General features: G+C 40.8%; 2 protein-coding genes across 2 annotated transcripts; one reads left to right on the top strand and one right to left on the bottom strand.

The window, feature by feature from the left end:
- Nucleotides 1–25,165: 25,165 nt before the first annotated feature.
- On the bottom strand, nt 25,166–44,394 carry LOC132780162 (phospholipase A2 inhibitor and Ly6/PLAUR domain-containing protein-like). The gene is made up of 6 exons (XM_060783721.2): nt 44,289–44,394; nt 36,031–36,120; nt 33,571–33,687; nt 30,660–30,812; nt 27,432–27,575; nt 25,166–25,536 (listed from the first exon to the last, which is right to left on the bottom strand). Exons 1-6 carry the CDS (start codon nt 44,377–44,379, stop codon nt 25,388–25,390), a joined length of 744 nt encoding a protein of 247 aa, XP_060639704.2. The 5' UTR covers nt 44,380–44,394; the 3' UTR covers nt 25,166–25,387.
- Nucleotides 44,395–44,438: 44 nt separating this feature from the next.
- On the top strand, nt 44,439–71,217 carry LOC137094898 (DNA repair protein XRCC1-like). The gene is made up of 17 exons (XM_067460841.1): nt 44,439–44,552; nt 51,118–51,210; nt 52,746–52,853; nt 53,253–53,411; nt 54,629–54,709; nt 54,805–54,922; nt 56,185–56,306; nt 56,971–57,094; nt 59,683–59,908; nt 60,067–60,183; nt 60,309–60,411; nt 63,603–63,795; nt 65,508–65,562; nt 65,904–66,049; nt 67,102–67,192; nt 67,901–67,976; nt 70,301–71,217. Exons 1-17 carry the CDS (start codon nt 44,502–44,504, stop codon nt 70,412–70,414), a joined length of 1,977 nt encoding a protein of 658 aa, XP_067316942.1. The 5' UTR covers nt 44,439–44,501; the 3' UTR covers nt 70,415–71,217.
- The last annotated feature ends 872 nt before the right edge of the window (nt 71,218–72,089 follow it).

The raw sequence follows: 72,089 nt of genomic DNA, 5'->3' as shown, positions 1-72,089 counted from the left end.
ATGAGGGAATGGATGGTTTCCTGTGCTGACTGTGTATTTGGAGCAGACAAGTGCTTGCCCAGAGCCTCTTTGGCTCCAGCCAAGCTGGATCTTTGCACTTATTTGGAGCCATACTGTTAAAAGAAAGCATAATTGTTCATGAACACAGTTTACAAACACATAAGCAATGTGGGACCCAACATATTTTCCTTTCCATTATGTCTTTTATTTGGGAAGGTTTTATGATTAATGCATCCCAAATTCATCTGCCTCCTAAAGTTGAAATTCTTATAATCAATAATATACCTAATAATATGTTCATTTCATATTGGACTCTAAGTCATCATCAGCTCTATTATATAATTTTTAGTCAACATAGATGAATATCAAAAATTGATTCCACATAAAACACATTGGATCTATTAACTAAATAGCATACAAAATGGCTGCCGCTGGTCAAGCACGAGGCCTATTAAAATTGCCATTCCTTGACAGCTGCATGGCCATCCCCAAGATGGCCACCTACATGAGGTCGCATGGCTGGCCCAAAATGGCTGCTGCCCTAGAACTTCTATTGGGACTAGAACCATAAGCACATGGGTCCCATCTGTGCATTGCTAGCAGCCCAATGAAATATTATACAAAGTTCATCTAACTTATTATCTGTTATTTTATTTCAATTCCATGTTGATGATTGAAGACTGACAGGTCGGAGGTTCAAATCTGGGGAGAGTGCGGATGAGCTCCCTCTGTCGGCTCCGGCTCCCCATGCAGGGACATGAGAGAAGCCTCCCACAAGGAGGGTAAAACATCAAAACATCCTGGCATCCCCTGGGCAACATCCTTGCAGACAGCCAAATCACTCACACCAGTAGCAACTTGCAGTTTCTGAAGTCACTCCTGACACACAAAAAATTGAACCCGCCCAATAATTTTTAAAGGCCAGTATCCCCAGTGAGCAGGGATGGGAAAGAAAAAGAGAGGGCTTTGCATACTGTAAACTGAAGCATGAAGACACCTGCACAGAAAAACATGCAGGCCAGTTGGGCCCCCTCCCACCATGCCACCACCTGGTGAGTGGGAACCCCCCGACTCCCATGAGCCAAGCCAAAACTGACTTCTCAGCACTGCCTGAAACAGCAGCAGCTCAGGATCAGGCCCTTATGGCATGGCAAGCTGTGAGGGAAGAAGGGGGTGGGGAGCAACCCAAACCCCCCACAGATGCCCTGGGAAAGGGAGACCCAGGAGACCACCAGGTCTTTGGCTTGCTGCTCCCAGGAAGAGAAAATGATGGTGTCCACTCCACTGCATATGCCACTGCCGGGCCCCCCAAAATGGCAAATCACCACACCGGCCACAGAAGAAAGGTGGGAGGAAAGGGCTGCTTGCTCCCACCACACCACCGTGGAGGTGGGATGGGGAGCTGCAGAAACATGGGTCTCCCAGCTTCCTGGGCCCCAAGCTCGGAACTGAGGCACTGACCATGATACTGAACCCCCGGCATTCCTGAGCAGAGGGAGGAGGCAGGCAGGCAACCATGCCAAGCCAAGCCTCTTCCCTGGCCTACTTATGGAGCAGCCCTTACTCTTCAATGCCGATACAGGAATGGAGAGCAGGGTGGGGCCTCATAAACCACTATTTCTTAGGGACTACATCTTAGTAATATAATAATAATAATAATAATAATTATTATTATTATTATTATTTATATTCTGCTCTCTCTCCCCCCAAAGGGACTCGGGGCTGATTCCAAACATAAAAGGCAAACATTCAATGCCCAAATACAACAACAATACATCCATACTAACAAAATTTAAACCACCCAACATATAAGTACAAATTAAAACTTAACAACTAAAATTAATTTAAAAAACAGCCTGTTATAGCAGACATAAGACAAAACATCAAATATAGGATGGAAACAATAATTTCTCATTTCCTTGGGGCAAATTGATTAATCATTGCTCAAGATATCTATTGGCTGGAGGGGTGAGCAGGGCACGGAAACGGATGGGAAAATTAATCAGAGATATAAATTGTCGCTGCACATCGCACCTTTAACCCTACGTGCCTCCTGCCATTCAGCACTTTTAACCCTGTACCCCAGTGCACCGGCCGAACCAGTTTTTAATAATGTTCTGATGTACTGTCATTGTTGTTATTTTGCTTATTGTTTGATTTGTTTAGTATTGCGGTGTTATGTTATTTCGCTTATTGTTTGATTTGCCTTGTTGTTGTGATGTTATATTCTCTATTGTATTGTGTCTGAGGCTTCGGCCTGTGTAAGCCGCATCGAGTCCTCCGGGAGATGCTAGCGGGGTACAAATAAAGTTAATAATAATAATAATAATAATAATAATAATATAATGGTAGTATTACCAACTACTCCTCCTTGTAAGCCAGTGAGCAGAGGTATGTCTTTAACTACTTCTTGAAAGCAGGGAGGGAGGGGGGCATCTTTAACTCCTTAGGAAGGGAGTTCCAGAGGTGGGGGACAGCCATGGAGAAGGCCTTTCTCTCATTCCCACCAGCCGTGCTTGGGACGGGGGTGGAACTGAGAGAAGGACCTCCTCCGATAATCATAGTGTCATCTTACTTCACTCTTATTCTTAGGCACTTACTTTGCTGAAAGGGAGCAAAAACACCCTCTTCCCCCTCATGAATGGAGCAGTTCTCTAAAATGGCAATTCTCTAAATGACAAAGGTGCTCAGCACCTTGGATAGCTGCTTTCCAGATTGAACCCTGGAGTAGAGTCATCATCTCACAGGAGCAACAAGCCCCAGCTACCATTAAATTCTATCTATTAGGTTGCTCTGAAGATGTCAGTCACAGATACAGGCATAACATCAGGAGAGAATGCTTCTGGAACATGGCCATACAGCCCAAACAATTCACAGCTACCTAGTGATTCTGGCCATGAACGTCTTTAATGACACATTCTATCTGTTGTCAGCAGCCTGCTCAGCATCCACAGGATTACAAACTGGATTTCCAACCTCATAACACCTGAAGATTTATGTTTACAGTTAGGAACTACTGAATGCGATCCCCAGCCCAAAGCTGACCTTTTCAGCTTGAGGCACATGAAACTGCAGCCCTAGGAAATGATATCTGAAGGGTTCTCCTGATCATACAAATGCCTTCGCCGCTGTACTATTAGACTTACCTGTAGCTACCAATGTAGCAAAAAGTAAGAGGATAAACAGCTTCATGATTCTGGGAATTGGTAATGCCTACTCTGATCAGGAAACAAATGATTTGACCAGGAGGTTTCTTTGACTTGAAGGGCTGAAAAGAGAAGAAAGGTAGAGCAGATGTTATTCAATTCAACAAAGGACCACTAGTATGCTCCAGCATGCCATCATGTGGCCATTTTAAAGCTTTGTTTTGATACCTCTGAAGTTTCTATCCTCTGGCAAACAACATACCTTGGAGGACATTCACAAAGCCATTTAACATTTAGCTGGGGAGAAAAGTTATTCTGTCCCTTTACCATGTTCAAAGCATTAGAGACATCATGTTAGCCCATGGAAAAGTTACTTCTGTAGTTGACATGTCCCATAATCCCCCAGCTAGTGTGGTCATTGCTTTAGTAAAAGAAAGTAACTTTTCCCAGCTTGCTTTTTTCTGGCTGGTGAAGAGGGAGGGAGCAATCTTCTGAATCTTGCTATTTTCCTCTATGTCTGTTTTCATCGGCAGTTTGAACTTTTCACTGTAGTTTCTTGACCACACCAAATAGTACCAATTACTTGGAGGTTTTTCTATAACTCTTTTAAGATTTACAACAGATACTACTTTCAGGCACCTAGATTCAATTAAGAAAGAAATGGCCCTGCAAGATTTGAGTTGATGATACTGTGATTGGGAAGTCTCGAACTAGTAGATAACAGCAGGTAACAACAACAACAACAACAACAAGGCATCTGTCATTATTATTTGTGTTTGTAATGCTTGAAAAAAGGGCAAAAAATTCCCCAGTTGAGAAATGACTTCAAAATATTCAGAAAAGTACTGGTGTGTCAACTTTAGATTCAGTTTGGTTATTTAGGGTGCTGATTCAGAAAATTGCATTGGATAGATCACATCACCTCCAGATTTTTAAATATGGTTTTCTGTTGGTGAGCAGATGGCAACTACTGGATGGCATATGTTCTTTATCAGAAATTAGAGCTGATGTGGTCTATCCAATGCAATTTTTTGAATCAGCACCCCAAATAACAAAACCGAATCTAAAGTTGGCCAAAAACTGATTCATAAGCCTTTTGGTCCTAATGTTGGAGAGTGGTCCCTGGTCAAAGTGTTCCACAATCAAAGTAGTTCCTGGTCAAAGTGCTCCCCGGTCAGAAAAGGTTGGGAACCACTAATTTAGCTTGATACTATCCATGTCAGTGATTCTCAAAATTTGATCTTCCATATGTTTTAGTTAGTGATCAAGGATTCTGGGAACTGATGTTCCAGATGGCTGGTGGCCTAAAAATTGAGAGCTGAAGGTCTACACTAGAACTGAAGAACGTGTGCATCTCATGATGTTACAGCAGTGGTTCTTAACCTTCCTAATGCGGAGACCCCTTAATAGACTTCTTCACGCCGTGATGACCTCCAACCATAATATTATTTTCATTGCTACTTCACTGTAATTTTGCTACTGTTATGAATCGTAATGCAAATATTTGAAATGCATGATGTATTTTCATTTACTGGATAAATTTGGCACAAATACCCCATACGCTCAAATTTTAATACTGTTGGGCTTGGGAGAAGATTGATTTTGTCATTTGGGAGTTGTACTTGCTGAGATTTAGAGTTCACCTACAATCAAAGAGCATTCTGAACTCCACCAACAATGGAATTGAACCAAACTCGGCACACAGAACTCCCATGACCAACAGAAAATACTGGAAGGGTTTGGTGGGCATCGACCTTGAATTCTGGAGTTGTACTTCATCTCCATCCAGAGAGCACTGTGGACTCAAACAATGATAGATCTGGACCAATCTCAGCACAAATACTCAATATGAACACTGATGGAGCTTAGGGAAAATAGAGCTTGATATTTGGGAGTTGTAGTTGCTGGGATTTATAGTTCACCTGTAACCAACGAGCATTCTAAACCCCACCAACAATAGAATTGGGCCAAAAATCCACACAGAACCCCCATGACCAACAGAAAATACTGTGTCTTCTGATGTTTTTTTGGCAACCCCTCTGAAACCCCCTCACAACCCCCCCCTAGGAGTCCACACCCCCAGTTTGAGAAACACTGTGTTATAGTAATTGTTATAGACCTTCAAGTGAATTATCCTTAGATTCTCTTAGTAAGATTCACTTAGAAGAAATTTGTAACTATCTTCCTCCGAGGACGAGAGAATGTGTAGGTTACAATGATTGAGAAGGGATTGAAACCCCGATGTTGTGGACTCCAACTCCAACATTCAAACCACTACACTATGCTGGCTCTTCTCCAGATATCGATGGGGGCAACTTCCCTCATTCCCAGCCAACACAAGCTCTACAAAGTTATGAGTTGCAATACAGTATCATCCAATGAATGTACCATAGGTTCTACATTCCTGATCTGTGCTCCAGGATTTCAGAAAGAAGAGGGTTTTCTGATGTCTTCTGGGGGAACCAAAACTAAATCAGAAACTTTCTGAACAGCCCTGGTTATTCCCTGTTATTAAGCTGCAAGGATGTCAGGGTGACAGGTTTCAACACCAGCACCTCCATCACATATCTGTGAAGGTTTATTTAGAATCCTAGGATCATAGAGTTGGAAGAGACCACATGGGCCATCCAGTCCAATCCCCTGCCAGTTCTTTATTTAAGGTTCTTAATTTCCTATAATATGCCGAGCGCATTTACCTTGCTACTGCAGAACGTGTCCTTATTGACATCCAAGAGTGCTATTTGACTTTCAAGATAAAGCATGCTGTGATCAAGAGGGTTATCAAATTTTCAAAATATACATCACCAGTTGGTTTGCATGACTTGACAGGCTGGGCACTGCATGATACGTACTATCATGTATCTTAAATGCACAGTGATTGCCTTATTTCCAGAGCTTGGAAACATCCTGGTGTGTGGTTTCTGAGACCTGTAGTGCAAAAGGCCTTTTTCCTAAGCTCAAAGCATATCTGTGCTTTAAGGGCCAAGCTAAATGCAATTGTTTACAGGTGTAAGTCTAACATTTTAAAGGAGATGGTCAACATATTGACCTGTTTTGAAGCTAGAGTTTTAACACCTTGGAAAGCCCTTTTACAGTTCAAACATAGGCCCTGGTGCAGTTTCTTATCAGTGTGGAAGCAATTCAGACAATGAAGGTTTAGCTGCTTTGGGCTCCTGGGTGCATGCTATTTGAGAGGCCACCTTAATTTTTCTTTCCTTTGAGCAATGGGGCCATGGTAGCACAGTAGGTTACACTGCTAACTGCAGATAAACTGCTGATTGGAAGGTTGGCAGTTCATAGATGCGAGTCAGGGTGAGCTCCTACTGTTAGCCTTACCTTCTGCCACCTAGCAGTTCAAAAACATGTACTGTGGGTAGATCAATAGGTACCGCCTCAGCGGGAAGGTAAAAGGTGCCGATGCAGCCATGCCAGCAATCACGACCAGAAGGGTCTATGGGCAACAGGCTCCTCGGCATGGAAAAATGGAACAAGAGCACCTCCCCATGAACAAAGTTGAACATCACCTCCAGACACCAGAGATGGAAAGGGAAACCTTTGCCTTTGTGTATTGTATATCATTGTTCATTATATAAAAGGCATTGGATGTTTGCCTATATATGTGTATACTGTAATCTGCTCTGAGTCCCCTCAGGGAGATAGAAAAGAATATAAATAAAGTGTATTATTATTATTATTATTATTATTATTATTATTATTAGTTGCTCCTAATAGTTAATTTCTAGACACTTTGGGCATGAAGATGATTCTTTACTCAGTGATAGCTGGTAGTTTGTAGTTTATTCAATGCTTAGACCGTAGGTCTTTCACATATAGGACAAACAAATACATACATAAAAACTAGATTAAAAAATACAACACAAAACACACCATTAAAATACTATGTAAATCATTTAAATGCTACATACATCAATGGTTTTAACATCTCACACAAATGGAATGTTAAGAAGCCATTTCCCTGGAAGCCAAAACAGCAACTAAATGAGATTGAATAATTTTAGAACCAATGTGGAGTAATGGTTTGAGTGTTGCACTAGAACCCTGGGAAACAAAGGTTCACATCCCTGCCTGGTTGTGGAAACCTACTTGGAGATGCTGGGCAAGTTGCATTCTCTCAGTTTCAGAGGAAGGCAAGAGCAACCTCCTCTGCAAGAAATTGAGAAATTGAAGGCACATAATAATGACAACAATTTGTTTTATCAGCTACCTGCTCTTTATCAAGCAAGGGCCAAATCCCATTGGTTAATTCTAATTAAAGTAATGCCATTGACTCAGTCAACATCTTTGCAAAATGAAATGCAAAGCTACAGAATGGGGGACACATGGCTTGACAGCAGTACGTATGAAAAAGATATTGGAGTCCTTGTGGACAGAAGCTAAACATGAGCCAACAATGTCATGCAGCAGCTAAAAAAGCCAATGGGATTTTGCATCAGAGTCTAGCATCTAGATCCAGGGAAGTCATGCTACCCCTCTATTCTGCCTTGGTCAGACCACACCTGGAATCACACTGTGTCCACTTCTGGACACCGCAGTTGAAGAGAGATGTTGACATGCTGGAATATGTCCAGAGGAGGGCAACTAAAATGATAAAAGGTCTGGAGAACAAGCCTTATGAGGAGTGGCTTAAAGAACTGGACATGTTTAGCCTTCAGAAAAGAAGGCAGAGAGGAGACATGATGTGAGGGGAAGTCATAGGGAGGAGGCTTGTTTTCTGCTGCCCTGGAGACTGGGACGCGGAACAATGGCTTTGAACTACAGGAAAGGAGATCCCACCTGAACATCAGCAAGAACTTCCTAACTGTGAGAGCTGTTCAGCAATGGAACTCTCTGCCCTGAAGTGTGGTGGAGGCTCCTTCTTTGGAGGCTTTCAAACAGAGGTTGGATCACCATCTGTAGGAGGTGCTTTGAATGTGATTTTCCTGCTTCTTGGCAGAATGGGGTTGGATTGGATGGCCTTCGAGGTTTCTTCCAACTCTATGATTCTAGTACATGTAGCTAGCTAAATCCAATTGATACAGTGAATCTACTTCAACCAAAGGATTTAGGCAGATTCCCCTTGACTTAAAATGCAGAGCGCCTATCAAACATAGATGTCATGGTGACTGATGACAATTCTGGGGAGAAATCAAAGGGGACTGAAAAACATATTAAAGCTTTCATGGACTTGAGGTTGACATATGTGCTTGGTTGGCTACACCTGTGAAACTTAGTTTCTGTTCAGGTTAACCTCTATTTTCAACCTCATATCATTTCTTTACTCAGGGCCTGACCCAAAATGTAACCAGCCGCCCTGATTCTCCAGAAAGGGAGTTCCATGCTTGTTTATCAGAGTTGCTCAGACGTAAGTGCTGATAAGGGCTGATACTGCTGTTCTTTTCCTATCTTTACTCTTTGGCTTGCCCTGATTACTGCTGCTACATTTGAGCTTTTGGATAGCCATCACACCTAGCTACACTGGCTCTAACAACACAGCTTGTATCTTGCCCTTCATCCCTTGCTTCTCTGCCTGTACATATTTTCTGGAGTATGACTATACTAGGAAAATTATACTTCTCTCAGCTGTACAAATTTGGCATGGGTGTTCCCCATTAATCCATTTTTACAGTTGCTTTTAAAGTGTCCCAGTTTCACTTCCTTCCTCTCACTTTCCCCCCTTTGTCCTCAGTCCATTTTCTCCTTGGACTCTTTCACACTACACTGTTACAGGGCAAATTTCCACTTGAACTGTATTAGCTTACAGTGAGTTGCATCACTGAGGCTCCTTCCATACATCTGTTTAAAATCCACATTGAAATGGATTATATGGCAGTGTGGACTCAGATAATCTGCCTTGATGTTCTGAGTAATATGGCTATGTGGAACGGCCCTGAGACATTTAACAAAGCTCACAGAAGATTTACTGAACGGCTGACTTTCGTCCATGCAAAATTTCCTATAGGCTAACCCCCATCCTTCAAACCTTGGATTTTCTGACAAGCCTTCGACCATACTTAGAATTTCTAATAATATATATGAGGAACTTTAGATTCTTTATTAGCACTTTATACTTCTGAGATCAAATACCGCTGTTTTATCTACAGCAATTGCTGTATTTTATTGTTTTTACCAGGGGGTACTGTGAATTTATGATGTTGTCTTGATTGTTTATTGTTTACTCATATGTTTTGTTTTGTACCTGTTGTATTTTGCATGTCACACCTTGAGTGTTTTGTGAGCTGCCCTGAGTACCTCTGGGAGATGGTAGTGGGATATTATTATTATTATTATTATTATTATTATTATTATTATTATTATTCTGACACAAAAGCACAGTATGTCATGGCAAACAAGATTTATTATTATTATTATTATTATTATTATTATTATTTGAAACATAACAAGATGAGTCCACAGTAGACACTCTGCTGGCTGTTGTACTGGATAACACATCGGACACTTCCCAAGTGTCCAGGACTGTGTGATGTATTGGTGAATAATGCAGATCCCAGTAAGGTGGCCTTCTGCAGCTGGCAGATGGTAATTTTGTCAGCGCCGATTTTGTCAGCCTCCTCTTTTTCCTTTTCCTTCCTTCCTTGCTTCCTTCCTTCCTTCCTTCCTTCTTTCCTTCTTTCCTTCCATTCTTCCTCCTCTTTTTCCTTTTCCTTCCTTCCTTCCTTCCTTTAAGTGCAGGCCCAGGTCTTTAGGCACTGCACCCAGTGTGCCGATAACCAATGGGACCACTTTTACTGGTTTGTGTCAGAGTCTTTGCAGTTCGATTTTAAAATCCTTATTATTATTATTATTATTATTATTATTATTATTATTACAACCCCCAGAATTCTGCAGGAGGCAGAAACCGGATTTTAAGTGGATTTTTTCTCTAGTATGATGAAGTGGTTGGTACAGGGTCCTTGTCCATGCACTGCAATTTGGAGCATTATTAGTCTAGGTTACACAGAATCGTACAGGAGAAGGAGATTGGCCATTACTGCTGCCCCAAATTTCTACCATTTCTTTCCTTTTTTCCTTCTTTCTCTTTCTCTCCCTCTCCCCAATTTGCCTCTTATCTTCATTCCTTTCACTCCCAAAGGCTCCTCCCTAAACTATAAACCCCAGAATTCTGCAGGAAGCAGAAACCGGATTTTAAGTGGATTTTTCTCTCTCGTGTGATGAGGAAACCAAGAATCATTTGGAGCCAGTGGGTACAACTATGGTACCACTGAAGGAAGAAAAAAATGCTAGTTCCCTGTCAGATAGTTTGTGATGTGCTGACCTAGAACATTTTCAGGATCCTTTACAGTGTTTCCATGAAAGAAGCATTGAGAGAACAAATATGTCAGCACTGGAAGAGTCTCGAAGAAGTTCAAGAAGCTCACAAATCTGCCTAATTCTAACACTCCCAAATATCTCACTTTTGCTATTTTTACAAGCCAGGCATCTCAACTGAAAAGTTCCACATTCTGGTTAGAAAGGCCGCTAATATCAATAGCAAAGCATTCCTTCCTTACCTGGGTTCCTTCTCTGTTTTTCACGTTCTCGATTGACTAGAAAAAAGGGATTAGCGGAGGGTGTTGAGCCTCTTATATATATGTGTTAGCAAGGTATGAGTAAACACTGGTTATCAATTGGGTGGGTAGAAAAGAACCATTTGGGTGGAGGAAAGAGTGATAAGTTCTAAGGTAAGTATAACCATTTGGAAAACCTTTTTATTAATGGGTAATTTATATGTCTAATTCAGTTTTCAAAAGAGCAAGCTCCTGCCCTTACTGAAACAAAACATGGTAAATTTTCAGTACACTTTATTTATATCCTGCTTTATGTCCCCGGAAGGACTCAGTGCGGATTACAGTTTTACATATATAAGGCAAACATTCAATGCCTTTTTACACAGTAAACAACGACATGCAGTACACAGACAGAGATAAAGGCCTTCCCTTCCATCTCTGGCGTCTGGAGATGATGCTCAACTCTGGCCATGGGGAGGTGCTCTTGTTCCATTTTTCTATGCCATGGAGCCTGTTGTCCATAGATTTCTCCAATCGTTTTGCCAGCATGTCTGCATGGGGCACCCTTTTACCTCCCCACTGAGGAAGTATCTATTGATCTACTCACATGCTTCCAAACTGCTAGGTAGGCAATAGGCTTGGTTGATCATGTTTGTTAGTTTCTAAAGTCGTTAAGAATTCGTATTTAAATTAGCTTCTAACCAATATCGAGCCATGCAGGAATAGTATGAGGAGTAATTAAGAATCGAAACAATTTCCCCATTACGAAAGTTTTTTTTTTTACAAGTTTTACAATCTCGCAGTTTCTCTTCCCTCCCCGGTAGCAATCTGCGCATTTACCCCACTTCCGGTCCCTGGCCTCAGCTTAAGCCGATGAATTTCCTCTCTCTCTCCCCTCCTGCCGGCCACCTTTGCTCTGCTGCTTCCCTCCTCTTTCCTCATGCTTCTTCTTGCCTCACTCTGGGCTGCACTGGGCTTCCTTCCTTCCTTCCTTCCTTCTTTCCTTCCTTCCTTCCAGCTGGCAAATCCCACATTCCCCCCTCCTTCCTCTTTCTCCTGGCATCCTTCTTGCCCAAAATTTCTCATTACTTTATTTTTCATACCATCACTCTATGCCACAGCAATGCGTTGCCAGATACAGCTAGTATAATATATAATATATAATATATAATCTAATATAATAAATATAATATATAATAATAATATTATAATAATATAATATAATAATATAATATATATTATATTATTATTATATTATATTACTTTATATTATATTATATTATTGTATATTATATTATTATTATAACAACAAAAATAGCTAGAAGCACTTAATTCAGTGTATCTATCAAGAACTTAAAGTCTGTAGCAAATTTCTGTGCAAAAAACGTAATTTAGCAATAATCTGGATTATCCTGGGAAATAATCTGGGACAACAGAACGTTCAAGCAAACTGCTTCCAAATCACAAAGTTAGAAAACACAAGTAAACAAGGTGGAAGCAAGGAAAAGCGTTCTCAAAAAACTGTCCCAAGTCAGAATGAGATGTCCATCCAAAAACAATCCGAAGTAAGAATGGAGTCAGCACTTACAGGAATCCCAGCAGCTTAAAACTATTATTATTATTATTATTATTATTATTATTATTATTATTATTAAGAATGGATGGCCATCTGTCAGGGGTGCTTTAATATACAATTATATTAATATAATATTATAATATACAATAATATAATATAATATAATAATAATAATAATAATAATAATAGTTTTAAGCTGCTGGGCCAGGAAGATGTTTAGCTAGGTTAAGACAAGCTGTTTTGAAGCGTTTTAAAGACTGGCTTCCTGTAAGTGCTGACTCCATTCTTACTTTGGATTGTTTTTGGATGAACATCTAATTCTGACTTGGGACAGTTTTTTGAGAACGCTTTTCCTTGCTTCCACCTTGTTTACTTGTGTTTTCAAACCCTATGATTTGGAAGCAGTTTGCTTGAACGTTCTGTTGTCCCAGATTATTTCCCAGGATAATCCAGATTATTTGCTAAATTACATTTTTTGCACAGCAATTTGCTACAGACTTTAAGTTCTTGATAGATAGATACACTGAATTAAGTGCTTCTAGCTATTTTTGTTGTTATAATAACAATATAATAATATAATATAATATACAATAATATAATATAATATATAATGCATTATAATATAATATAATAATATACAATTATAATAATATAATATACAATAATATAATATTATATTATAATAATATAATATAATATAATATAATATAATATAATATAATATAGTTGTTAGTTTTATCACACCAACAGTCAACAACAGAGGGAGAGGGAAGCTTCAGAAGTTCCCCCTGTCCCGTTTGGAGGTTTTTTTTCGCGTATTGCGCAATCGCATCTGCCATTAACGAATCAATTCGTATATTTACGAAATTTCGTAAATATCGAAAATTTGAAATCTGAAATTTCGGAAATCCTATCAGATTAGAAATGTGGGCGCCCCCTAGATACGAAACGAGTTTAAAACCAATTTTTTTCTTGATCAACCAAGCCTAGTAGGCAAAAGCTAGGGTTTACAGCTAGGAGATCACCCGACTCACGGCTTCATACTGCTGCTAACTTGTCCACAGCTGCATGGTATACGGTAGACTCCTGCAGAAGCGAGAGGGTCCCTCTTGTCCTTTGCTGAACGTAGCATTTGTTGGATACTCCACCTCAGACATCAGAAGAGCTGCAAGACCAAGAACAAGCTACGACAATAAAGACTAAGATCCACCCAGAGGAAAAGTGTTCTTGCCATACATCAAGGGAACCACGGACCGCACAGGGAAGCTGATGAGGAAACATAACATACAAACTATCTACAGACCCACCAAGAAAATCCAACAAATGCTACGTTCAGCAAAGGACAAGAGGGACCCTCTCACTTCTGCAGGAGTCTACTGTATACCATGCAGCTGTGGACAAGGCTACATAGGGACCACCAAACGCAGCATTGCCCAAACATGAATCAAGGAACTTGAACGGCACTGCAGTCTACTTCAGCCAGAGAAGTCAACCATAGCAGAGCACCTGATAAACCAACCTGGACACAGCATATTATTTGAGAACACAGAAATGCTGGACCACACCAACAACCACCATGTCAGACTACACAGAGAAGCCATTGAAATCCACAAGCATGTGGACAATTTCAACAGAAAGGAGGAAAATCTGGCTACCAGTATTAAAAAACTCTAAAATGAGAACAGCACAACAACAGAGAGGAAACAAACAAGGACATCTAATCACCTCTCAACAAAAGATTGCTCCAGGCACTGCCAGGCAATCAAATGCTAATCAAGGTGGTCAGTTGAAACATTCACACCTAGCTCCAGCAGACAAGAGTCCTTTGTCTCACCCTGGTCATTCCACAGATATATAAACCCTTTTTCCTAGTTCCAACAGACCTCACTACCTCTGAGGATGCTTGCCATAGATGCAGGTGAAACGTCAGGAGAAATGCCTCTAGAACATGGCCATATAGCCCGAAAAAACCTACAACAACCCAGTTAAAAGCTGTTTCAATTAATTTGGGTTATTTTCAATGTTAAACAGGCTACAAGCATATTAAACAATTTAACAAATTAGAACAGTTTAAAACTCCATATTTTTGAGAAGGACTCAATGAGGCTGTAAAAGCTTTAATAAAAAACCATGCTTTTAACTTGATGCATCAATGAAGATTGTTTTTGCCAAGTGACTTTCTTGGCTATCTGGGAAATGGAAACTCACTGGAGAACAGAAAGCTAATCTTTATAAGAAACAGAAACTTAACTCTGGTGCTCTGCTGATTGCTCAGGTGCTCTTCTGATTCACCACTCTACTCAGAAAAAAGGATTGCTTCCTTTTACAAAATAGATGTTAAGGTGAGTCTCCTTGTAGAGAGGAAACTCAGTGCATAAATGAACTTAGGGGTGTGCGAAATTGCACAGAATCAGTTCTGTTTTCATGTGGCCCACTTCTGTTTGTGGGAAGATTCTTCCTGAAATGGAAACAGAACTCATGGTTCCAAATTACGAATAAACAGCCCCTCTCCTAATCCTCCAGAATCCTCCTGAAAACAGAAAGGGGGGGGGGGCACCCAAAATTTGAAGCAGAAACAGAACTGATTGGCACACCCCTAAGGATAACAACATGGAGACATGGATAAGTTCACCTAGGGCAATGGTTCTCAACCTTCCTAATGCCACGACCTCTTAATACACCTCCTCATGTGATGGTGACCCCCAACCATAAAATTAGTTTTGTTGCTACTTCATAACAGTCATTTTGCTGCTGTATTGAATAGTAATGTAAATATCTGATATGCAGGCTGTATTTTCATTCACTGGACCAAATTTAGCACAAATACCCAATACACCCAAATTTGAATACTGGTGGGGTTGGAGGAGGATATTGATTTTGTCCTGTGGGAGTTGTAGTTGCTGGGATTTATAGTTCATCTACAATCAAAGCGCATTCTGAACTCTACCAACAATGGAATGGAGTCAAACTTAGCACACAAAAACTCCCATGACCAACAGAAAATACTGGGTTTAGTGGGTTGTAGTTTTGGAGTTGTAGTTCACCTACATCCAGAGAGCACTGTGGACTCAAACTGTTATAGATCTGGACCAAACTTGGCACGAATTCTCAATATGCCCAAATGTGAACACTGATGGAGTTTGGGGAAAATAGACCTTGACATTTGGGAGTTGTAGTTGCTGGAATTTGTAGTTCACCTACAATCAAATAGCATTCTGAACCTTACCAATGATAGAAATGGGCCAAACCTCCCACACAAAACCTTCATGACCAACAGAAAATACTGTGTTTTCTGATGGTTTTTGGTGACCCCTCTGACACCCCCTCGCGACCCCTCCAGGGGTCCCGACCCCCAGGTTGAGAAACACTGACCTAGGGTATTTGGCTTGATTTTTAGACTGAAATTTCTAGATTTATATATGGGTCTATAGCAGTGGTTCTCAACCTTCCTAATGTCGCAACCCCTTAATACAGTTCCTCATGTTGTGGTGAACCCCAACCATAACATTATTTTTGTTGATACTTCATAATTATAATTTTGCTACGGTTATGAACTGTCTATGCAAATATCTCATGTAATTGTGCTGTGATTTATAGTTAACCTACAATCTAAGAGCATTCTGAAATCCCCCTATGATGGAATTGAACCAGACATGGCACACAGAACTCTCATGACCAACAGAAAATACTGGAAGGGTTTGGTGGGCATTGACCTTGAGTTTTTGAGTTATAGTTCACCTACATCTAGAAAGCACTGTGGACTCAAACAATGATGGATCTGGACCAAATTTGGCACGAATACTCAATGTGGCATATGTGAACACTGGTGGAGTTTGGGGAAAATAGACCTCAACATTTTGGAGTTGTAGTTGCTGGGATTTATAGTTCACCTAAAATCAAAGAGCATTCTGAAATACACCAACGATGGAATTGAACCAGATTTGGCACACAGAACTCCCACGACCAAAAGAAAATACTGGAAGGGTTTGGTGGGCATTGACCTTGAGTTCTGGAGTTGTAGTTCACCTACATCCAGAGAGCACTGTGGACTCAAATAATGATGGATCTGGACCAAACTTGGCAAAAATACTCAATATGCCCAAATGTGAACATTGGTGGAGTTTGGGGGAAGTAGACCTCGACATTTGGGAGTTATAGTTGCTGGGATTTATAGTTCACCTATAGTCAAAGAGCATTCTGAACCCCACCAACGATAGAATTGGGCCAAATTCCCACAGAGCACCCCCATGACCAACATAAAATACCGTGTTTTCTGATGGTCTTTGGTGACCCCTCTGACACTCTCTCATTTAGAAGGATTTAAAGAGTCTAGTATGGGTGAATGAATGAAAAAGTGGCAATTGACTTTCATAATATTAGGCTGTTGTCTTGTTGGTTTGTCCCAACTAAAGTAGTCCCATTCAATCAATTGCTGAATGGGGAATCAAAAAACATTTAGTTAAGCAGAACTAACTCTCAGATTAAGGCCTGTGTTCCTGAGACATAAATTATCCTGCTGTTGACTGAGAAAAGACTAAAACAATAAATCTTCAGCTTGTATATTTCAGTGATATTCAGTGTCCATCTAGTGTCCATCCTGATGGTGCTGTAGTCTAACTACTTTATTGCACTTGCCCCCAGTGGTGCAGTGGGTTAAACCCTTGTGCCGGCAGGACTGAAGACCGACAGGTCGTAGGTTCAAATCTGGGGAGAGCGCGGATGAGCTCCCTCTGTCATCTCCAGCTCTTCACGTGAGGACATGAGAGAAGCCTCCCACAAGGATGGTAAAACATCAAAACATCCGGGTGTCCCTTGAGCAACGTCCTTGTAGACGGCCAATTCTCTCACACCAAAAGCGACTTGCAGTTTTTCAAGTCGCTCCTGACACGACAAAAAAAATCACACTAGAGAATGAATCCACTTTAAATCCAGTTTCTGCCTCCTGCAGGATTCTGGGGTTTGTAGTTTAGTGAGGCTGTTAAGGGTTCTAAACTACGAACCTCAGAATTCTGCAGGAGGCAGCAACCAGATTTTAAGTGGATTCATTCTCTAGTGTGATGAGGTAGTAACACACCTAAAGGGCACCAGTTGAAAGGACTCTGTCTTGCATCGAGAAGCAGGAATTTAAAGTATAAAATGAGGTAAGTTTCTTGGTTTTGAGATTTTACTGATAAAATGTGTCAAGAGGGTTTCTTGGAGGCAAAATCCTAGAATAATTGGTGTCCCTCCTTATTTTAGAAAGTGTTGATTTTTTTTTTTGAGATTGTGCCTAATGAAGGGTATATCGATGCAATATTTGTCCCTTAGAGATGTAAATATTTGCCTCTGTGGTTCCGTCAATTTCTGCCTTGGACTTTGGACTCATGCAAATTTTGGTTATCAGATTCAGCATAGGGAGTTTCCCAGCTGCCATACATCCTTTCACAGAAAAAGATGGAAGACCCATTTGCTTCTTTGAACTTGACTCTTGAAGAAAAAAGACAGGCGAGAGCAAGACTGGGAAACAGTCCACAACTGGGGCTTCATTGGTCACCAAGAGACTTTGAAATCATGGAGGAATTTAGAAGGATCTGGCCCTGAAGGAGAGACCCTGAGGACCCACCAAAGAGGGCTCACTACAATGGTGATCAAAGAGAAGCCCAATTTAAAAGGCTTTTCCTAAGTTCCCATAAGAAATCTCACCAAAGTTGAAGGAAGCGCCACCAAGATGATTTTATTGCGATTCAGCTGAAAAGGATGCAGAGCAGTAATATTTCACCAAGCTAAACATACACGAGTACAAATAAGAGCCATTTTTATAGAGAAACAGAGTTATCCAGTTTGAATCTCCTGCTCCCCGCCCTCCGCCCAGCTTGAAGGTGATTAGCCGGCGCTTCAACAGCTGGGAGGAGGCTTGGCCAATCAGAGGGCTTCTGCCGCCTCGGTGCTTCGACGAATCAGGAGGGAGGGAGGAGGGACAAGGGAATACAATGCATTTTTGAGTGGATTATGGAAATTCATGAAATGTCCAAGGGGCTGGCGTGTCCTAAAGGCCTACAAGCTAGCCAGACTATTGTTCTGAATGGCTGCAATAAACATTGATATCTGGCGATACCGCCATAATCCGGATTTCCTTCCATGCGAAGACAGAAGAACAATGGGGGAAACTTAGGTGGATGTTTTAGTGAGAGAGATTGAATAGGTGACAGATCAGGAAGAGGTGCAGCTTTCCGAAGGCTCCCCTCTGTCCCATTGTGATATAATTAATAGCTAACAAAAGGCCGTTTCCTCTGGTGGTCAAAACCTCCGAGGCCAGAGGTCAAGAGCCTTTATTATTGTCCATGCAAAGAGTATCTTTTGATAAGGGTTCTTTCAGCTGGTAATTCCTTTCCAGGGCCAGGGCAGCTTCCCTACATTTTTATACATTTTTTTTCCAAAGGGGGAATGGGGCAAAAGGGTCAGGGTTATACCCATCTCAGCTGCACACTGAAAAAAAGAATAAATTTTGGCCCTCAAATACCCCTCGATGCTCTCTGGAGGATGCTGTGAGCATTTTCATCATATTTGTTGGCATCTCAGGATGTTTTAGGAAATGGATTATTGTGAGCTTTCTGGGCTGTATGGCCATGTTCCAGAAGCATTCTCTCCTGACATTTTGCTTGCATCTATGGCAGGCATCCTCAGAGGTTGTGAAGTATCACAACCTCTGAGGATGCCTACCATAGATACAGGCGAAACGTCAGGAGAAAATGCTTCTGGAACATGGCCATATGGCCCGAAAAACACACAACAACCCAGTGATTCCAGCCATGAAAGCCTTTATCGATATATTGTTTTAGAAAAGCTTTTCATTGTGACTTGGGTTCTTTTCCTGTTTTTCCAAAAGTTCTGCACACAAGCACACTGGTGAAGCTTATAGACCAGCAGCTTAAAACAAGAACTTGATTGTTCTTGCTACCCCCTAGGCAGAAAACTGCCAGGCTTTGAAGCTGCAAGGCTATTCAATGCTAAAAAAGGTGGCCAATTGCAACATTCATACCTGCCTCAAACAGACAAGAGTTCTTTCTCCCACCCTGGACATTCCACAGATATATAAACCATGCTTGCCCAATTTCTAACAGACCTCATAATGTCTGAGGATTCCTGCCAGAGATGTGGGTGAAATGTCAGAAGAGAATGCTTCTGTAACATGGTCATACAGCCCGGAAACCTCACAACATCCCAGTGATTCTGGCCATGAAAGCCTTCAACAACACATTGTTGCTAACGTTTGCCATCAAGTTGACTTTGATTTATGGTGACCTATGAATGAAAGAACCCCAAATCTAGGTCACCTGCCTAGATTTGATTATCTGTTTTGAAAGAAGAACGGGAGGAAACGGATACACTTTTTCATGTTCTACAGTCAAACTTCAAAACTCTTCTATGGCCAGGTTCCATAGTACTATATAACATTAACCTGTTCCCCTTTTCTTTCCATTTTTTAAAAGATTAAGATTTTTGACAGCTTTCCATGCTTCATAAATTTTGTGAGATCTAGAAATACACCTACAGAGCTGTTAATGATAGTTTACGGTGTTGACAATAGTTTGCTTCTTCAGCCTTTTATCTGCCTTTGATGTCTTTAGTTTTATGAGTGTGGTGATCGGTTTTATGGTTATTGCTATGATTTTATGGCTCAGTAAATGTTTACAGTCTTTTATTGTAAGTCACTTTGTAAAATGAGAGCCAAATATGAGCTAGACAATAAAACTACATGCTCCGACCTCTTGTCTCTGGAATTTCTCTTGGCCAACAACCAAGCCTACAATCAGAACAAGCAGCTCCAAAGGAAATCATATCAATGCCCATTTTGGACTAAACCAGTGGTCCTCAGCCTTCCTAATGCTGTAAACCTTTAATACAGTTCCTCGTGTTGTGGTGACCCCCAACTATAACATTATTTTCATTAATTTAATTTAATTTAATTTAATTTAATTTAATTTAATTTAATTGCTGCATTTGTTGACCACCGTTCTCAGCCCTAGGGCGACTCACGGCGGTGTACAACATATAAAAGACAATTTACAATAAGCCATAACGAAAAAACCAACATATCACTAATACACAGTCATATAATTACACTAAAATAATCCGCTCCGTCTTATCGTAGAATCATAACCAATCTCGTAATCCATATTCCGTTCCAACGGAATATGGATTCTGTTCCGTTCCATTACTACTTCATAACCTTTTTTTTAAAAAAAAGCAATTATTGAATTTTAAGGGGAAAAGAAAAAAGAAAGTAGAGGGAAAGAAAAAGGGGGATAGGAAAATTTTATGGGTAGGAAAGAGGGAGGAGGAAAGAGGGGAAAGCTATGGTTGAAAGGGTATAGAGATGTCCCTACTGATGGGGGTGGGAGTGGAGCATCTAGAAGGGAAGGAAAGGTTAAAAAAGTGGGGTAAAAATGGGGGAAAAAGAGGAGAAGAAAAAGGATTAATGAAAAGAAAAAGGAAAAAATAGTCAAAATATGTAAAAATAAGAATAAAAATAAAAACTTCTGGTTGACTTCCGAATTCTTTTCCTGTCCGGGAAGTTAGTCTCTTACATATACGTTGTAATTAATCTCTCCGTCTTCTCATAGTTGCATCATGTCCATCTATTTTTTTGAAAAAAAAGTCTAGTAAAGTCCAATCTGTAGGGCATTTGGGTTTGCCTTAATGTCCTTTCAAGAAGTAGATTGGTCTGTCCATATTCTTTATATCCATTATTTTTAATTTCCTTTCTTCTTCCGTTGGGTTTTCTCTTGTCTTCCAATGTCTTGCCAGCACAATTCTGACAGCAGTTATCATATAATTGAACAGAATATCTTGATTCTTGTTCAAATTCATAGCTACTTCATAACCTTAACTTTGCGACTGTTACGAATCGAAATGTAAGTATCTAATATACAGGATGTGTTTTCATTCACTGAACCAAATTTGGCACAAATATCCATGTGGCTGGCATGACTGCATGGAGCGCGGGTAATTTTTTACTTTGATAGAAAATAGAGACTTCAAAAGTATTTAGAGCAGTGGTTTTCAACCTTCCTAATGCTGCAACCCTTTAATACAGTTCTTCATGTTGTGGTGATTCCCAACCATAAAATTATTTTAGTTGCTACTTCATAATTTTGCTATTGTTTTGAATCGGAATGTAAATATCAGACATGCAGGATGTATTTTCATTTATTGCACCAAATTTGGTACAAATACTCAATATGCCCAAATTTGAATACTGGTGGGGTTGGGGGGGGGGGGATATATTTTGACGTTTGGGAGTTGTGGTTGCTGGGATTGATACTTCACCTACAATCAAGGAACATTCTGAACTCCACCAACAATAGAATTGACTCAAACTTGGCACACAGAACTCCCATGACCAACAGAAAATACTGAAAGGGTTTGGTGGGCATTGATCTTGAGTTTTGGAGTTGTAGTTCACCTACATCCAGATAGGCCTATTGCCCCTGAAATGAGAGATCTGGACCAAACTTGGCATGAATACTCAATACATATGCCCAAATGGGAACACTGGTGAAGTTTGGGGGGATATAAACCTTGACATTTTGGAGTTGTAGTTGCTGGGTTTTATAGTTCACCTACAATCAAAGAGCATTCTGAACCCCACCAACAATAGTATTGGGCCAAACTTCCCACACAGAACCCCCATGCCTTGAGAGGACTTATTGGTATGAGCCTCCCTCCAGCCTCGCACGCTCTCCCTCATTTGCACATGTACACTATGCTACCATGCGCTGAGCACACCTTCTCTCCCCTCCCCACTTGGGAGTCTCAGAAACAGCCCTCCCCTTGGCTGAGAGGTCGGCCAAGAGGCTGGCCAATCACAGTGGAGAAGGGCTTTTGTGGGAGCATTTGCCATCTGTTTCCAAAAAATAAAAGGACAGGCGGAGAGATTTTCAGCCTTCTCTGCCAATTATTTATTTATTTATTTATTTATTTATTTATTTCGCGTATTTCTACCCTGCCCTTCTCAACCCCTGAGGGGGGACTCAGGGCGGCTTCCTAAGGGGTTCCTAAGACTATCAGAAATATGTGTTTTCTGATGGTCTTTGGTGACCCCTCTGAATCCCCCTCATGACCAGCCCCCTCCAGAGGTCCCGGCCCTCAGGTTGATAAACGCTGGGCTAAGCCAATTGCTCTTACTCCTCTCCAAGTGGATATAGGGTGACTTAAACCTGCTCCAGATTTAGATCTGGACTGTTTGTATCTACAGGGTTAAACCTTAGGGCTTGAACGGGATCAGTACCACAGAGAGCTCATTTCATGTTCAGACTGAAACTCAGAGTTGATAGATACATCAACCCACCTGCATAAAAGCCACCAGTTGCCATTGGAGTTGCCACCCCAGGACTTCATGTGTTGCATGACAACCAAAATGAGTTGCTTTGAGCAACATTCTCACTCTGACTAATAATTGGGCTGGCCCTGCAGTATTGAAATGACTTCATTTGCTCAAGTCGGAATAAACAAAGAATATAAGTCTTTTTCTTCCTGGAACCTCCTGGTACGCCTCGAGGGAAAGGCATGGCATTTATCACATTTCTGAGGTTTGGATATGAAATTGAAAGGCACACGCTTCTCCCACTGTTTCTTATCTCCTGGCAGCTGACTGGTCATTCATGCACAAAGTGGCTGCAAGTTGTTGTACCGAGCAGATGATGTTGACCAAAGCCTAGTCAAGTTACTTTGTTGGCCACAGCTCCCAAAATGTCCTCACAAGCTTGATCGCAATTTGTGTTGAACCTCTGGATTCTGAACAATGTAGTCCATCAATCTTATTTTACCACTCCCTGTTGCAGATTGATCAAGACACATACCGTATATACTCGAGTATAAAAAGGTAAAGATAAAGGTAAAGGTTTTCCCTTGACATTAAGTCCAGTCATGTCTGACTCTGGGGTGTGGTGCTCATCTCCATTTCTGAGCTGAAGAGCCGGCATTGTCCGTAGATACCTCCAAGGTCATGTGGCCGGCATGACTGCATGGAGTGCTGGCATGACTGCATGGAGCGTTATTATACTCGAGTATAATTGAACCCTAGGGAGCCCCTGGTGGCGCAGTGGGTTAAAGCACTGAGCTGCTGAGCTTGTTGAGTGAAAGGTCGCAGGTTCGATTCCGGGGAGCGGTGTGAGCTTCCACTGTCAGCCCTAGCTTCTGCCAACCTAGCAGTTCGAAAACATGCAAATGTGAGTAGATCAATAGGTACCGCTCCAGCGGGAAGGTAACGGTGCTACATGCAGTCATGCCAGCCACATGACCTTGGAGGTGTCTACGGACAACGCTGGCTCTTCGGCTTAGAAATGGAGATGAGCACCACACCCCAGAGTCAGACATGACTGGACTTAATGTCAGGGGACTACCTTTACCTTTTTATAATCGAACCCAAATATAAGTTGAGGCACCTACTTTTACCACAAAAAACTGAGAAAACTTATTGACACGAGTATAAGTGAGAGAGGGAAATACAGCAGCTACTGGTAAATTTCAAAATGTTTTTGGATATTTATATGAAACTGTAATTTAAGATAAGACTCTGTCTAACTCTGATTATTCTGACTTTCTTCAGTGTAAATGTGCTTATGTATCCTTCCAATAATAATAGAGTAAAATAATAAATGTAATAACAATAATAGAGAAAAATAATAAATATAATAACAATAATAGAGTAAAATAACGTAAATGGAATAATAATAATAGAGTAAAATAAATGTAATAATAACAATAAATAATAAATATAATAACAATAATAAAGTAATGTAAATGTAATAATAATAATAATAATAATAATAATAATAATGTAAAATAATAAATGTAATAAAATTAATAACAGAGTAAAATAATAAATAACCTTGACTCGAGTATAAGGTGAGGGGAGCTTTTTCAGCCTAAAAAAATGTCTGAAAAACTAGGCTTATACTCAAGTATATACAGTATTTATAAAAGACTGAGTTAGTCACTTGTCTGGGGAACTACACACTGGAAGAAAAAGATTTTGGCTGGAGATCTGTGAATGAAATATGTAAGTGCAAATCACATTATGTATGTGAAGCAAATGATTTACCATTGTACAACAGAGGTATTCTGCTCATAGTTGTTGATAGCAGCAATGGTAACCATTATCTCTCCACTGCAAAAAAGATATTTGAAAATGGTGGTTGTGGAAATACATTTTTTGAAACCTGTTCACAATTTGAAACTTATTCTGTGAAAAATCCACAAATTGTGGTTTTGTATAGGAAACATTTTCTGCACAGGAAATATTTTTGTGCAGAAATATTATTTCCTGTACAATCATGGTTTTCTGTGCACATCCAACATACCATTGTGCATCAAAGGTATTCTGCAATATTAACCATTTTCTCCCCACTGCAAAAAAGATATTTGAACATGGTGTTTGTGAAAATATACTTTTTGAAGCCTGTTTGCCATTTGGGACTTATTCTGTGAAAAATTCACAAATTGTGGTTTTGTATCCAAAATATTTTCTGCATAGGAAATATTTTAACACAGAAATATAATAAAATAATAATAATAATAATAATAATAATAATAATAATAATACCTTTATTTATACCCTGCTACCATCTCCCCAAGGGACTCAGTGTGGCTTACATGAGCCAGAGCCCACAATACATCAATATATCAATCAATATTATTTCCTGTACAAATCATGGTTTTCCATGCACATCCAACATACAGAAATTTTGCACAGCATAAATCCCCAATTGTAGCATTGTCACCTAATCAATATTTTCTGCATAGGCAATAAGATTTACGCACAGAAATGCTATCTCCTGCACAGAAAAAGTGTGATTTTTTGACATAATATATCCTGAACCATGAATACGCTCATCAGTCCATGATGATTCTCATCAGGATTTCTCAATGCTCAAAAAACATCTGTTGGGACAATATTATGAATATTGTAAAATATTTATTTTCATCCCTGTTATCTAGTAAGCATTTCTTTCATGAAGATACAGGTGGTAAAGAACATGTACAGCAGCAAACTTTTTAAGATGTACTATGGATTTTAGATATTTGAATCTGGGAGAATTGGACGCTGTAGAGCTTGCAGACCTAAGAAGCGGTGCACGCAAATGACAGTGAGTGCCAAGCTTTTGGGTTTTTGACCTTCAGCCTTTCCTGGCTTTTAGGGCTGAACTGCATTCCATGCTGTCGAGGTTAAAGACGAGGCCCGTTGTGTAAAGGGCCGTTTTCAGGGGCAGGGTGCAGGCAATTTCTGTGCTGCAGCCTCTTGCTGCAAAGGAAGAGGGGAGACCACCTGTTTGAGCAGAAAATTGAGACACATTAGGAGCCTAGGAGGTTACTTTATGGAACCAACAAGCTAGTCGAGGATCATAGATTTTGCCACTGCTTCTGAATCTGCTCTGGATTTTGCTCTGAATGTCAGAGGATCTATCCATGGTGTTTAACAAAATAGGTTCAGCACCTTAGATAGTTCTGTTGAAGTGCAAAACAAAACAAAACACAGAGTACTGTCGAAGGCTTTCGTGGTCAGAATGACTGGGTTGCTGTGAGTTTTCCGGGCTGTATGTCTATGTTCCAGAAGCAATCTATCCTGATGTTTTGCTGCATCAATGGCAGGCATCCTCAGAGGTTGTGAGGTCTGTTGGAAACTAGTGGGGTTTATATATCTGTGGGATGTTCAGGGTGGGAGAAAGAACTCTTGTTTGTTTGATGGAAGTGTGAATGTTGCAATTGGCTGCCTTGATTAGCATTTAATGTCCTTGCAACTTCACGGTCTGGCTGCTTACTGCCTGGTGGAATCCTTTGTGGAGAGGTGATTAACTGGCCTTGATAATTTCTTCTTTGGAATTCCCTTTGCTTAGCATTGAACGGCCTTGCAGCTTCAATGTCTGGCTGCTTACTCCCTGGGGAATCCCACTCTAACAACCACCATGCCAGATTACACAGAGAAGCCACTGAAATCCACAAGCATGTGGGCAATTTCAACAGAAAGGAGGCAACAATGAAAATGAACCAAATCTGGCTACCAGTATTAAAAATGCTAAAAAAAAAAAATTGTCATGTCAGGAGCGACCTGAGAAATTGCAAGTCGCTTCTGCTGTGAGAGAATTGGCTGTCTGCAAGGACATTGCCCAGGGGATGCCCGGATGATTTGATTTTTTTATCATCCTTGTGGGAGGCTTCTCTCATGTCCCCGCATGAGGAGCTGGAGCTGATAGAGGGAGCTCATCTGCCTCTCCCCAGATTCAAACCTCCAACCTGACGCTCTTCAGTTCTGCCAGCACAGGGGTTTAACCTTAAAATTAAAACAATAAATAAAGAGCAACATTCAAAAACAGGGGAAATCCAGATAAGTATCAGGGTCAGCTAATCACCTCTCCACAAAGGATTCCCCCAGGCAGTAAGTAGCCAAACTTTGTAGTTGCAAGGACATTAAATCAAGGCAGCCAGTTGCAACATTCACACTTCCCTCAAACAAACAAGAGTTCTTCCTTCCACTCTGGACATTTCACAGATATATAAACCCCACTTGCCTAGTTTCCAACAGACCTCATAACCTCTGAGGATGCCTGCCATAGATGCAGGCGAAATGTCAGGAGAGAATGCTTCTGGAACATGGCCATACAGTCCAGAAAACTCACAGCAGCCCAAGCTGCATTCACCACCCGACACAAGGGAACCATCAGCTGCCCCTGCCTTCCAAAATTATAAAAAGAATCACTATAAGAAGCTGAACAAATCCTATCATATGTTTTGACAATCCCTCTTAAAATCCCTCTAAATGATGTAAACTTGCAAAATTACAAAAAAGGAAAGTCTAAATAATCTGTACTTTGCTGGCAGTGGGGAATCCTAAGAGAGCAGGAAAGCTTCAAAGCTAAGCTAATGCATATTGCGTAGTAGCCACAGAATATTAATTGTGAACAATAATCAGGTCTTGCAAACTGTTGCTGAGTCTACCCACCAATCATGTGATCTTCCTCTTTTCCACTTCAAGCATCATTATATTTTCTAATGAGTCTTGTCATCTCACAATTTATCCGAAGTACAGTAACAGAGTTATTTTGCTTGTTTTGTAGTTGCAATTCAAAGTGGTAAGAGAATTATATGTACAATGGTGGTGAGTGCATTCCAAAAACTTCAAGGTAGGAATTTTGTGAAAGGGTGAGTTAAGAGAAAGGAACTTACCAGCACGTAGCGTCCCAGACACTGTGATGCAGTAACTTGCTTCTCCGGTGCAACTCAGAAACTCTGTCCCCTCACAGTGATCAGACCCAAAGGCAAAACACACAGGGCACTCCAGCCCATTGGCAGTGAGGTTTACAGGTAGCACTATGGAGAGGGAAACACATAGAAACCTTCATTCGGCACTTCTCAAACATTATGTGATATGAAAAATGTGATCGGGACCTGCTATCCACAGGAGAGGTCCTTTCCCCAGCCATACCACCTTCACAGATATGAACACAAGAGAGGACCTTCTCAGTGGCTGCCCCTAGACCAGTGGTCCTCAACTTTCCTAATGCTGTGACCCCTTATTATATTTCCTCATGTTGTAGTGACCCCTGTCAACCATAAAATTATTTTTGTTGCTACTTCACAATGCAATTTTGCGACTGTTATGAATCGTGATGTAAATATCAGATATGCAGGATGTATTTTCATTTACTGGACCACATTTGGCACAAATGCCTGATATGCCCAAATTTGAATAATGGTAGGGTTGTGGGGGGGGGGGGGATGATTGATTGTGTCTTTTGGGAGTTGTAGTTGCATAGTTAACCCACAATCAAAGAGCATTCTGAACTCCACCAACAATGGAATTCAACCAAACTTGGCACAACTTGCATGACAAACAGAAAATACTGGAGAGGTTTAGGAGAGACTTTGGAAGCTCTCCCCTTGCTATTCTCTCATCAACACAAGGACTTTTCTTTATTCAGACATGAGATATATCCATAAAGATGGCTGGATGAGGGCCTCTTCTGAATAGTTTAGACTCAAGTCTAGGTAATCTGGTCCTTCATAAAACCTGGATCTAAGTTCATTCAAGCTGTGAGGAGAGGCAGGTAACAAATAAAATTATTATTATTATTATTATTATTATTATTATTATTATTTGAAACACAACAAGATGAGTCCACAATAAACAAGATCACTCTGCTAGCTGTTGAATTGGATCACACATCGGACACTTCCCAAGTGTCTAGAACTGTGTGATGTATCAGTGAATAATGTGCGCAGATCACAGTAAGGTGGCCTTTTGCAGCTGGCAGATGGTAATTTTGTCAGCACTGATTGTGTTTAAGTGCAGGCCAAGGTCTTTAGGCACTGTACCCAGTGTGCCGATCACCACTGGGACCACCTTTACTGGCTTGTGCCAGAGTCTTTGCAGTTCTGTCTTTAAATCCTCATATCGTTCAGCTTTTCCAGTTGTTTCTCTGCAATCCTGTTGTTACCTGGGATTGCAACATCGACGATCCATACTTTGTTTTTTAACACAGTTGTGAGGTCAGGAGTGTTGTGCTCCAGAACTCTGTCTGTCTGAATTCGGAAGTCCTAGAGGAGTTTGGCATGTTCATTCTCTGTAACTTTTTCTAGCTTGTGATCCCACCAGTTCTTTGTTGCAGGCAGATGGTATTTGTGGCACAAGTTCCAATGAATCATCTGAGCAACGGTGTTATGCCTCTGTCTATTATTATTATTATTATTATTATTATTATTATTATTATTATTATTATTATGGGCTTCAGCTGTCCTTCCCTTTTGTGTTACTGAAATGTTGTTGCTTATGCAAACAATCCTGAACTGAATTGCTCTCATTCAGGATCCTTGCTCTTCTATACACACAGATTATTGAGTGCGCAGTTTGGGCAGCAGCTGAAAAACTTTATGATTTTGATCCCTCCAAAACACTACCATGATAGTTACCAGAATGACATGTGTATATATGTGTTTGAGGTGGAAAAGAATCCATTTTCTTTTTGCACATGAAGTTCTTTGTATACTCACAGAAATTTCTTTGGATAATAGCCTTTTTTTTTTTTTGCTTTCGTCTTTTTTATGCACCTGTCTCAGTTTTATTTTCAGTGGTTTTAATCTACAGACACTTTCGATTTTCCTTACACTGTCAGCCTCTTGAGTATGTAATCAGAAAAACAACTACAACCACACAGGATAGAATGGGAAATAAAGCAGATCCCTAGAATCACCATCTGAATCAATATTGCACAAAAATGCTGTTCAGCTGGGACCAATATTTTTATAAGAACTTCTGGAAGAAGGGATGTGTGCGGCCCATCAGCTGTTGAAACAGGGCATGCAAACAGGCAGAAAGAAATGTTTCCAAAGGAACAAAGATGGGTAAGGTAAAGGTAAAGATTGGCAGAATCTGGGGCTAACAGCGGGAGCTCACCCCGTTTCCTGGATTTGAACCACCAGCCTTTCGGACAGCAAGTTCAGCAGCTCAGTGGTTTAACCTGCTGTGCCACCAGAGGAGCCTAAAGATGGGGTTATACTCTAAATATCCTAAAATCACCAGAATCATTTTGATTTTGGGAGCTAAGTAGGATTGGCCCTGGCGAATACTTGGGATAGGAGATTGCCAATGAATACCAAGTTCCCTAAGCTATATTTCAAAAGAAGTTGCTAAAGGCACATCTAAGTATCCTGTGCCTAAGAAAGCCCTATGAAATTTATGAGGTCACCAAAAGTCCATAGACACTGGGTTGTTGTAGGGTTTTTTTGGGCTATATGGCCATGTTCTAGAGGCATTCTCTCCTGGCATTTCACCTGCATCTATGGCAAGCATCCTCAGAGGCTGGGAGGTCCTCTGAGGTTGCTTGCCATAGATGCAGGCAAAACGTCAGGAGACAATGCCTCTAGAACATGGTCATACAGCCCCCAAAAACCCTACAACAAATCAGTGATTCCAGATATGAAAGCCTTCGACAATACACAGTCCATAAACACTTTGAAAGCAGTAGGTTTTTCAGGCTGTATGTCCATGTTCCAGAAGCATTCTCTCCTGATATTTCACCTACATCTATGGCAGGCATCCTCAGAGGTTGTAAGCTCCTCACAAACTGAGGATGCCTGCCATAGATGCAGGTGAAACGTCAAAAGAGAATGCTTCTGGAACATGGCCAGACAGCCCAAAAAACTTACAACAATCCAGTGTTTCTGGCCATGAAAGCCTTCGACGATACTGTGAAAGCACATACACCCACAAACACATTTTCTAAGAAAGTTACTATAGCAAAGATCTTCCAGATCTTTTTGAAGGTCTTATCATCCCAAACCAACACAATCAATGGTAAAGGATAAGCGGGGCTGCAGTCCACCACCATCAAGAAGGCTACAATTTGCTTGTTCATGCTGTTTTTGCTTAGGAGAGAAAAGGAGACTGTTCCGTACAATTCAGATCCTGGCGGTTGCAAAGGTTGTCGTGGCAGCAACTGGAAATGCTCTCCAGATGCAACCCAGCATTGGTGGTGACGCTGATGGAGCCAGCATAGCAGTCCTCAGCGGCAACACAGGCCTTGAGGGTCTCTATATTATTGCTTCCCCCTGAAAAAACAAAAAAAGTACAATTAAGAGAGAATAAACATGCAAAAACATCCAAGTATTTTTGACAGACATTTCACATTTGAATGTATATTTTGGTAGCAAATTGAACTGTCAGCTATTTCTAGGTGTATTAAAATCTTAAAACACTTTAAACTAATGAAGCATGTTAGGATTGTGCAGTCCCTTCTCATACACATATTTCAGATACTCTAAATCAGTGCTTCTCAACCTGGGGGGGTGTCCTGGGGGGGGGGGGGGTTGCCAAAGACCATCAGAAAACACAGTATTTCCTGTTGGTCATGGGGGTTCTGTGTGGGAAGTTTGGCCCAATTTGGGGTTCAGAATGCTCTTTGATTGTAGGTGAACTATCAATCCCAGCAACTACAACTCCCAAATGTCAAGGTCTAGTTCCCCCAAGCTCCACCAGTGTTCAAATTTGGGCATATTGAGTATTCGTGCCAAGTTTGGTCCAGATCTATCACTGTTTGAGTCCACAGTGCTCTCTGGTTGTTGGTGAACTACAACTCCACAACTCAAGGTTAATGCCCACCAAACCTTTCCAGTGTTTCCTGCTGATCATGGGAGTTCTGTGTGCCAAGTTTGGTTCAATTCTATCGTTGGTTGAGTTTCACTATGCTCTTTGATTGTAGGTGAACTATAAATCCCAGCAACTACCACTCCCAAATGACAAAATCAATTCCCGCCCCATCCCACCATTATTCAAATTTGGGCATATTGGGTATTTGTGCCAAATTTGGTGCAATAAATGAAAATACATCTTGCATATCAGATATTTACATTATGATTCATAACAGTAGCAAAATTATGAAGTAGCAACTAAAATAATTTTATGGTTGGGAATCACCACAACATGAAGAACTGTATTAAGGGGTCACGGCATTAGGAAGGTTGAAAACCACTGCTCTAAATACTTTTGTAGTCTCTATTTTCTACCAAAGTACAAATTTAACAGCGATCCATGCAGTCATGCCAGCCACATGACCTTGGAGGTGTCTATGGACAATGCCGGCTCGTTGGCTTAGAAATAGAGATGAACACCACACCCCAGAGTCAGACATGACTAGACTTAATGTCAGGGGAAAACCTTTACCTTTACCTTACAAATTTAAATGGGATCTTCCACTCAAGTTCATAAATGCCTATTTTTGCATATTCAATACAGGTTTTGAGTGGTTTCCAGTCAAGTATGGCATAGTGATTTGAGCATTGGACTATGACTCTGGAGACCAGAGTTGAATTCTTTGCTTGGCCATGTAAACATGCTCTCAACCCCAGAAAACTCCATGATAGGGTCAGCATAAGTCGGAAACAACTTGAAGGCACACAATAGCAGCAATAACACAGCTCCCTTTCTCCCTCTGCTGAGCCAGGAGTGAAACTGCATGCTCATCTTTGCTCAGACTTTGAGAACCAGTATGATGTGATGATCTAAAAATAGTAGACCAGAATTTTCCAAACATTTCATGTTGGCGACACACTTTTTAGGCTTGCATCATTTTGGGACATGGTAATATAGTTTTACTAGCAAACTGGAGGTTAAACCAGCCCTTTATAAGAGATATGGACACACACACACACATATTGTAATAATGAAATGTAAAGGAACACAACATATCTTACGTTGGTGCTAGTCATCGACTGCAATAAATCATGAAAACTTTGAGTTGGAAGATGATAAGATATATTTCCAAGATTTTTGTCATTTCTCATTATATTCATGTGACACACCTACACACTGCAGCAGACATACTACTGTGTCGCAATACACAGTCGGGAAAGCTCTGTACCAGACCATCGTTCAAATTCCCACTTGGCCATGCAAATCCATTGAGCAACGTGATTTCACCTTCTAGAACAGTGGTTCCCAACTTGTGGTCCATGGACCACCAGTGGTCAGCAAGAACTAAAATATGGTCCACATCCTCACTGTTACTACACTGTTGCAACAAGAGCAACTGGTTTCGCAAAACCCTTTTACATTCGGGCATCCCCTGGGCAATGTCCTTGCAGACGGCCAATTCTCTCACACCAGAAGCGACTTTCAGTTTCTCAAGTTGCTCCTGACATAAAAAACATGCCGAGTCAATGGGGATGTCAGGTGGGGAGAGGCTGACAGCCCACGAAAGGCACGGCAACAAGCCTCCTGACTGCTGCTTCTTCTCCTCCTCCCTCCCCGTAAGTGGAGCCATTCTATGGGGTGCCTTGGTGTCTTTGTTTTTAGGCCTGTTCCTGAGGTTATTTGGGGTCCTGATTCAGAAAATAGCATTGGATAGACCACATCTGTTCTAAATTATTAAATATGATTTTCTGAGATCAAGTGACTACTGGATAGCGACTACTGGATGGCATATGTTCTGTATCAGAAACTCAAGCTGATGTGGACTGTCCAATGCAATTTTCTGAATCAGCACCCCAAAGAAGCAAACTGAATCTGAAGATGACCAAAAACTGATTCGTAACCCTTTTGGTACTAATGTTGGAGAGTGGTCCCTGGTAAAAAAAATGTTGGGAACGACTGTTCTAGAAAGACAATAGCAAACTCATCTGAATAAATCATGCAAAGACAATCCTGTGCCTTGGAGTTACCAAACTAACCTGAAAGAGACCTAACTACTACTTTACTTAACGCACCTAAATAATTCTGAATAAATTGTGCAAAGATAATCCTGTGCTAGCTTTGCCTTGGAGTTACCAAACTAACCTGAAAGAGACCTGATGACTACTTTACTTAACGCACCTAAAGAGTTCATGCCGATAGAGGTGAGGCAGGTGTCTTCGTGGGTTTCACAGGGTTGAGCCAAGCCAGTGCAGCCTTGACCAGGACCAATGCAGGTCTCACAGATCAAACAGCTCCCTGTGAAATGAAACAGAATAACATACATATTTTACAAAGACACATTTATGGGTTCAGCTTTTGTGGATTTGATTATTTGTGAATGCTAAAAGGAGCCCCCAGTGGCGCAGTGGGTTAAAGCACTGAGCTACTCAACTTGTTGACCGAAAGGTCACAGGTTCGAATCCAGGGAGCGGCGTGAGCTCTCGCTGCTATCCCCAGCTTCTGCCAACCTAGCAGTTCGAAAACATGCAAATGTGAATAGATCCATAGGTACCTCTCCGGCAGGAAGGTAACAGTGCTCCATGCAGTCATGATTTTGGAAGTGTCTATGGACAACACCGGCTCTTCAGCTTAGAAATGGAGATGAGAACCAACCCCCAGAGTCGGACACGACTGGACTTAATGTCAGAGGAAAATCTTTACCTTAAAATGTTTCTCTGCAGATGTGCATCTACACTGTAGAATTAATGCAATTTGGCATCGCTTTAACTGTCCTACTCAATGCTATGGAACATTGGGGAGATGTAGTTTTACAAGGTCTTTAATCTGCCAAAGAATGCTGGTGCTCAACCAAACAACAACTCCCAAGATTCCATAGCACAGAACCATGGGGGTTAAAGTGGGGTCAGACTGGATTAATTCTATCTCAGTGTGCCAGAGCCAGAACCAAATCATTTACTGACATTGCATTTGTCAGCTGCTTTAAAAAATATCCCAGTTTTTTTCTCCTCCTCCTACTGTCCCTCTTTGTTCGTGGCTTGAATGGCTATAAACTAAGTTCACTTGTTCATTCATTGCAATTCACTAAATGCTGCTCCTTACATAATCAATAGCAATATCTATAGTTATGAAATCTAAAGTATACATATTGCTATTGAGTCTGTAAGAAGCCCTGCTGTCTTAGCAATAAATGTTTTTAAAGTGACATATGGGTTATACTCCAAGAGTAGCCAGTTTATTTTCATACAAGAGCATTCACCTTAAAAAAGCCAAAATCTGTCCCAAGAATCTCTTTTTGAGGGACAGATAGAAGTGGCCATACATAGTGTGTGATATCGTTAATCTCTCCCACATCACAAATGCAGGTCCTTAAATCTTGGAACCTCTCTGCCATCCACACTGGCATCCTTTGGAAATGCAGTTTTCTAAAGGCAATTCCCAAAGGGGCAAAGGGAAGTGTTTACAAACACTGAGCTCTTATGTGGTTTGATTGCAATAGATGGTAGTAATGGAAGACATGTGGAGACTGAATTGAAACTATTGATTCTGATTACAGTAGAGTCTGACTTATCCAACATAAATGGGCCGGCAGAACGTTGGATAAGCGAAAATGTTGGATAATAAGGAGGGATTAAGGAAAAGCCTATTAAATGTCAAATTACATTATGATTTTACAAATTAAGCACCAAAACATCATGCTTTACAACAAATGGATAGAAAAGACAGTTCAATACATGGTAATATCATGTAGTAATTACTGTATTTATGAATTTAGCACCAAAACATCACAATGTGTTGAAACAGCTGTGGATCTGAGCAGGAGGCAGACTGTGTTGTGGCTTAAAGAGTTTGGCATGTTTAGTCTGAAGAAGAGAGTGCTGAGAGGAGACATGACAGCCATGTATAAATATGTGAGAGGAAGTCATAGGGAGGAGGGAGCAAGTTTTTTTTCTTCTTCCGCCCTGGAGACCAGGACGCGGAACAATGGCTTCAAACTATAGGGAAGGAGATTCCACCTGAACATTAGGAAGAACTTCCTGACTATGAGAGCTGTTCAGCAGTGGAACTCTCTGCCCTGGAGTGTGGTGGAGGCTCCTTTGGAGGCTTTTAAACAGAGGCTGGATGGCCATCTGTCGGGGGTGCTATGAATGTAATTTTCTGCTTCTTGGCAAGGGTTGAACTGGATGGCCCACGAGGTCTCTTCCAACTCTATGATTCTATGATAATACAAAACGTTGGATGAGCGAAGTTTGGATAAGCGAGACTCTACTGTACTATCCAACATGCATAGCTGAGTTCCAAGTGTAATAGTAGTTAGTAGTCAGTTGACTCAGTGAGAGAGAAATGGGGAAGATATTTCCTTTCCCAGTAGACTCAGGCAAAAGGAAAGTCCGGCAGCCTTTCCTAGCTTAACTGTTTTTTCTCATTAATACTTTTGCCACCTTAGCCATGCTCTGATGTTGCTTGGCTGAATATGCCCTTGTTTTCATCTATAAAATACTGGCAGTTATGCCACCGTACCTCACATGCAAGCAAGCCACATGCACTGAACTTTGGTTCCCAGCAAAAACATATATCCAGTTTTGAATACGACTATCTCACTTTTGAAGAGAAAATGCAAAAAAATCAGTATAGACTCACCTCCAGCCAGAAGAGTGGTCAGAACAACCAAAGTTGTCAAAGTTCTCATGGCGGATGATAGATGGCAGGACCTTTGCAGAACTGTCGCTTCTAAATTGATGTGGAAACATGGCAGAAGTTTATAAGCTCGGCTGATTACGTAAGGGGATGAGTGAGCAAATATGAGCTTGGCATTGAGTACCTGGCTTTAGCCAAAATACACTTAAAACTCCAGTGCATCCCTGAAACCCCCGATAGCCAATACTCTTTGTTTATTGATCCCTTCAAGGAGTCCCTTTGTCAGGCAGCTGGCCCCTACAACAACCAAGGGAACACAACCACCTCCATTTTCCCCAACTTCTCTTGTTCTTGGCAAGGTAGCAGACAGCTTTAAGTTTCAATTTGTGGAATACAAAGAGAGTAAGGAGAATAAGAAATGCTTCCCTGTCTATAAAGCCAGCTTTTGTTTGGTTTTTGGATGCCCCTTCTCCCAGCAAAAGGATCTTCTGGAGCTTGTTGCCATTTTCGGTGGGATCAAATCACCACAAGCTCGCTTTTTGGTATGCTTTTGGCACAGTAGCACAGACATTTGGCACAACAGAGCAGCATTTTGCAGTCAGCAAAAACTGATCTCCCCAAATTATTTTCCCCACTTATGGCTAGTATTTAGGAGATCTGTTTCACTACATACTTGAAAGGTGGATCTTCAGCAATTTGAGAACTTTGGCAGTAGCATAATTTCTTTGCATCATCATCATCATATGTATCCTGCTTTTTTCCCAGGTATACAAAACACCTCACAAGTTAAACTATGTTACAGGTAATTTCCTGTATTGCCACTGAATACCGCAACTTTAGCATAAACCCAAATGGATAGACATTTCCCAGATTTATTGTTTTTCTGTATCAAGAATGACTTGAGAAATTGCAAGTCACTTCTGGTGTGAGAGAATTGGCCGTCTGCAAGGACACCTGGATGTTTAACTATCCTTGTGAGAGGTTTCTCTCATGCCCCCGCATGGAGAGCTGGAGCTAACAGAGGGAGCTCATCCACACTCTCCCCTGATTCGAACCTCTGACCTGTCAATCTTCAGTCCTGCCAGAACAAGGGTTTAACTCAGTGGTTCTCAACCTTCCTAATGCTGCAACCCCTTAGTGCAGTTCCTCATGTTTCATTAACTGGACCAAATTTAGCACAAATACCCAATATGCCCAAATTTGAATAGTGATGGGGTTGGGGGAGGGATTATTTGATTTTGTCATTTTGGGAGTTGTAGTTGCTGGGTTTATAGTTAACCTACAATAAAAGAGCATTCAGAACTCCACCAACGATGGAATTGAACCAAACTTGGCACACAGGGCTCCCATGAACATCAGAATATGCTGGAAGGGTTTGATGGGCATTGGCCTTGAGTTTTGGAGTTGTAGTTCACCTACATCCAGAGAGCACTGTGGACTCAAACAATGATGGATCTAGACCAAACTTGGCACAAATACTCAATATGCTCAAATGTGAACACTGGTGGAGTTTGGGGGAAATAGGCCTTGATATTTGGGAACTGTAGTTGCTGGGATTTATAGTTCACCTAAAATCAGAGAGCATCCTGAACCCCACCAACAATAGAATTGGGCCAAACTTCTCACACAGAACCACCATGACCAACAGAAAATACTGCGTTATATGATGGTTTTGGTAACCCCTCTGACACCCTCTCACGACCCCCCCCCCAGGGGTCCCGACCCCTATGTTGAGGAACACTGGTTTAACTTATTGCGCCACTTGGGGCTCAGATGAAAACCTGGAGATATCTGGTTCAAAAAGGTAAAAGCTGCACAAGCTTGTGATGAACCACACACACTCCCTTTTCCCAATACTATAGTTATTTTAAATTTATTTTGTGGTGTAGAATTCAAAATGACAATAAAAATGTTGCACCATACATGGCTCTTTCGCAATTTATATATATAGAGAGAGGGGGGGGAGGGGGAGAGAGAGAGAGAGAGAGAGAGAGTAAATTGATTTGTTACCCAGTTTTGATTAAGTTCTGATGCTGTTCTACTGCGATTTCTTGTAGTGCTTTTGAACTGATGTTTGCGTTTTAATATCAGTCAATTGTTTTGAAAGTCTAGTGGAAGGCTTGAACCTCTTTCTTGGATTTGATTCTTTATTCCCTTAAGAAATCTTACCCAGTCATATATTACGAAAGAAAAATGTCAAAGCAAGTTGCGGAAAACACTGTACATGATAGAGCAAATCATTTTTGGATTTAGAATTCCTATAAAGTCAGTATACATGTTACAGGTCTGTAATATTAATGGGCAAGAACAGACAAGCTAGGAGCGGCTGCAGCGCTTTGTTTTTACCCTCCTCAAAGCAACTTGAAATTGGGGAAAAAACACAGCAAAAGAAACCAGGACATTAGCTGCCTTGAGTCCCGATAGGGAGGAAAGTGAGGTATAAATAAAATTAATAATAATAATAATAATAATAATAATAATAATAACACAAGCATAGCCACTGTAATATGACAGAAAGGCTTTGAATGGACGAAAGTGTAGGTGTTGATGAAAGGGTCTTTGTGTGAAATTAGCAAATGCTAAGCAAGGGGCTTGCAAATGCTAAGTAAGGGGCTTTGAATGAAATTAGCAACAAAGGAAAAATGTACCCTTGGTGGCTCCTCGGCTGTGGAACACCCTTCCTACGGACATTAGACTAGCACCATCTCTAATGGTATTCCGCAAAAAGGTGAAGACCTGGATGTTTGTGCAGGCGTTTTAGTAATTTAGTGCAATCTGGTAATGGAACATAGGAATGGAACAATGGACGACGAACCTGGACTACGCTTGGATGATGAGAAGATTGGCTACGGTTGTTTTTTGTAATAATTGTGCATTGTAATTGCTTATTGGTAATTTATGGATAATGTGTTAAGTCAATTGTTATATGTTGTATGGAACCACTGCTGTTTCTACTGTTTTTACTGTTTGTGAACTGCTGTGAGTCGCCTTCGGGCTTGAGATACAGCGGTATATAAGCAAAGTAAATAAATAAATAAATAAATAAAGGAGCAACAGGGAAGAAAATGTTTTTTAAAAAACAAGAGGTGACACGTAGAGGTCATACAAAGTTCGAGCTTACATAAGAAATTGGGTTGTGGTTAAGCGTGAAGTCTGTAGGAGCAGAAAGGTACTTTCCATCAAGAGGTTGATAAGACAGTAAGAATAAAGGTCAAAGTACTTTCCATGACAAAAATGTTCTTGTTTACTTGAGGATATATAAAGGTTTACAAAAGCTGGGGGGGGGGGGGGTGGCAGTCTGTGGAAGCAGAAATGCTGTCTGTACGCCTCATGCTGATCAGCATGGCTGGCAGGGATGAGAGACATGGCCTTCTCAGTGGTGGCCCCTCATTTGTGGAACTCCCTCCCTAGCAACATTAGAGCAGCTCCCTCCCTATTGGCATTTAAAGAGACAAAACTTGGCTCTATGAGCAGGCCTTTGGAAACCAGGGCAATGCAGTATTTTGAACTGAAATCTTGTGCAATTTGGAATGGACTCAAACCATGAACTTTAGATGGCGTGTTTTCTAAGTTTTTAAATTTTAATCTGCTTTAACTCTATTTTAATATGTCACTTTTTTTTTGAAATATTTAGGTAATTGTTGTTGAGGCAACAAGCAACAGCATCAAAATTACATTTTAAAAAACATATGAATACAGAAACAAAATAACATTACAATAAACACAATCGCAGAGACACATGTACAGGATAAAATGTCAAAAAAACCCTCAAATGAGATAAGAATAGGAGCAACTTATTTGGAGGGAGCTCATAAAGAAATGCAGGGTTGTGAAACTAAACTTCCCATTAGGGGGACGTGTACTCCAGTGACAGAAGCGTTGAGGGGAACAGTAGTGTCATGTTGTGCACCAAACTACAGGAAAGGAGATTCCACCAGAACATTAGGAAGAACTTCCTAACTGTGAGAGCTGTTCAGCAGTGGAACTCTCTGCTTCGGAGTGTGGTGGAGGCTCCTTCTTTGGAGGCTTTTAAACAGAGGCGGGATGGCCATCTGTCGGAAGTGCTTTGAATGTAATTTTCCTGCTTCTTGGAAGAAAGGGGTTGGACTGGATGGCCAACGAGGTCTCTTCCAACTCTATGATTCTAAGTCTAGCCAATGAATTATACACACAGAGAGATACATATCTTTCAATACCATGCTCTCACCCTGAGGACCAGGTCTTGAGGACCAGAGACCTGGCAAAGGAGAATTCTCACCTTGCAATTTCCTCCCCCTTTTCAATCCTGAGAACTTGAGATGGATGCCTAGATCTGGAGACCTTTAGATCTGGGAACCTGAGACTGATCTCCTCATTCATTTTGCTTCCTATTCCTGGGGATATGGTTAGAATTTGTACAAACCTTAGCAACCTAATTTAGAAATAGCTCAGAAACAGCAAATTTACATGCCCAAAGAAAAGAGAACAAAGCCCCATTGTTAGGCGTTGAAAGTACCGGAGGCATTCTAATGGCCTGGCTGCAATCTGAGCTGTTAAGTGGGCTTCTTGTTTTTAAAGAAGAGGAATGGGGACAAACCATGAGAGCTGTCCATCACCACTTTGAGGAAGAAGGGAGTCCTTTCAAAGAAACCTATTTGGGTTTTTTTCCAAGCATCCAACATTAGCCCACTATTAATGTGAACTTAGTAGAGGAATTTCTAAATGTGATCCAAAACATTGTGGTATTGCATCTCTCCCGCAGGAGAATCTATACATTGAAAAGTTTCTATATCGGACTCATGGTGCATCTATACTGTACAACGAATGAAGTTTTATCCCACTTTATTTGCCATGGCTCAATGTTATTGAATCCTGGGAGTTGTAGTTTGGCAAGGCATCAGCATTCTGAAATTATTAAATAATATTTTGTCTGACATGGATAAATGTTGACTATTGTTACTTTTGTACTGGGAGCCCCCGATGGTGCAAGGGGTTAAATCCTTGTGCTGGCAGGGCTTCTTCAGTTTGATTCCGGAGAGCGGATGAGCTCCCTTCTGTCAGCTCCAGCTCCTCATGCGGGGTCATGAGAGAAGCCTCCCACAGGACGGTAAAACATCTGAGTGTCCCCTGGGTAATATATACTAACTGAAAGGTCAGCGGTTTGAATCCAGGGAGTGGGGTGAGCTCCCATCTGTCAGCTCCAGCTTCCCATGCGGAGACATGACAGAAGCCTTCCACAGGATGGTAATACATCCAGGCATCCCCTGGGCAACATCCTTGCAGACAGCCAATTCTCTCACACCAGAAGCGACTTGCAGTTTCTCAAGTTGCTCCTGACACACACACAAACCTTTTGTACTAGTTGAGAGTTCCTAATCCAGAAATCCAAACTGAATCAAAATCTCAAATTGTTTACAAGAAGGGCTAACATAATGACACCTTTGCTTTCTGATGTTTTAATGCACAAAATTATGCAAAATATAGTGGAATAAATTGTTTCAGGCTATGTGTACATAACATATATGAAAACCTCATGTATGAAAATATCCCAAAACCCAAAACAAAAATTCCGGAATTCAATATACATCTTGTCCCAAACATTTCAGATAAGGACTATTCAACCTGTATCTTAATATGTATGTCCCCTTAAGTACCAGATTTGTGGAAAAGATGCCCAAGTTAATAACAGCCACAATATGTGTTTCCATAATAACAAAATATCAATAGTATTGATATAAGTAACCATGAATCTAAAGTGCCCGATAATTAATTTGTTGCAAATATCTACCATAGTTACATAATATATTTTCTTCCATTAATGTACTGAAAGTTCCTAATAAAAATAATATTCATTAAAATAGTATTAATTTTAAATTAATTTTAAATTAGTATTAGTTTAAAAGTAAACATGTAAACAATATTAATTTAAAATATTATTAATTTAAAAGTATTAGCTTAACTTAATTTTGAGTTAAAAACAAATATGCAAAAATAATATTAACTATAAATTAATTTTAATTTAAAAAATATTAGCAAATTAATATTAATTATAAATACAAAATATAAACATTGAATTAATATAAAATATTAATTTTAAAATAATGTTAAACCAATATCTATTTATAAATAAAAATGTAAAATAAGATGAACTTTAAAATAATTCAATTAAAAATAAAAATGGAGAAATAGTAATCTAAAGTAATAAATTAAAATTAAAATTATTTTAAGTAAAAAATTAAAATATTAGCTTCATATTACACAAAAAACTAAATACTATTAATATGAATTTTAAAATAATATTGACTTAAAATATTGCTTTTATATTAAAATAACTTCAAATATGAATTAAAAATTAAAATGCAAAATAATAAACTTCCAATAAATATACATTTTAAAATAATATTAAGATCTACATTAATATTACTTAAACTAATATAAAAATAAAAATACAAAATGTTATTAAGTTACAATTAATATAAGTCTTAAAATAATAGCAATATGTACATTATTACAGAAAACAATATAAATTGACTTTTAAAACATAAACTAATATTGACTTACAATTAATAGAAATTTTATATTAATATGTAATATTATTTAAAATAATATGAATTAAAAATTAAATGCAAAATAATATTGACTTACAATTAATATACATTTCTAAACAATATTAAGATATGCATTACTATTACTTAAAATAATAAAATGTAGAATAATATTTACATGCAATTTATATAAACTTTTAAAATAATATTATTATTTGCATTAATATTACTTGAAATAATGTGAATTAAAAATAAAACAAAAAATAACATCAACTTACAATTAATATAAATTTTAAAACAATATCAATATGTACATTATTACTGAAAATAAAATGAATTAAAAATTAAAACACAAAATATTAACTTACAATTAATATTAATTAAAAATATTGACTCAAAATTAATTTTACTTTTACCTTCATATTACTGAAAATAATATGTATTAAAGACAGTTCCACCTTGTCTCCTGTGCTATGCTAATAATATAATATAATATAATATAATGTATATACATATAATATTTATAATATTATAATGTAATACAATACTAATAATAATAATAATATGATATTATAATTATATATTTGATATTACGTGTAATATTACTAATAATATTACAATATAATAGCATAGTATAATATAGTAAAATATAATACTGATATTGTACTATGCTAACAATATAATATATTGTATGCTTATATATCTTGTAAGCTGCAATTAATATAAATTTTAAAATAATATCAATATGGACATTATTACTGAAAATAAAATGAATTAAAATGTAAATACCAAATAATAACTTTTAATTAATATTAATTATTAAAAATATTCCCTCAAAATTAATCTTACTTTTACCTTCATATTAGTGAAAATAAAATGAATTAAAAATTTAAATACCAAATAATAACTTATAATTAATATTAATTATTAAAATATTCTCTCAAAATTAATATTACTTTTATGTTCATATTCGTGAAAATAATATGAATTAAAAATTAAAATACCAAATAATAACTTATAATTAATATTAATTATTAAAAATATTTCCTCAAAATTAATATCACTTTTACCTTCATATTAGTGAAAATAAAATGAATTAAAAATTTAAATACCAAATAATAACTTATAATTAATATTAATTGTAAAAATATTCCCTCAAAATTAATATTACTGAAAATAAAATGAATTAAAATGTTAAATACCAAATAATAACTTATAATTAATATTAATTATTAAAAACATTCCCTCAAAATTAATATTACTTTTATGTTTATATTAGTGAAAATAAAATGAATTAAATTTTTAATACCAAATAATAATTTATAATTAATATTAATTATTAAAATATTGGTTCAAAATTAATGTTACTTTTACCTTCATATGACTGAAAATAATATGAATTTAAAATTTAAATACCAAATAATAACTTATAATTAATATTAATTGTAAAAATATTCCCTCAAAATTAATATTACTTTTATGTTCATATTAGTGAAAATAATATGAATCAAAAATTAAAATACCAAATAATATGAATTTACAATTAATATTCATTTTCAAACAAAATTGACTCAAAATCAATATTACTCTTAGGTTCATATGGCTGAAAATAATATAAATCAAAAATACAAAATTTTAAATATATATATATATATATTCAAAAGGAAAGGAAACTATAGCCATGCAAATGAGAAGGCTCCTAGATGTCATGCAGATGTCTGGGAGGAAGAGACTCGCCTCTTTGGAGCTGCAGAGGAACACCATAGACAGCGCCAGGAGCCCCGCGCATGCGCAGAAACACCCGGAGGCCGGCTGAGAGCGAGACCATAGAGGTAAGCAGAGGCTGAGTTCAGAGAGGGAGCGATGGGGGCGGGGGCGCCACCATTGCTTCCGGGTGACGGGCGGAGTTTTGCTGCCGGGGTTACGTCGTCGACGGAAAGTGGCGGGGAGATGCCGGAGATTGGGATCCGACATGTGGCGTCCGCGAGCAGCTCCGACCCGGTGAGGATGGAAGGCGATGGCGGGGAGGAGGCAGGCCTGTGGAGGCCTTCCTTCGCGGAGAGGCCTGGCCATTTGCCGAAGGGAGGGGCCTTTCGGCTCCCTTTGGACGAAACCATTCCCAGGTTGGGTGGGGGGGGGGCGTGTGTGTATGTTAAGTTCTCATTTGGAAGAGTCCATTCCCTAGGAAGTGAAGGGGGAATCCTTTTCAACAGAGAAGAGAGGGAATGCTGAAGACCAAATAGTTTGCCCCCCCCCCCCAATTATATCCAAATACAGGTAGTCCCCGACTTACGAACAAGATAAGTTTTAGGAGAATTTGTATGTAAGCTGGAACAGGTACAGTTTTGAAGTGTAAGTAAAGGTTTTGAAATTAAGTCCAGTCGTGTCCGACTCTAGGAGTTGGTGCTCATCTCCATTTCTAAGCCGAAGAGCCGGCGTTGTCCGTAGACACCTCCTAGGTCAGTGGTTCTCAACCTTGGGTCCCCAAATGTTTTTGGACTACAACTCCCAGAAATCCCAGCCAGTTTACCAGCTGTTAGGATTTCTGGGAGTTGAAGGCCAAAAACATCTGGGGACCCCAGGTTGAGAACCACTGTCCTAGGTCATGCGGCCAGCATGACTGCATGGAGCGCTATTACCTTCCCAACGGAGCAGTACCTATTGCTCTACTCACATTTGCATGTTTTGGAACTGCTAGGTTGGCAGAAGCTGGGGCTGATAGTGGGAGCTTACTCCCGCCGGAGCGGTACCTATTGATTTACTCACATTTGCATGTTTTTGAACTGCTAGGTTGGCAGAAGCTGGGACTGATAGTGGGAGCTTACTCCCGCCAGAGCGGTACCTATTGATTTACTCACATTTGCATGTTTTTGAACTGCTAGGTTGGCAGAAGCTGGGGGTGATAGTGGGAGCTTACTCCCGCCAGAGCAGTACCTATTGATTTACTCACATTTGCATGTTTTTGAACTGCTAGGTTGGCAGAAGCTGGGGCTGACAGCAGGAGCTCACTCCCGCCGGAGCGGTACCTATTAATTTACTCACATTTGCATGTTTTTGAACTGCTAGGTTGGCAGAAGCTGGGGCTGACAGAGGGAGCTTACGCTGGATTTGGACCTGCGACTTTTCAGTCAACAAGCTCAGCAGTTCCTACTATGCCAGTAGGAGCCCCCGGTGGCGCAGTGGGTTAAACCCCCGTGCCGGCAGGACTGAAGACCGACAGGTCGCAGGTTCGAATCCAGGGAGAGGTGGATGAGCTCCCTCTATTAGCTCTAGCTCTTCATGCGGGGACATGAGAGAAGCCTCCCACATCAAATCATCCAGGCGTCCCCTGGGCAACGTCCTTGCAGACGGCCAATTCTCTCACACCAGAAGCGACTTGCTCCTGACACGACAAAAAAACAAACAAACTATACGAGTGGTTCTCAACCTGGGGTCCCCAGATGTTTTTAGCCTACAACTCCCAGAAATCCCAGCCGCTTTACCAGCTGTTAGGCTTTCTGGGAGTTGAAGGCCAAAAACATCTGGGGACCCCAGGTTGAGAACCACTGTACTACGCCAACGGGGGCTCCCGTTTGAAGTGTAATGCCAGCTATTGATATTCTATAGATCAGTGGTTCCAACCTTTCTAATGCTGCGACACTTTAATACAGTTTTTCCTATTGTGGTGACCCCCAACCATCAAATTATTTTTGTTGCTACTTCATAACTGCAATGAATGTGTGTATATATGTATGTATGTTTGCAGAGTAGTGGGATTGTAGCCTTCTGAGGCAGTGGTTCTTGACCTTCCTTATGCCATGACCCCTTAATACAGTTCCTCATGTTGTGGTGACCCCAACCATAAAATTATTTACGTTGCTACTTCGTAACTGTAATTTTGCTACTGTTATGAATTGTAATGTAAATATCTGATATTCAGAATGTATTTTCATTCACTTGACCAAATTTGGCACAAATACCCAATACACCCAAATTTGAATACTGGTGGTGTCGAGAGGGGGTTAATTTTGTCATTTGGGAGTTTGGGGAAAATAGGCCTTGATATTTGGGAACTGTACTTGCTGGGAACATTCTGAACTCCATCTTTGATGGAAATGAACCAAATTTGGCACACAGAACTCCCATGAGCAACAGAAAATACTGGAAGGGTTTGGCAGGCATTGACCTTGAGTTTTGAAGTTGTAGTTTACCTACATCCAGAAGGAGCCCCCGGTGGCGCAGTGGGTTTAACCTCTGTGCTGGCAGGACTGAAGACCGACAGGTTGCAGGTTCAAATCCAGGGAAAGGCGGACGAGCTCCCTCTATCAGCTCCAGCTCCTCATGCGGGGACATGAGAGAAGCCTCCCACAAGGATGATAAAAACATCAACTCATCCAGGCGTCCCCTGGGCAACGTCCTTGCAGACGGACAATTCTCTCACACCAGGAGTCACTCCTGACACGACAAAAAAACCCCCAAAAAAACCTACATCCAGAGAGCACTGAGAACTCAAACAGTGATAGATCTGGACCAAACTTGGCACAGATACTCAATATGCCCAAATGTGAACACTGGTGGAGGGTTTTTTTGTTTTTTTGTTTTTTGCGGGGGGATAGGCCTTGACATTTCGGAGTTTTAGTTGCTGGGATTTATAGTTCATTTACAATCAGTGAGCATCCTGAACCCCATCAGCGACAGAATTGGGCCAAACTTCTCACACAGAACCCTCCTGCCTTGAAGGGACCCACTGGCACAAGTCTCCCTCTAGCCTCAGCTGAGAGGCCAGTCAATCACAGCAGAGGAGGGCTTTTGGTGGGAGGATTCACAGTCTGTTTCCCAAAAGGAAAGTGGATAGATCTTCAGCCTTCTCTGCCAAAAGGGTTACTAAGACCATCAGAAATACTGTACATCGTTTCTGATGGTCTTTGGTGACACCACTGAAATCCACTCGCAACTCCCCCCCCCCCCCCCCCCCCCCAGGGATCGCGACTCCCAGGTTGAGAAATGCTGCTATAGATATTGGCATTTCATTTGTTTGTTTTTATTTATTAACCAAAATATATAACATCTGGGGCTCAAGGGGACACACATATTAAAATACAGGTTGAATAGTCCTTATCTGAAATAAATGTGACCAGATGTGTCTTAGATTTCAGAATTTTTGTTTTGGGTTTTGGGACATTTTCATATGTGAGGTTTTCATATATGCCATATGCACATAGCCAGAAGCAACTTCTTACAATTTTTAAACATATTTTTGTATATTAATCCCCCAGGCAGGAAGCAGCCAGGCTTTAAAGCTGCAAGGCCATTCACTGCTAATCAGGGTGGTCAATTGTAACATTCACACTTGCCTTAACCACACAAGAGTTCTTTCTCCCAACTGGGACATTGCACAGATATGTAAACCTTGTATATCTAGGTTTCCAACAGACTTCACAACCTCTGAGGATGCCTGCAATAGATGTGGGCGAAACCCAGTGATTCCAGTCATGAAAGCCTTCGACAACACACTTCTTTTTTGGTTTCAGGGTTTTGAATATTGAGGTGTGCACTAGATTCAATGGTGTATTAGACTCGAGGAAATCCAATATATCGGGGCATCTTAAACTTTTCATTCAGGATCCTTTTTGGCCTTAAATTTTTTTTATATGATCCGTGCATATAGGCAAAAATCCAACATTTACTGATAGCAAATCAGCATTTGCAAGACTTGTTAAACAGGCTGAGTCCACTGCAAACACTGATTCGTGTATATGTCTAAAGTAACTACTAGATGACGTTCAGAATTTTTTTGGGGACCCCAACATTGAACAGAAGGGACCCATTTGGGGACAGGACCCACAGTTCAAGAAGCAGCGGGATGTATCACAATAAGAAAATGGATATAGTGATATATTGAAATCATCTGTAACTGACCAGTGGTAGAAAAATGTACATTGCAGGATGCTAGAGATAATATCTCATTAAGTAAGACCAAGTTTGGTAAGGTTCAGAATGTCATAACTGAGGGAATTTAATGGCTGCTGGAAGTGCAGTCTCTAATTATTGAGCTATGGCTCTTAAATGGGTATCAAACCATTAATTCTAAGGCTTTAGAATTAATGCAGTTTGATACCCATTTAAGAGCCATAGCTCAATAATGCAGTACAAAGAATGTTTAGGACATATGTGTAATGACAATTGGAATGGCTATGGTGTACGATTTTTGTATCATGTGATACTAATATGTATAATAGGTGTTTTTAATGCTTTGTCTTAATGCTTAATGTTGTTTATGCCTTATGTTTAATGGTTTTAGTGATTTTAATTTATAGTTATATGCTCCATCCTACATGCATGTTGGCACTGAATGTTTGCCACTAATATGTTGTAAACCGCCTTGAGTCCCTCCAGGGATGAGACAGGCGGTATATAAATATAGTAAATAAATAAATAAATACTGTGGTATCAGGGGAGTTATAATTTGGTGAGCCACCAGCATTTATTTGGCAGAGAAGATGAAAGACCTTGCATAATGTAATACAATATAATACTAGTAATAATAATACAATATTATAATTATAATTATATATTTACGTTACATGTAATATTACTAATAATATTACAATATAATGGTATAGTGCAATATAGTAATATATAATACTGATATTGTACTATGCTATTTATTTATTTATCATGTCAGGAGCAGACCAAACAGTTGCGTTGCATTTTTTAACAAACAAACAAACAGAACACAAAGTTAACAAGCTTAGTAGTTGATTAAATGTCCTTTGACCAGTAGCTGGCCACTTGGAGTGCCTCTGGTGTTGCTGCAAGAAGGTCCTCCATTGTGCATGTGGCAGGGCTCAGGTTGCATTGCAGCAGGTGGTCAGTGGTTTGCTCTTCTCCACATTCGCATGTCGTGGATTCCACTTTGTAGCCCCATTTCTTAAGGTTGGCTCTGCATCTCGTGGTGCCAGAGCGCAGTCTGTTCAGCACCTTCCAAGTTGCCCAGTTTTCTGTGTGCCCAGGGGGGAGTCTCTCTTTTGGTATCAGCCATTGGTTGAGGTTCTGTGTTTGAGCCTGCCACTTTTGGACTCTCGCTTGCTGAGGTGTTCCAGCGAGTGTCTCTGTAGATCTTAGAAAACTATTTCTTGATTTAAGTCGTTGGCGTACTGGCTGATATCCAAACGGGATGAGCTGGAGATGTCACTGCCTTGGTCCTTTCACTATTGGCTGCTACTTCCCGGTAGATGGCAGGTGGTGCAATACCGGCTAAACAGTGTAATTTCTCCAGTGGTGTAGGGTGAAGACACCCCGTGATAATGCGGCATGTCTCATTAAGAGCCACATCTACTGTTTTAGCGTAGTGAGATGTGTTCCACACTGGGCATGTATACTCAGCAGCAGGGTAGCATAGCGCAAGGGCAGATGTCTTCACTGTGTCTGGTTGTGATCCCCAGGTGGTGCCAGTCACATTTCGTATGATATTGTTTCTAGCGCCCACTTTTTGCTTGATATTCAGGCAGTGCTTCTTGTAGGTCAGAGCACGGTCCAGAGTGACTTCCAGGTATTTGGGTGTGCTGCAATGCTCCAGTGGGATTCCTTCCCAGGTAATCCTCAGAGCTTGAGATGCTTGTCTGTTCTTAAGGTGAAAAGCACATGACTGTGTTTTAGATGGATTAGGGATCAGCTGGTTTCCCCTGTAATAGGCAGTAAGAGCACCTAGAGCTTCGGAGAGCTTCTGTTCAACCATCTCAAAACTCCCTGCTTGAGCGGTGATGGCACGATCATCAGCATAGATGAAATTCTCTGTACTATGCTAATAATATAATATATTGTATGAAAATATATCTTGTAAGCCGCTCTGAGTCCCCTTCGGAGTGAGAAGGGCGGCATATAAATGCCATAAATAAATAAATAAATAAATAAATAACCCCCAGGATTACATAGCATTTAGCCATATCAGTTAAAAGTGGGGTCTGAGTACGTAATTTCTGCTGTGTAGATACACCCAAAACCTTTGACAAATTGGCTCCTTTTTATAAAGTCTTTCTATATTTGCCAGTCCCCATTCTTCCTCCTTGGCCTTGCTCTGTCTGGAAGGCTTTTAAACCAGTTTTTTAAAGATGGCGGTGGCATTAGAGAAACATAGAATTTCAAGTGATAAATTGTACCAGCACTCCATTGTGAAATAAGAGTCTGGTCATTGAAATGAAAATCATGAGAATACTAGATGATGATGAAAGGAAAAACAATGCCTGAATGCATTTTGGGGAGAGAGAGAAAAACACCTTTCAAGTGGTTGGGAGTTTCAGAGTGTTTCTGCTTCTTGATTCAAGGCTCACTTGACTCATTTGTCTCATTTCGCATGCACATAGTATTAGTTTTCAATAAAAAAGCTTGCTGAAACACTTCAAAGTAGTCTTTTATGTAGTGTAGAAAACTATCATTTTACTTCCCATGTTTTTAATGCCCCAATTCCAAGTTTGCTATTTAGGAATTCATGTCAAGGAACGTATCTCTTTCATTAACTGAAGTATTTCTGTGCTTTTTTTCTATCATTTTTTCCCCTTCCCTTCTTGCCACTATTCTTTGCTTCCAGACTCACTGTGCTGAGAACCTGCTCAAAGCGGACACCTATCGCAAGTGGAAGGCTGCCCAGGCTGGAGAGAAACAAATTTCTGTCATATTACAGGTGACATTTCCTGCATGTCTCTATTTGCAACTGGCCTAAAAATTACTATAGGATTATATCTATTATGAGATAGCCCAGTATCCTGTCCATCTTCCAGTAAATGTGAAGGCAACATATATATTTTGTCCTCACAAAAACCTTGTTGTTTTTGTTGTTGTTGTTATAATATTTATATCCCACTTTATTTCTCTAAAAAGAGACCCAATGCATTAAAAACAATACAATACATAGGGTTGTTCTAGGTTTTTTTCGGGTTATATGGCCATGTTCTAGAGGCATTATCTCCTGACGTTTCGCCTGCATCTATGGCAAGCATCCTCAGAGGTAGTGAGGTCTGTTGGAACTAGGAAAATGGTTTATATATCTGTGGAATGACCAGATATGAACAAAATCTGGCTACCAGTATTTAAAAAAAACTCTAAAATTACAACAGCAAAACAACAGAGAGGGAACAATCAGGGACATCTAATCACCTCTCAACAAAAGATTGCCCTAGGCACTGCTAGGCCATCAAATGCTAATCAAGGTGGTCAGTTGAAACATTCACACCTTAGCAGACTTCAAGAAAAACCTTAAAACTTGGCTGTTCTGACATGCCTTCGGAGAGTGACCATTTATCCCATTTCGGTCTGCTCCATCTATAGTGTTGTTCCTATGATGCACTTTCACCCGTCCTAAACTGAAAGCTTACCTCACACTGTTTATCCTTTTTGGGATCCCATCAATTACATATTTTCTTGTCCTACCTCATTAGGGTTTTCTCATTTTATCTCTTCCATTCGGCCCGCCCATTCTGTTCAATTTTATAGTTTGTTAAACTTGCTTTATTTATTTTATTTTGTTGCTGTACGTATTTTATTTTGATGTAATTTTGTTGTCTGCATCTTGTATTATATTTTGCTGTATTGTACTTTCGGGCTTGGCCTTTTGTTAGCCACCCCGAGTCCCCTTTAGGGAGATGGTGGCAGAGTATAAATAAAGATTATGATTATGATCATCATCATCATCATTATATTAAAAGCTCCCCTGGCCACTGCTAAAACCTGGGGTTTGTGATGAATCTAGGAGAACTCTCAGGCTGTGAACCTGTGATTTCAGGAGGAGTGTGACCTCATCCAGCACAGGCTGTACCCCAATACCCTGTTCGGCCTTGCGACTGCCCAGGAGTACCTCTGTCTTGTCTGGATTCAATTTCAGTTTGTTTGTCCTCATCCAGATTGTTCCAGTTGTCAGGCACCGATTCAGAACAGCCTCTTTAGCAGTAGGTGGAAAAGACTGATAAAGTTGGATATCATCTGCATACAGATGGCATCGAATTCCAAAACTCCAGATGATCACTCCTAGCAGCTTAATGTAGATGTTAAAACAACATGGGGGACAATACTTAACCCTGCAGGACCCCACAGAACAAAAACCGTGGGACCAAGCAAGTGTCCCCCAGCAACACCTTCTGGAAGTTATCCTCCAAGAAGGATTACCATTTGTACTTATTATTATTTGTAAAAACGTTGTACTACTGCCCTGTCTCCCAACAGTTTGAAAAAGAGGAGCAAATTCACAGCATTGACATTGGCAATGAAGGCTCTGCATTTGTGGAAGTCTTGGCCGGAAGCTCTGCATCTCCCAGTGAACAAAGCTATGAGGTGAGGGCAATGAGCTGAATGTTTCTAGGGGTTTTTGTTTACCACCCTGAGCTTGAAACGGGATTTTCTATAGCAGTTTTTCAAAAAAAGAATAAGCAGATTTGGCTGAATTAAAACCATGTAGTAGTTGGAAATTATGTTAGGATACTACAGAGCCAAAAAGTCAAGCTTCTTCTGTATTGTTCTGCTTTTCTGAACATGACAGTTCCTATAGTAAGGCAATATTTATCTCACTGATATTTAGATTTGTTTCTGTTCTAGTTCTGTGCCAGCATCTTCCCTACAAGCTCTTTGGCAGAGTATTTTGGAGTTAGGTCTGGGACATAGTAATGGGAATACGTGTGATCCTTTTAAGTCTGTGCCCATGATCCTCACCATAATATTTTCCTTTGGCCTCAGGTTTTGCTGGTCACGTCCTCCTTTATGTCCCCCTCAGAGAGCAAGAATGGAACCAACCTGAACAGAGTCCGTATGTTTGGGCCTGATAAGCTTGTGAAGGCCACAGCTGAGAAGAAGTGGGACCGGGTGAAAATTGTTTGTACTCAGCCCTATACCAAGGTTTGTATGTGGAGATACGTGTGATCCTGCCAGTATCACTTCAGGTCTCTTGTATACATTCACCCGCTTGGTAGTTAGCTAGGAAGATAGTCGCCATCTCTCTCTGTTGCCTGTCAAATATATCTTGTATTGCTTTGTATGAAAGGAGCATTTTGATGGAGAGGTTAAAAGACACTTTTCATTTTGAAAATTTTAGGAATAACAGTATAAGATTGAGGAAAAGTACCTCATATAGTTTGGAAACATGACTAGTTGCTTTTGTTTTTTACAAGCAGAGGATGCATGTGTTTAATCTTTATAGATAACACAGATCTATGTGGATTATTTATCTAGAGATGTTGTAAAAATAATCAAATTTTGCCTCATTGCCAGATTAGAATTCCAAAAGAGTTAAATTCTGGTAAAGACATCCCAAAATGTGTTGTCGAAGACTTTCATGGCTGGAATGACTGGGATGCTGTGAGTTTTCTGGGCTGTACGGCCATGTTCCAGAAGTATTCTTTCCTGGTGTTTCACCCACATCTATGGCAGGCATCCTCAGAGGTTGTGAGGTCTGCTGGAAATTAGGACAAGTGAGGTTTATATATCTGTGTAATGTCCAGGGTGGGAGAAAGAACTCTTCTGACTGATTCTGTCATTCGTGGGGTTCAGAACGCTCTTTGATTGTAGTTGAACTGTGAATCCCAGTGTCAACTCCCAAATGTCAAGGTCTATTTCCCCCAAACTCCATCTGTGTTCATATTTTGGCGTATTGAGTGCTTGTGCCAAGTTTGGTCCAGATCCATCATTGTTTGAGTCTACAGTGCTCTCTGGATATAGGTGAACTACAACTCTCAAACTCAAGGTCAATGCCCACCAAAACCCTTCCAGTCTTTTCTGTTGGTCATGGGAGTTCTGTGTGCCAAGTTTGGTTCAATTCCATCGTTGATGGAGTTCAGAATTCTCTTTGATTGTAGGTGAACTATAAATCCCAGCAACTACAACTCCCAAATGACAAAATCATAATTTTTTGAGTGATGGTCACTCCTTGTGTTGTGAGACGTTTTGTTGCCAAATTTGGTGTGATTTCGTTCATTGGTTCTTTTGTTTTTAAGGTACTCATTATGCACAGAGCATTTATATATATATAGATGTCAAGCAGGGTAATGGAAAGTCAGCTGAATCTTTGTACAGTGCTCACCTCTCTTTCACTAAAACGTCTTGCTTCTCTCTTTCAGTCCATAGCTTACGGCCTTTCCTTCGTGAGATTCCACTCGCCTCCAGACAACAATGAGATTCATTCCAAAACAAATTCACCAGTGAGTATCTCAGTAACCTATCTGTTGTCTTCCCTTTCTTCTAAGCTGTTGTTTGTTGACCAACTTAAGACCCTCATTCCTTCCTCTTCCTGCAGAAGGTCACCAAGTTGGGCCAGTTCAAGGTGAAGGACGATGACAGCAACTCCAGCTCTTTGAAACCCGGTGCTTTGTTCTTCAGCCGTGCCAGCAAACCTTTGGCCTCCCCACCTAAAGGTAGCTATATTGAACCAATCCAATATCTTGCCTCCATCTGACTAATAATATAATAACCTTGCTGGGTTAACCAAAAGTCCAGTAGTCTGTTACTATTTGTGGCCAGCCATTTGCCTCCCAAATGCCACCAAACTGATATGAAGGCAACTGCTCTTCCATCACTTAATACCAAGTGCTCTCCTGCTCTTGGACATAAAGACTCAATTTAACCTTCAGGAGTCTTAGTCAAACCTGTGAAAAGTTATTTTTTTAGTCTGCTACTTCCAGAATCCTCTATGCAACTTGACCGATAGCAATGAGGGATGCGTGGCTCGAGAGCAGTACATGTGAAAAAGATCTTAAAGTCCTCGGAGACAGCAAGTTAAACATGAGCCAAAAATGTGGTGCGGCGGCAAAAAAAAAACCCAACAGAATTTTGTCCTCCATCAATAGGAGTCTAGTGTCTAGATCCAGGGAAATCATGCTACTCCTCTATTCTGCCTTGGTTAGACCACACCTGGAATCACACTGTGTCCAGTTCTGGGCACCACAATTGAAAAGAGATGTTGACAAGCTGGAACATGTCCAGAGGAGGGCGACTAAAATGATCAAGGGTCTGGAAAACAAGCCCTATAAGGAGCGGCTTAAAGATCTGGGCATGTTTAACCTGAAGAAGAGAAGGCTGAGACATGATAGCCATGTATAAACATGTGAGAGGAAGTCATGGGGAGGAGCGAACAAGTTTGTCTTCCACTGCCCTGGAGACTAGGACGTAGAACAATGGCTTCAAACTACAAGAAAGGACATTCTATCTGAACATTAGGAAGAACTTCCTTATTGTGAGAGCTGTTCAGCAGTGGAACTCTCTGGCCCGGAGCGTGGTGGAGGCTCCTTCTTTGGAGGCTTTTAAAAAGAGGCTGGATGGCCATCTGTCGGAGGTGCTTTGAATGCGATTTTCCTTCTTCTTGGCAGGGGGTTGGACTGGATGGCCCATGAGGTCTCTTCCAACTCTATGATTCCGGGGGGAGGGGGGAGAGAGAAATTATGTGAGTTTGAGTCTAAAAGTAACTTTTACACCTATTCAATATCCATTTCCAAAAAGAATCTATGGAACCGTTAAAAACTGAACCGAGAAGCATGATGTATTAACTTCTCCGTTGAGTCTGATCTGAACCCAAAACCTTGAAAACACAAAATAATCTGATTTTCAGAATCAGCATTGTTTTTTGAAATACATATTTGCCAGGTTGTAAACTATTGTTCATTTCCCCATGTATTTACAGCCCTTCAGAATGACCAGTCCTCACCCAGTTATGCTGCTGCTTCACTGCAAACCAGCATGTCCAGTTCCCCTGACCTTTTGCCATCAGCTGCAGAAAAACCCACTCCCAAAATCTCTCCCAAGGTAAAGTCTGTCTGCCTCTGAATGGGCTGGATGTGAAAATTTACGTTTGTGAATAGGAATACATTCTTAGGTAGTGTCGGGGCCATAGCTGGGGGGAGGGGTTTTTTAAAGCTCAACCCTTCCCTGAAATGTGTCAGGTTAAAAAAGAAACCTGGTTTACTCATAACTTAGTTAACCAGTTGAAATTCTTGATTAAATCAGGGTTTTTTTTGGGGGGGGGGGTCAAACCTTTAACGCACACACAAGGCTATGGGCCTGGCTAATGTTGTCGTCCAGCCTTTGATTGTTCCTGCACCTGATCTTTCTGGGGATTCTAGGCCTGTTAGTCAGCCTGATGACAGTAGGGATTCTGGGTCTGCAAATCAGCAGGTGCAGCAAGAGAGCCAGCAAGAGATTTTAAGCCCTGAAAACGAGCGGTCTCTGTCTGAAGACCACATTCCAGAAAGTCAGTTCACTAGGAAGGCAAGGTTAGAAACAGAACTGAACTCAGAGGATGAAAATGAACATCCAGGTTGACAGACTAATGAGTTAGATAGGAGATTTATGTTCCGTCAACACAGAGCTTCTCATGAGAGTTTACGAAGGTCAACTCTGTTCTGTTCAAGAGGGTTTCTCCTTGGGAAATGTGTGTAAGAATGCAGCTTTAGTTCTCTTCTCCCTTCAGGACCCTACGCCTGTCAAGAGGAAGTATGAGTTAAGCAAGGAAAATACCAGTGTCTCATCTGTGGCCAAGAAATCAGACCCTGATACACTGCGCCCTATGAATCCACCCTCCAAGAAACACAAAAGTATGTGGTTGGAGAAAAGAGAACTTTGAAAAAATATTTTCCCTTACTCTAGTAGGGATGGAAGCTTATGTTGAAAGTCAGTGTAGATTTAACTGTATGTATTCAGAAATAACTCTCTTCACGTTAGAGTCGGCCCTCCACATTTGTGTATTAGATTTTGGCAGATTTGATTAATGTTGTCTTTCTAGGAATCTCTACAGAGCAAAGCTATGAAGCTGACCTAAAGTATTAATCTCTGGGAAGATCCTTTGAGTCTTCTTCCACCTGGACTGATTTCAAGCAGTTTATCACATATTGTTCTCATGCTTTTAATGTCATGTTTCCACAAAGATATTTCATATTGAAACAATGTGGCAGGAGAATGATTAATTAGGTAGGTTGCTCAGGGATCTTTTCTCATCTAATATCCACCTCTCAGAGCTCTGTCTCTTAATGAAGATTCTAATTGCAGGTTGAGTTAGAAACCTGTTGTTCTGGATCATATTTTAATTGTTTTATAAAGAAGTTTTGGGAATCGGACCTGTTAGGCTCAAAATAACCCTCACTTGGGGCAATTCCACAAAAATATAGCAGAGTGCCAGAAGCACAGTTCATAACCAGCAGAAACTTATGTGTGGTGAGATTGGATTAGCTTTCATTCAAGAGGATGGATTCACAACTTTAGGTTCTAAAATATATTTATTGAAGGAAAAAGAAATCCATTTTAGATAGAAAAGGAAATCCATTCTAGATTTTAAAAAAGGGTCTTGGAGCTAACTACAACGGTTGAATGAAAAGTAATGCCTCCACCTTCGTAACTCCTCAACAGATGGCAGTACTGGTGTGTACCAGGTACTGGCTTGTTCAGTAGACTCTCCTCTACAGTTCCATTTTGGTGGGAAAGCCTTAGCATTGAATGGTTGTATTGTTAAAGTGCGAAGTATGGAACCCTGCACAGATGGTTGGTCAATGCGACTTAAGCAATGTGCAGTCATTAAATTCTTGTTAGCAGAAGGTGTCACCCCAAAGGAGATTAATCAGAGAATGCAAGCCATTTATGGTGATTGTGTTGATGTGAGTACCGTGCGTTGTTGTGTGAGTAACTTTAAAATGTTGAGGTGACTTGTGTGACAAACAAAGAGTTAGACGTCCTGTGACAGCAACCACCGAGTTTCACAAGCAGATTCAGGACGATCGTCATATCACACAGAGAGAAATTTCAAGCATAATCGGCATTTCACAGGAACGTGTGAGTCACATTATTGCTTTGCTTGCCTATCGGAAGATCTGTGCACAATGTGTTGCGTAAACAAAGTGTCGACTTCTTCCGTGATGGCTTCAGAAAACTTGTTCATCGTTGGCAGAAATGTATCCAATTGTCTGGTGATTATGTGGAAAAGTGAACAGTAGTAGTTAAAGAGCACATTCTAAGGATTACTTCTGCGTTTGATTTATTAAAATATTCCCATCCAAACCCAAGTAACGAAAGTGGAGGCATTACTTTTCATTCAACTCTTGTAGCTTATTAAGGAAAGTAAAAGGATAAAATAACAAAAGTATCCATGCAGCTACATTTTGCCTGGAGAATGACAAAATGTGTCCTTACTGGAAGGAAGACAAAGGCAGAAGAGAAAGCAATGGAGAATGACCACATGGCCAAAACCCAGGGCAATTAAAATACCTTTAAAGAGAAAGTTACCTCATCCCTCACAAAGATTCAATTGCTACATCTTCCAAAGGGGGAGTAGATAGTGGCAAGCAAGAAGAGTAAAGACAAAGCCCCTTCTCGGAAAACAATGCATAGGAATGTGGGGAAAGGAATCCCTCACTCTAATCCTATTTATTTACAACATTTTTACCCCACTCTTCTCAAGCCCTGCAGGGGGACTCAGAGTGGCTAACAATGGCAACAATTCGATGCCGCAAATAATACATTATAACAGCAAGATAAAATCAACAATACAATAGATTAAAAATGCACATTAATTATACAGTTGTAAAGCCATTTCCACTATAACAATCATATGGTCCGATTCAATGTTCACAGTGCCGTTGTGCCTGCTAGCCAAAAGCCTGGTTCCAAAACCACGTTTTTAGTTTTTTTCTGAAAGAAAGGAGGGAGGATGCCAATCTAATTTCGCTGGGGAGCGAATTCCACAAGCAGCCCGGGGGGGGGGGTCACCACCGAGAAGGCCCTGTCCCTCATCCCCACCAGACGCATTTGCGAAGCTAGTGGGCCGAGAGCAGGGCCTCCCCGGTGGATCTTAGACTACGAGGCGGAACATAGAGGGAGACAAGTTTGGACAAGTAAGCTGGGCCGGAGTCATATATAAGACCAGCACTTTGAATTGTGCTTGGAAATGGACCGGCAGCAAGTGTTGACACAACGGGGTGGTGTACTCCCTGTATGATGCTCCAGTGAGCAATCTGGCTGCTGCCCGTTGGACTAGTTGAAGCTTCCAATATCCTGTATCTAAGTTTAGCTACTCATTGAGGACTGGTGACTTGTGCAGTCCAGGGAAGAAGTCCAACAAGAGGAATGAATGGTGACTTGGACTTCTCCTCTTTCTCCTAAATTACGTTTATTATACACCTCTTCCTTTGCATAGCTTCCCCATCAGCACCAGCTTCCCAAAAGACACCACCTTCCAAAAAGCCCCCACAAACACAAGCTTCAGAAGGGACGGCAAATGGCTCTTTCCAGCATCTCCTTCAGGGCACCGTGTTTGTGTTGAGCGGATTCCAGAACCCCTTCCGTTCGGAGCTGCGGGACAAAGCCCTCGAGATGGGGGCCAAGTACCGGCCGGACTGGACCCCTGACAGCACTCATCTCATGTAGGTGTCTTGCAAGTATTACTGCCTTAGCCAAGGCTTGGCGCTCTTTTCCCTTTTGTACATCTTGAGTCTGCGTAATTCCAAAGACTCTAACTTGCTCACATCAGTTGTGGGTTGCTTTGTACTGACTGCCCTGCTCTCCTATGCTCTTCTTCTAGCTGTGCCTTTGCCAACACCCCCAAATACAGCCAGGTGAAGGGACTTGGGGGTATCATTGTGCGCAAGGAGTGGATCCTGGATTGTTACCGCACGAAGCGATGCCTGCCCTGCAAACGGTGGGTTTGAGAACGAGGGAGGCAAGGAGAGTGAGGACCAGCCCCCAAAGTTTTCTCTGTCTTGAATTATGGCAGGGTTTTTGGTGGTGTCTATGGTAGTGACAGTTTTTGCTCCCACCCCCCAGCTACCTGATGGTCAGCTCTGAATCCTCCAGCAGTGAGCAGGAAGATGAGAGTGATGAAGAAGAAGTCTCTGTCCGACACCAGAAGCCTCTTAAACATCAGCAGGTAGTGAAATGTCATATATGTGATCTTCTGAGATACTTTTTTGTTTTTATTTAATTCCTCCTACCTTGATAGCACTGATAGAACAGATTTTATGTGTACTTAAATCATTTATTTTTATTTTTATATCTATATAAATAAAAACGTAATGTTCATTTGTGGAATTAACATAACTCAAAAACCACTGGACAAATTGCCGCCAAATTTGGACACAAAGACACCAACTAACCCAAGGAGTGACCATCACTCAAAAAAATGATTTTGTCATTTGGGAGTTTTAGTTGCTGGGATTTATAGTTAACTTACAATCAAAGAGCATTCTGAATTCCACCAACAATGGAATTGAACCAAACGTGATCCCATGATCAACAGAAAACACTAGAAGGGTTTGGTGGGCATTGACAATGAGTTGAGAGTTGTAGTTCATGTACATCCAGAGAGAACCGTGGACTCAAACAATGATGGATCTGGACCAAACTTGGCACAGATATTCCATATTCCCAAATATGTACACAAATGGTGTTTAGGGGAAATAGATCTTGACATTTGGGAAGATGTAGTTACTGGGATTTATAGTTCACCTACAATCAAAGAGCATTCTGAACCCCTCCAAGGACAGAATTGGGGCAAACCTCCCACGCAGAGCCCACATGACCAACAGAAAATACTTAAGGCCATCCAGTCCAACTCCCTTCACCAGGGCAAGAAAATGTAAACAAAGCCCTCCTGACAAAGAGCCATCCAGCCATATAGATATATATGATTCACACACTGAGAGGTCTAGTACCATAGATTGGAAAGGGACCCTTAAAGAAGGACAATTATATGTTGCATGTTCCAGAGTAGGCAAACCAGAAATTTCTACATCAACACTGATAAAGAAACAGCAAGAAATACTGTTTAGCCACAAGCAGAAAGACATTGCACATATTAGAAACCAACACTTTCTCATTATTTTATTTTCCAGATCACCAGACTGGGCCACAGCAATGCATGGCAGGGGACGGCTAATTTATTTATATAGTTGTTAAATATTTATTTATTTATTTATATCCTCACTTTTCAGGGCACTTTTCAGGCACTCCAAGTGGCCAGCTTCTGGTCAAAGGACATTTGGCATAATGCCAAGTTTTTTTAAAAAAAAACTTGTTTGTGTATTTAAGTGCATTTTATCTGTACCCTCAACTTGCTTCTGACACAATAAATAAATAAGGACACAAATCCTTCTAAAAGTGACTTATCAGTTGAAAAGTACATGCCATGGGACCATTAGTCCCATCTGATTCTGTAGTCTCAGCTTTAGCAGTTGTTTATTCTTTTAGTAATTTCTGACTCTTTGTGACCTCCTGGACCAGCCCAGCCAGAGTTTCCTGTTAGTTGTGCCCCCTGCCCCAGCTTCTTCAAGGTCAAGTTAGTCACTTCAAGTATACCATCCATCCATCCATCTTGCCCTTGGTCGGCCCCTCTTCAAATCCAGTTGTGTCCGACTCTGGGAGTTGGTGCTCATCTCCATTTCAAAGCCGAAGAGCTGGCGTTGTCCGTAAACACCTCCAAGGTCATGTGGCCAGCATGACTGCATGAAGCGCCTTTACTTTCCTGTCGGAGCGGTTCCTATTGATCTACACACATTTGCATGTTTTTGAACTGCTAGGTTGGCAGAAGCTGGGGCTGACAGTGGAAGCTCACCCTTCTCGGATTCGAACCTGCAACCTTTCGGTCAACAAATTTTGCAGCTCAGTGGTTTAACCCACTGCACCACTGGGGGCTCCAAATATTAATCAAGCCCAAATTAGAGAGCATTGGGTGTGTTCAGAATGGTAGAGTGTTCTTTAAATATATTTTTTTTACCTGTATCCCACCTAAGATACTAAAGAGACAGATTTGGCTTTCTAAAATCACTAGCCAATTAGTGAAAATGTTGCTGGGGGATACCTGCTCGTCCTCACAACCATTGACTTGTGGGGTCCCGCAGAGATCAGTACTGTCCCCCATGTAATTTAACATTTACATGAAGCCACTGGGAGAGATCATCCGGAGTTTTGGGTCAGATGTCATCTGTACAGGGATGATGTTCAGCTCTATCACTCCTTCCCATCTGTCACTAAGGAGGCTGTGCAGGTCCTGAATCTGTGCTTGGCCGCTGTGTCGGTCTGGATGAGGGCGAACAGATTGAAACTAAATCCAGACAAGACAGAGGTACACCTGGTCAGTCAAAAGGCCGAACAGGGGAGAGGGTTACAGCCTGTGTTAGACAGGGTTACACTCCCCCTGAAAACACAGGTTCGCAGTTTGGGAGTGGTCCTGGACTCATCGCTGAGCCTGGAATCCCAGGTCTTGGCGATGGCCGGGAGAGCTTTTGCACAATTAAAAGTTGTGCGCCAGCTGCGCCCGTTCCTCAAGAAGTCTGACTTGGCCACAGTGGTCCACACTCTTGTTACATCCTGAATAGACTACTGCAACACACACTATGTGGGGCTGGCTTTGAAGACTGCCCGGAAGCTTCAACTACTCCAATAGTCAGCAGCCAGTTTGCTCACCGGAGCGACGTACAGGGAACATACAACTCCTTTGTTACGCCAGCTCCACTGGCTACTGATCAGCTTCCGAGCACAATTCAAAGTGCTGGTTTTAAGCTATAAAGCCCTAAACAGTTCTAGCCCAGACTACCTGTCCAAACGTATCTCCTGCCACAAACCATCATGAAGTTTAAGATCTTCAGGAGAGGCCCTGCTCTCGATCCCACCACTATTGCAAACACGGTTGATGGGGACGAGAGACAGGGTCTTCTCAGCAGTGGCCCCCCGCCTATGGAATGCCCTCCCTAGAGATATCAGATTGGCCACCTCCCTCTTGTCTTTTAGACAGAAAAACAAGACCTGGTTATGGGACTAAGTGTTTGATCAGGGAGCAGCAAGTGGAAGAAGATCACATAACTTAATGGCAATGAATTGACCCGGACTGGTTTTTGGATTTTGATTTTAATGGATGTGTCTTAATCAATTGTTCTAATTGTTGTTTTAATTTTTAATATTTTGATTGTACTGTGGTTGTTTTTATGGTGCTAGCATCATATGATGCTTTTGTTAGGCCGCCTAGAGTCCCCCTTTGGGGGGAGAAGGGCGGGGTATAAATATAGGAAATAAATAAATAAAATAAGCTTCCCTTTCATTCAGTCAACTGCTCTTCCTTTGCAGAAAGCTAACCTTCCCAGCTCCAACCACAAGCCCAAAGCCCCTACCAGCCCTAAAGTAACCTCGACAGCAGCAAGGAGAGTGCTCCCTGAAAAGGAGGAAGAGCCCAGCACCTCTCAGAATAGCAGTGTCCATAACAATTTACGGGTTTCAGCAGTCGATTCTGCAGCATCTACTGATGATGAAGACCCCACAGGTAAAACTGAAAAAGGATCATTCTTATTCAGCAGCATAAGATGGGTACCATGCTGGGTCATGCACACTCATGAGGGGTGGAACTACTGCCAAAATGCTGACTTACTTCTAGGACGTTCCTGGGAGGAGGTGGAGAATGGGGATGATCATCAACATATGTGGAAGTCCTGGTAATTTTCATGGCAAGTCACCACTGATGGAGTTATTTATTTATCGTGTCAGGGGCAACCGGACAATTGTATTACATTTCTAACAGAACAAAACAAACAAACAGACAAAACACATGGTTTGCAAGCTTGGTAGTTGATTAAATGTCCTTTGACCAGTATCTGGCCACTTGGAGTGCCTCTGGTGTTGCCGCAAGGAGGTCCTCCATTGTGCATGTGGCAGGGCTCAGGATGCATTGCAGCAGCGGGTCTGTGGTTTGCTCTTCTCCACATTCGCATGTTGTGGATTCCACTTTGTAGCCCCATTTCTTAAGGTTGGCTCTGTATGGGGTTTTTTGAAATCCTGTGTTTATGTGAACCGTCCAAGGACCCTACAAGATTTGAAGACCAACATCCAGGAAGAAATTGCCAACATAACACCTGCTATGCTGGCAAAAGTCATGACAAATGCCAGAAATCAGTTTACTCAGTGTATGGAGAATGGGGGATGTCACCTACCTAATTTGATCTTCCAAACTACATAAAATAAAACTTTAGGTATGCAGCTACATTATTTTTTAAAAAAATCTGATTCATACAATGAGTTTTATTAAGTTTTGAAAAAAGGAAATTATGCTGCTGCACCCTGTATTACTGTAGAGAAAAGCTACCATATTTTCCAGCATACTGGACAACTTTTTAGGCCTGAAAAATCTTATGGAAAGTCGGGGGTCATCTAGTACGGCCGGTATAAAATTAAAATAATAATAATTGAAAGAAAAAAAAATACAACTACCTTGGGAGGAGGGGGGAGGAGGAGGAGGGCGGAGAGAGGGCACGGGGAGGAGGAGTGGCAGACCGTATTGCCATGGAGCCCAGCCGGGGGTGATCCCCCGTTGGGCTGTCCCTGTGGCCCCCGCCACTCTCCCTGCTCTACTTTCATGGCCCTCCTCTGCCTGCCCACAACACTTACCTCATCTAGGCCCAAGGAAACGCCTTCGGATGACTCCCAGCAGCCCCGGTGGCGTGCCTGGGATGTGCTCACTGAGGCATTCTGAGAGCCATAGTTCCCTGGCTCCTACGGCTCCCAAAATGCCTCAGCAAGCACATCCCAGGCATGACTCCGCCCGAGGCTGCTGGGAGTCATCTTCCGGAGGTGCTTCCTTGGGCCTAAGGTGAGCCCAGTGGCCTTCGAAGGAGGTGAGCGGCGGGGTGGAGGAGGGCCTTGAAAGTAGAGTGGGTAAAGCGGCAGGGGCCGTGAGGACAGCCCAGCAGGCCATAACCTCCATGAAATGCGGAGTCGTCTTAAACAGCGAGTATATCCCTAGCTCTGTATTTTGTGTTGAAAAGTTGGGGAGTCGTCTTAAACCCCCAGTCGCCTTGTATTCTGGAAAATACGGTAGTCTGCATCCTGAAGTGGAAGACACAAAAGATATCTCTTGGAATGTGGGTCAAACCTAGATCATGTTTGTCATACTCACCCCATGCTAATTTAATAGAGCAGCAAAAACATATTTATGACTTAATTTTCATCCTCCCATCCTTCTTCTTCTTCTGCCCTTCCTAGGTGTTCAAGGCAATGGAGATGAGGAGTCCGGTGATACTGATGATGAGCTGAGGAGGTTGGTCAAACATAGACTGTAGTGGTGGTTCCTTCCATCAATCAAGACCTCAAAGGTTGGTTGAGGTTGGAAAGAGCAGTGGGGACTTTTAGCTACTTGTGATATCTACAAGTGAGTAAGGAGGGTTTTTGCAGAGTGCAATGGAATTGCAGGAAATCGAATAACCGTATATTCTTCCGTCTGACCTGTGGAAGATCTTGATGTGGATTATACATGGTTTCTAAGATCTCAATAGAAATTGCCAATGTAAATCTTAATTGTGAGAACAAGGGACATAATGCTGATTGTGGGGAAAGGGGAGGTCTGTTTTCTCAATTGACTTCATTTTTTATTCATTTCAGAGTGGAAGAAGAACATCGCAAAAAACAACAAGGAGGGCGGAGGGCTGTTCCAGAACCAGATGATGATCCATATGCTGGTTCCACAGATGAGAACACAGATGTTGAAGAAAAGGAAGAGCCAGATCAACCTATTCCAGAACTTCCTGGTATGACAGAACTGATAGAATGGGTTGAAGTGGAGGGATAGTCTAGGACCTCGAGTCAACTAAATCATTTGTTGGTTAGCTTGTGCTGATGGATGATCTTTTAACAGGGAGCTAGACATTGAAGGCATGGTTATTCCTCTTTAGAGGGATAAAAATATTAAATGCTAGCTTTAGTAAACAGAGATGCCCGGGCTCAGTAGTTTGTAACACTGATTATTAGAAGTAGTTATGGATTGTTTTTGGATGTTATGAATGGTCACATTAGAAAAACTATAAGGATATGGGTTAACGACAACTGCCATTGCCCTCTGTCATTGCTCCAAACCCACCAGTATATAAAGTTGGACCACGTGCTTGTTGCATCCTGAATAGACTACTGCAACATGTTCTATGTGGAGTTGCCTTTGAAGACTGTTCTGAAGCTTCAAGTGGTCCAATGGGCGGCAGCCAGGTTGCTTGCCAGAGCAGTGTACAACCCCCCTATTGCGTCAGCTCCGCTGGCTGCTAGTCTGCTACTAAGCACAATTCAAAGTGCAGGCTTAAGCCTATACAACCCTAAGTGGTTCTTGCCCAACTTACCTGTCTGAACATATTTCCCTCTATGATCCACCTCGGAGGCTAAGATTGTCTGGGGAGGCCTTTATTTATTTACCAAATGTGGTATATAAATAAATAAATATGTGCTCCTAGTGTAAATGTTGAACATTGATGGAGCAAGCACATTCCCCTGTTCTTGCAGCAACGCCAGAGGCACTCCAAGTGGCCAGCTACTGGTCAAAGGACATTTAATCAACTACCAAGCTTGCAAACTCTGTTTTGTCTGTTTGTTAAAAATTTGTAAAAAATGTAATACAATTGTCTGGTTGCTACTGACACGATAAATAAATATGTGCTCCAAGTTTGGTCCAGACCCATTGTTGGTTGGGTTCAGAGTTCTGAAACAGGGGACCTAAGTAATGAGATGTGTCTAACAGAATTAACGTCTAATTACTGTAACCTTTATGTATAAGTTGTTCAGAGTAACAAGTCTAAATGAACCCTTTCTTTGCCAGATTTATTTGAGGGCAAGCACTTCTTCCTTTACGGTGAATTCCCTTATAAAGAGCGACGCCTCCTGAACCGCTACATCATAGCTTTCAATGGGTAGGTGCTAACATACATGTTTGCTACATTCTAGGTGGCGTAATATTGTTGTGTTATAACTGGGGACAGCAAAAAAGTAATGATGTAGGCCTGGTCAATTCATGATTCTAAATGGCTCTAAAGTACTTACAACACTAAAATTCTGGTGATGAAAATTTCAGAACTCTAACAAAACTCTCAAAATTTCATTATAAATAGCAGTTCTTAATTGGTTCTGTCATAAAAAAATTACCAATAATGAAATAATAATTCCATTTTGAAAGTTTTGTTAGAGTTCTGAAATTTAAAATAGAATGCAGAACTGGTCAGTATGTGACAGCATTTTGCAAACTGGGATTGCATATTAATACATTAAAACTTTATATTTATCTAAAAAAAAGTGTTTTCTGTGTCTGTGGGATGGCAAGCTATAGAGAGAGAACATTTCTTACTTATTTTGTCCATTTCTACTTAACCTTTCCCCCAGAATGTGGACCTCGAGGACACTGGTTGCAAAGCAGCACAAATGGAGTGACCATGTTTATTCACATAATATCTACTGCACTGAGATGAATATTAAACACACACAACAGCCCCATTTGTGTTGCTTTTTAATCCATGTTAGATCAGTTCTTTTCCAAATACATTGTGTCATGATCTTTGACAAAGTTGGGGTGGGTGGGATTATCCTGCAAGATTGTTATAAATAAATAAATCTTTCATTTCCAGGGAAGTGGAGGACTACATGAACGAGCGAGTAAATTACGTGATCACGGCTCAAGAGTGGGATGACACTTTTGAGGAGGTGAGAAAGCCTGGCCTGCTTGTCTGGGGTTATCTTGGCCTGATCCCAAAAGTTCTTACAGAACAGAAACAGATGAAATGTATAAATCTGACAGAGGTTGCTTTAGGAGAAAACGATAGGGCATATATATGCAAACATGATACTTTCAGCTGTTTGAAGCTTTACATGATCTCTGTAGCATCCCAGTTAAGTACAGGCAGTTCCCAGATTATGGACAAGATAAGTTCTGTATGTTTGTTCTTAAGGTGAGTTTCAGTGACAAAACACACACACACACAAAAAGAGTACATAAACATAGGCATACTTAGACAATGATTGCTTAACAAACATACATATCTACTTACAACTCTAAAATAATAATAATGTACTTTATTTATATTCTGCTCTATCTCCCTGAGGGATTACAGAACACATACGGCAAACATTCAGTGCCATTATACAATTAACAGGGACAGAAATATATAAACAGAGGTATATAGGCTTTCCCATCTTTTTCCATCTCTGGCACCTGGAGGTTGTGCTTGTCTCAGGCCGCAGGGTGGTTCTGTCGCTCCATCTTCCATGCGGAGGAGCTTTGTTTGTCCATAGATGTCCTCCCAGATCGAATCGTCGACATGTTCTTTATGGGCACCTTTTTATTATCTCCCTGCTAAAAGTGGTACCTATTTATTTATTCACATTACTGTTTTTGATTTGCTAGGTAGGCAGAAGCTGGGCTCACGGTGGGAGCTCACCCCACCTGGGCTTGAACTGCCAACCTTTCAGTCGGCAAGATTTTCTACAGCCGGTGGTTTAACCTGCTGTGCTAAAGCCTGGCCCTACATAAATTAGTTTTAAAAGTTGATTTTCAGCCTTGCTTTTGTCTCCTTTTCTATAAATTTAACTTTTTTTTCCACTTCGTATCTAGCCAATTGTTTACTTCTGTGTGTTTTTTAACATTTACAAGTGACTATCCCAGCATTTTATGTCTCCAAATCTATATATAAAGTCTATTCCTTTCCCTCAGATAAATGCTGATAAAATGGTTTCCATTCTGCTGAAACTGTCCAATTCTCCTTCCAACAACATTATTAATTTGTCAATTTCAATTATTTACCACATCTTCACTTTACTACAGTTGGTATTGTTGAACGAGTGGGCTTATTACCAAAAGACCCTCCTCATAAATTCACAGCAGAGTAACAGCAGCAGCGTGACCCAGCAACCAGTAGCCCAAAGTGACAAAAAGAACAAAAACACACAGACCAATGTTGTCTTCCATAGGAGGTTTTTCTTTGTAGTAAAATAATATAGTTGCATTATTTACAATAACAAGGTTTCCACAACACAGAGTCCTTCCTACTTCCTTCTTTGCTTCCATGCTGGGCTTCTTTCTTATGGAGAGAAACAGCTTCACTCTCACAGAGCCTCTTCTCACACTGCAATTACATGGGAGCATCACATAGTAGCTTTGCACACAGCTTTACACACAAGGCCTTTAACCTGGCGCTTCTTTCACACACAGAGGTTTACCTCGCACTCCTCAGGATGACACTAGCTTTGGTCCACTGACTCTAACAGGCTTTGGCCTACCAACTCTTTCAGTGCTTGACTCACACTTTTTAAATCAAAAATACCCAGTTAATTTTTAATATTTCTGACAGGTATCTCAATTGTTTTCCTCTTTTGAGCATATATGATACTTGCTGCTGTTAGCATGTACTACAATATTCTCTCATGTTCCTTTTTGTTTAGTCATGCAATAGTTCTGGTCATGTAAATTATCTTAAGAATTCCTTGGAAAATCTTGGCTTTCAGAAATTTTGCGCCTTTGCACAGGTCTAGTGCAAATGGTAGTAAGCGATCTTCATGAACTTCATTTCCAGCATTTATTATTTGCCTTTAAACATTCTTCGGCCACCTGGTGGCGCAGCATGTTAAACCGCTGAGCTACTTGAACTTGTTGACTGAAAGATTGGCGGTTCGAATCCGGGGAGCAGGGTGATCTCCCGCTTTTACCCCAGCTTCTGCCAATCTAGCAGTTTGAAAACATGCAAATGTGAGTAAATCAATAGGTGCCACTTCTGCAGGAAGGTAATGGCGCTCCATGCAGTCATGCTGGCCACATGACCTTGGAGGTGTCTACAGAGATGAGCACCACCCCCCAGAGTCGGACATGACTCGACTTAATGTCAGGGGAAACCTTTACCCTTACCTTTAAACAATTTTTATTATTTTGGAGGTGGGATTAAATGCCATCTAAACATAATTTTTTAGAACTTCTCTTAGAGATTATTTGATAGTGTAAATCAAGAGCACTGAGTGTTTTCCAATGTGTCCTGCAGGCTCTGAACGAGAACGCCAACCTGTCCTTTGTGCGTCCCCGCTGGATCTACAACTGCAACGAGAGGCAGAAACTGATCCCTCACCAGCCGTATGTTGTGGTGCCACGATTGTAGGAGGCCTTCTTGCAGGCTTTTATGAATCTTCCATTCTCCCACTGGAGTAAACTATATCCTCCTTCCTTGTGGACCACTTGGCCTCCAAACCACACCTAGTTCTTGTCAGAGGCTTCCAACCTGTCTTGAAGGCCTGGGGTTGCAAACTTCTTCCAACGTAGTGACATCTTTGAATGTCTTTGGCTCTTTTGGAGGTTACCTCAGGCTGCATCAGAGCAGAATTTGCTTTGGAAAGCAATTGCTGTCCTGCAGAATCAGGGTCAAAAGCTCCATGGCCTTGCTGTGTATTGCTCCAGATTGGGCCTAGTATGAATTCTGTGGGTTTGGAAGGTGGGATTATAAGAGCTTCAGTTTCAGGGACCAGGACGGAACTGAGAAAGGGAGATGTATAAACACATGCATATTTCACACTTCCGTGATTTGTTGTTTTGGGATCTTCTCTTCACTCTTGTATTTACATTTTTCTTTTTGTTTCTTATCCCTACTCTCCTTATTCCCCCTCAGACGTTTCATAGGAAACTTGACATGTCCTTACTGAATGTGTGTTTCCATGTGGAAGCTAATTCCGTAATATTTGAAACAACACCTAGAACAGTGTGTTTTTTCTCCTGTTCTGATGGATTGCACATGGTTTTACAAGCAGTCACCTGATCTACTTAGCGTAGACTGGATTACCTAACGTTTTTCTAAACTATGTTTACTGCTTCCATTGGGGTACGCTGGTGAACTTGAAGACATCCATATGTATGCCTACTTTCTAGCCAAGTCTTTATTATTCAAAAATGTACTACTTTCTGCGTGCATTTCTTATCTTCTGTTTTACTTCTCTGCAGAACACTTAACGTTACAGTGGTTCTCAACCTGGGGGTCCCCAGATGTTTTGGCCTCCAACTCCCAGAAATCCCAATTATTATAATTGTCATTTGAGCTTGGCCTCATGTAAGCCGCTCCGAGTCCCCATTGGGGAGATGGTGGCGGGGTAATAAATAAAGTTTATTATTATTTATTATTATTATCCCAACCAGTTTACCAGCTAGGCCAAAACATCCGGGGACCCACAGGTTGAGAACCACTGCTTAACGACAATAACAGCCTAACTAACCAGCCCAACATTCAATACTGGCTGGTATTTTTCAAATTCCACATTCTAGTTCATGTACCTCTAAGTTGTTTGCATATGTTCAGTTCTGTATATCTCCCATTAAGGGTATGATAGGTAAGTGGGTGTTTTTCAGGGTGTGCTTGGCCCAAATGCCAAGTTCTTTTTAACGCCGAAAGTTCTCTCATTGACAAAACACCTTGGAAACATTCGTTTCAAGAAACTGTGCTGTATTAAGATTGTATTGCAGCGGCTGTGGGTCAAAACCCATTCCCATGATGGTTCTGCAGATGCAGAACGAAGCTGGGGTGTCACGCCTTTTGAGTCTTAAAATATATAGCTGGTTATTCTAGGCGTGCAGAGGTCCATTATGAAATATACTCCTGGTATTGGGAATATTCAGATCGGGGACGCAAGATATTCACGAATGAATGCACATTGTTATGGATAGGTTAATTTCAGCAAGGTGTTAATCAGGGCCTTTCCACACAGCCCTCTATCCCAGAATATCAAGGCAGAAAATCCCACAAGATCTGCTTTGAGCTGGGTTATTTGAGTCCACTCTTTCTGCCTTGA

This window comes from Anolis sagrei, chromosome X (genome assembly GCF_037176765.1).
Source record: "Anolis sagrei isolate rAnoSag1 chromosome X, rAnoSag1.mat, whole genome shotgun sequence".
NCBI classification, from domain to species: domain Eukaryota; kingdom Metazoa; phylum Chordata; class Lepidosauria; order Squamata; family Dactyloidae; genus Anolis; species Anolis sagrei.
Note: the sequence above shows the minus strand (reverse complement) of the source record. Positions and strands in the feature narration are given on the sequence as shown.

Coding starts and splice junctions, on each gene's coding strand:
- LOC132780162 (XM_060783721.2), bottom strand. CDS start 44,379: ATGGTCTCGCTCTCAGCCGGCCTCCGGGTGTTTCTGCGCATGCGCGGG. Junction 33,688..36,030: donor GACCACTCTTCTGGCTGGAG/GTGAGTCTATAC, acceptor TTCATTTCACAG/GGAGCTGTTTGATCTGTGAG. Junction 27,576..30,659: donor CAACCGCCAGGATCTGAATT/GTACGGAACAGT, acceptor CCCTCTCCATAG/TGCTACCTGTAAACCTCACT.
- LOC137094898 (XM_067460841.1), top strand. CDS start 44,502: ATGCCGGAGATTGGGATCCGACATGTGGCGTCCGCGAGCAGCTCCGAC. Junction 56,307..56,970: donor CTCCCAAAATCTCTCCCAAG/GTAAAGTCTGTC, acceptor TTCTCCCTTCAG/GACCCTACGCCTGTCAAGAG. Junction 60,412..63,602: donor AGCCTCTTAAACATCAGCAG/GTAGTGAAATGT, acceptor CTTCCTTTGCAG/AAAGCTAACCTTCCCAGCTC.